Source organism: Patella vulgata, chromosome 1, assembly GCF_932274485.2.
Source record: "Patella vulgata chromosome 1, xgPatVulg1.2, whole genome shotgun sequence".
NCBI classification, from domain to species: domain Eukaryota; kingdom Metazoa; phylum Mollusca; class Gastropoda; family Patellidae; genus Patella; species Patella vulgata.
This window is the reverse complement of record NC_065879.2, coordinates 68,614,139-68,678,499: the sequence shown is the minus strand read 5'-3', so window position 1 is coordinate 68,678,499 and position 64,361 is coordinate 68,614,139. Positions and strand designations below refer to the sequence as shown.

The 64,361-nt window shown below is 34.9% G+C and overlaps 3 protein-coding genes and 1 pseudogene across 4 annotated transcripts; 2 read left to right on the top strand and 2 right to left on the bottom strand.

Moving 5' to 3' along the window:
• Positions 1 to 4,371: 4,371 nt before the first annotated feature.
• On the bottom strand, positions 4,372 to 23,658 carry LOC126822433 (uncharacterized). Of its 2 annotated transcripts, XM_050551346.2 has the most exons (11): positions 23,576 to 23,658; positions 21,914 to 22,933; positions 20,050 to 20,356; positions 18,966 to 19,076; positions 18,170 to 18,361; positions 16,337 to 16,491; positions 14,617 to 14,743; positions 13,287 to 13,555; positions 13,044 to 13,162; positions 12,502 to 12,565; positions 4,372 to 8,990 (listed from the first exon to the last, which is right to left on the bottom strand). In XM_050551346.2, the coding sequence occupies exons 2-11, from the start codon at positions 22,865 to 22,867 to the stop codon at positions 8,889 to 8,891; spliced, it is 2,400 nt and encodes a 799-aa protein (XP_050407303.1). In that variant the 5' UTR covers positions 22,868 to 22,933; positions 23,576 to 23,658; the 3' UTR covers positions 4,372 to 8,888. The 2 variants fall into 2 exon arrangements, with proteins under 2 accessions (XP_050407303.1, XP_050407311.1); XM_050551354.2 differs by lacking the exon at positions 13,044 to 13,162.
• Positions 23,659 to 34,732: 11,074 nt separating this feature from the next.
• On the top strand, positions 34,733 to 42,283 carry LOC126822680 (uncharacterized protein C2orf50). The gene is made up of 4 exons (XM_050551708.2): positions 34,733 to 34,997; positions 35,834 to 35,998; positions 36,954 to 36,993; positions 37,665 to 42,283. The coding sequence occupies exons 1-4, from the start codon at positions 34,948 to 34,950 to the stop codon at positions 37,854 to 37,856; spliced, it is 447 nt and encodes a 148-aa protein (XP_050407665.1). The 5' UTR covers positions 34,733 to 34,947; the 3' UTR covers positions 37,857 to 42,283.
• A 1,937-nt stretch (positions 42,284 to 44,220) lies between these two features.
• On the bottom strand, positions 44,221 to 49,020 carry LOC126822651 (transcription elongation factor S-II). Its single transcript, XM_050551635.2, has 2 exons — positions 48,799 to 49,020; positions 44,221 to 47,728 (listed from the first exon to the last, which is right to left on the bottom strand). The coding sequence occupies exons 1-2, from the start codon at positions 48,904 to 48,906 to the stop codon at positions 46,964 to 46,966; spliced, it is 873 nt and encodes a 290-aa protein (XP_050407592.1). The 5' UTR covers positions 48,907 to 49,020; the 3' UTR covers positions 44,221 to 46,963.
• Positions 49,021 to 49,943: 923 nt separating this feature from the next.
• Positions 49,944 to 52,791, top strand: LOC126809604 (uncharacterized; annotated as a pseudogene).
• Positions 52,792 to 64,361: the final 11,570 nt, after the last annotated feature.

Sequence of the window (64,361 nt, the reverse complement as noted above, 5' to 3'; positions counted from 1 at the left end):
ATATAGGCTAGGTTTAGCGTGAATAAATTGATACAACATGACAGCACAACCTTCATAAATAATGTTAAGCTCAATAAACAGTAAACAAATACTTTAAAGTGACTTCTCGAAGACTCCAACCTCACAGAATCAATTTATCTTTACGCCAATATCGAATGCTTTACATCGTTGACTTAAATCTAAGAAATTACCCCCAAACCCACATCTGAAAACATCAATAACCGGCGGTTAAAATATACATTGTCTCATTACTTTATATTTTGCTTTGATTTACCATCCTAGCAAAATGATTTTACTTTTTCATTCATTATTTATCATCAAAGGAAAATGTTTTTATTTTGTATTAATTTAGAATCAGAGGAAAATGTCTTTATCTTAGCATTCATGTATCATCTGAGCTAAATATTTTAAAATAATAGTTTAGGCCCAGGTAGGAATGGTTACAACTTTAATAGTAAGTGCAGGAGGACCGCAAAACGCAAAACAAAAACGACAAAACAAAGATCTCATGTAGCTTTGGATACAGGTCAGAATATTCATACGAGACCCCCTTGATAACAGACGGTCTGTAAATTTTAATTTCAATCGCTGCATAAAAACGCAATAAAAAGGAAAATGATGCGATTTTAGTTGGGTGGGGGTATAATGGGACGAAGGAGCTTGTACCGTGAATGTTTTTCAATAAACAAATGTGCAGATTGTTTCAATTCATGAAAACAAAGGTTTATCAAAAGAAAAATAGATCTATAACAAGAGACGCGCCCTTAATCACTAGTCTATTTCTTTGATATCACCATATAAATGCGCAAAACAGACGCAAATGATAGATATGTGACAGCTTGTTAATGTTGGTATATTTATTATCTAATAAATGTATGTTTGTATTGCATTGTTACTATTCGGACCGTATAGCCCCAGGGGGCCCCTTATGGGTTCGAGTTACGCCACGTAATGGTAACATTTAGTAGTATCCCCAAAGGGCGCCTTATGGGGTTATATATTATTAATGTCAATGTTACCTGTATAAGGGGAGGGTGTGCCTCATCATTACTGATTAATGTATTCACCTTTTGCCTATTGTAAATAATCTATATGTTGTCCAAAGGGGGTCGTTAGATTATTGACACGACAATATGGATATAATCATAGTTCGAAGAAAGACAAACCATCGTTGTGCTATACATGTCATATACATTTCATAAGATTATATAATAAATCAGTGGCGGATCCCTAGCTGTCGTGGGGACCACACGTCTTGTTAAATCTACAGGTATAGTGTATACGAAATAGCTAAATAAATAAAACAAACCAGAAATATTATTTGTAAATATACAAATATACGAATCTAAATATGTTCTATAAATTTTTTACTTCAAAATTTTAATGGAAATTTATAACCAACTGTAGGCCTACAAATTGATGTAAAGATCTGTGCGCAATATAAGAACTCACTATTCCACTATAAATAATTGTTTTATTACCATTCATTTCATCTCATTATATATATATATACTTCTATATCTCCGTATTGTATTTTTGTGTCAACTTATTCTCATAAGACGGAGTAAGAAATGTTGTATTATGTACTTGAAAACCCTTTTTTGTAGTTTTACTGATTTTTTTTTAAAAATCTATTGTCAAGGTAATCTATTATTCTACGTCTGTATAAACCCGTACGGGTACTGTTTAATTATGTATGTACATTACAACATCTGAAGATGATCCATTAAAGCGACATTAGATAAGATTAGATACAGGGTTGACAATTCTCCCTATAATAGTTAAAAAATAGATAATGAAAAGAGATTATGCTTAAAATTTTCGTCAAATTATTTCACTCTGGGTCTAGATATTAGCGATTCAATTTTAGGCTAACTTCGGTAGTCAGTAATAATTTGGATACCATTTCAGGACTAAAGCAAGACCAATAGGCAGATTTAGCGGTCTAATGATTTAATGTTTATTAGAATGAAGATGTAAAAGTGGTTGATTTTTTAACTGATTAAACAAAAAATACGCCCTGTTAAAAATCAACCACTTCTATTTCTTCATTCTGATAAACATCAATAATTTCTGGGGGCAGATTAATATAAAATTTGTATTGAATCTGAATCCATAACTATTTTGGTACAGAAGTGTCAGACCCAGGTTTGATTATGTACAATGATTATCTTATTTGACTGATTTCCATTGATTTTTACAGACCATGTAATCATTATATCAATGATAATGATATTGTAATCATTGTATCAATGATATTGAATAATATTAAAGGAGATGGTCCACTTATTTCTATATTATAACAATAAATTAACAATAAAATCAACTTTTCAAAAATACTCTGGACGCCGCCATCTACATGTATTTATGATTTTGCTCGTGACAGAATCAGTGCTAGCAATTGTTTATTGGAAAGAGTAGAAACACAACAAGCATTTTTGCCGAAATCCGTGTGCATTAGTTCATCTTTATAACAATGTACACGATCTAACAATAATGCTGTATCTGTACCTTACGACGGAAAACCGGATACAAGGTGTATGCCTTTTCAAGCCATAAATTAATTAGACAATTAAAAAATAAGGTGGCAAAGAAGATGATATTACAAATTCAATTATAACCTGTGTAGAATTCAACACAAAGAATCAGAAAAGACCATTTATTGGTTCCAATTGGTTCGGTGATCATATACATATACAATACACACCCGGTTTTTCTAAATTTCTTAACTGTAAAAGTGAGTTGAAATTCACCGAGGTTTTCAGCACATCCCACTCATGGGGCTTGTTTCACCAAATTTTAACTAAGATAAAATCCAAATTTTAGTAATTTGATTGGATAATATTAGATTGATTTTAGTGCTTAGCCAATCAAAATTGAAGTATTTACTAAAATTTGGATTTTATCTTTAGTTAAAACTTCGTGAAATAGGACCCTGACCCTTACTGTATACTTATTTCTGTCGATTAATATTCAGTAAGTTAAGAGATTTCATTAGGTTGCCAAACTGATATCCCATGGCCCACGCTATCTATTTTGTTTATCCCCCCCCCCTCCACCTTAAACAGGGGCGTGTTCAGGAATTTATGCAGAGGAGGGTTTGGGTGAAGACAATTAACCTCAAGTTGGGCGTGGGATCTGGGGGATTACCCAAGAATTTGATAAAATTAAAAGCTGAGACAACATTCCTGCTCATTAAAGGAGCTAAATCGCTAATATTTGGGATCTAGAAATAAACACAAATGGGTCGCTACACATATAATAATGTAATATGAATGTATATAAACTGATTTACATTCAATCATTTCTGTTTTTACTCTAATTTTTAATCAGTTATGTTCGGTGAAATACTCCATAAGTCTCAATCGAATGGTAATCTCTAGCGTTATTTCAGTCTACACCGATAGTATTTATTGCGCATGCTCTCCAGATAAGAATATGGCGTTAGCGTTTGACACGACTTGTGGAATATGTCTAGCCTTATTCTTCGAGTCCCCTGTTACAAATGGCGCTGAGACACATTATGGCACACGATTCGTGTACCAATGGTAAAATGTTTATTTTGTCTGGAATATTGGATTCAGAAGCCCATCATTTCCGGGTAAGATCACAATATCAATGCTGATTTAAATTGACAAATAATTCGAAGACTTTGGATGATATTGAGTTAAGAGACTTCGCTACTTTAATGCCAGGTCAGACCGTGGTGGCGTCGCTACGGCGACAGAAAATGGTCGCAGAGTGCGTCAAAATCGTCTTAAGCGTGATGGAAACGCCAGATATCGTACTGAGGCCTCCATGGTCGCCAATTATCGTCGATTTGACCTGGAAAGCTGTGCGAGCGCGTTTTTTTTCAAGTTTGTATATATTTTTTTATTGTTATTATTTTTTTTGCGGGGGGGGGGGGGGCATTTTCTCGCGTTGTGTTCACGATCGCCGTAGCCTACGATGCAGGATGGTTGGGGGGGGGGGGAGAAAAAAGTATGCTCTGCACAGGTTCTTTGAAATGTCCGAGCTCTGTAACAGCGATAACAAAACTGCCTTAACCTATTTCATATGGGTAAGCCCAACCGGAGCTAATAATACCGATCTCAGTTCGCAGACCTTCAAAAAATCCGAAGACCTGCATCTGTTTACTTGTAAGTTCTAGTTCCACGCCCCTTCTTTTGAAAACACCGATTCCACCCCTGTTCCTGTTGACCCTAATATAAGCTGAATTATGTTGAATAAATTCAAATTACACCCATATAACACCCATATAAGCATTTCTATAGTAGACTATAATGTAATTTAATGTTGATAGTTAAGACACCTGCTTACCCCTATCTAACGAGGTGAAAACTCCCTCAAAGAAGAGCAATAACGTTTCTTAAACAAAATTTTATTAATAACAATATATTTCTCTTTTAATAACATAAAATAGATGGGTCGAAATATATCACAGTTTCATGCATGTCATTGTAAATAAATAGGTAAAAATCAATATGTTGTTGAAAAGCATGAAAGTAAATGAGAAAAAACAAAATATAAAACATATTAATCTATAAATGAACTCAACTGTGTCTTCACCACATGGATAATAAAACACAATTTCGCTCATACCCAAAAACTACAAATTAGACAATCTGTATTTATCAGAACTTATATTGAAATTTTCGTTACCATCCAATATACAAATATTTTCCACAAATATTTCACCCGTATAAAAATATATGAGAAACCCCATTAGAGAAAATCATAAAGACACTAAAATCACAAGAGGTATCATTGTTGAGAGAAAAAACATTGGCATGAATTTTTAATCCCATGGATGGGAAGTAATATTAATACAAAACCTTGTATTTATTAAATAAATGTTGTCTGGCTGTATAGTGTAAGAGAATAAATTGAATAAATGTGGTAAATTTCGGTATTGTTTCATAAAATTGACTTGTATTTAGAAAACATGTGAAGGCTACAGGTCAGGTATTGTCTTCAGGGCAATGACAGGACTTTGAACAAGTCGTATTTTGAGCTGTCTTCTCCCTGTGGACGGAATTATGGTAATGTAAAACAATAGAAAGGTTTTGTACAAGTCTTATTTTGAGCAATATTATATACTCAATGATTTTGTGCCTATTTGACTATATTCATCAACATTTGGAAAAGCTAAGTAACATCATTATAAAGCTGAATGGGTTGTTTCAATTCAGAAACAATTAAAATACTAGTTTGAACATTCTCATGTGTATTGCTTTTAGTATTTATTTTCTATCACAACATATAACTAAATATGAAATATAAATACAGCAGATACACCATATTGTCTAAAGCACTTCCCTACTTGTTTATCAATATTAAATTACAATTTCGTTTCATTTATTAATTCCCTACCAAAATGAAGCCAAATATACCAATACAATCTGAATAGTCAACATAAGTTCATGTGATAAAATAAAACAATTACAATGAAATATTGTTAGATCGTTCATGTAGTACAACATAATAAAAAAAAATAAAAACAAAAAGTACCATCTTACTATGGACCAGGAACTGCACATGTTGGATGAAATTAAAAAAAAAATCTAATTCACCAAATCGATGCAGAATTGTTCAAAGAAGTAGTATGCCAAGAAGAACAAGAACAAGATGAGTTCCTGGTCCAAAGGCTATTGATTGTTATAACTTATATACTATGGTTATTGGTGTTTATAATGCCCATAATTAGATTAAAGGAGATAGTCCATCTCTGTTTCTATATCCACAAAACAAAAGATAGATAATGTTGAAATTGACTATAGGTTCAACTTTTAAAAACATTCTAGGTAATGCTGTTCAGGTACCAGTACTACCCAAATTAAAGTATCTGTTCATGATGTCAGCAATGCCACAAGTCTTCCAATATGGTGTCCCCATGTTTCAAAAATGATGATGTGTTTAGCAAATCAGTCACATTAGTTTATTTTGTATAACATAATTGATAGTCATGTTTCTGCCCTTTCCAATGGCCAATAATTGCTAGTTTTGATTCAGCCAGTGACATCATGAACGCAATGTTTAATTTATTGATTGAACATGCCGAGAAAGTTTTTGAAAGTTGATTCTAGTAGCTGTCATCATTCAGGTGAACCATCTCCTATATATTAATAAATAATTAATGCAGGACTGACCAACAAAACAAAGACAAAACAAACAATAGTGGAATAAAGAACACACCAGATAAATATATCCAGAGAAGACATACAATTAAAATATTGGAAAAAAATTCCCCACAAAAATAAAAAAAAACATCTTAATGTACAAAATATAGTATATCAGTATACAAAGTTATTTGAGCCAATTGATAAATATTAAAATGTGTTACCTACACCGTTTACCCTGATAAACACTGAGTATATCTTTATGAAATCCTTTCCTTCTGTTTGTCTCTCATGACCTCTAGGTTGAGTCCAAGGTATTGTATCAAATTTGGATTAAATCCAAAGTATGTAACTGATACTTTTAGATTTGCAGAGTAAACAGTTCAGCTGCACTGGAACCCAATAATTTTAGTGGTCCTCCAATAAATATATCTTGTTTTTAGTATATTTTATTCAGATAGATTTCTGATCCATAAATTAAGGTTAAATTAAACATCATAATTATGAATACTTAATTTTTGTTTTGATATGGTTGTTTGTTTGTTATATGAATCATATAATATGTTATATATACATAGATTTCTGATCCATGAAGTACCTACATTTAAGGGCCCTTAAAATCTTCTACCATAGGGCCGAGCAACTGAACAAATTAAACCCGTCAGTCTTCATCTGGAAATGGAGACTGTTGTCCCAGGCTGTATTATACGGTGTCTGGATAAAACCAGACTTTTTTCGTTATCAAGTATAGAGCGTAGGTGATGTAGTGTAATGGTGGGTGATGGCAATAGACTATCAGGTCACCCCAAAAAAAAAATGACCAGAAATCTGAAAAGGGGTTACATGTCCAGTACACATACTTTTATTTCTGAGACTCTATTGTTAAAAACGGGATGGTCCCTTTAAATTAAACATCATGTTTGTTTGTTGGCCTGCTATATGAATAACTTCATAAGTAGGGTGCCCCACCATAAATAAATATCTTCAAATATCTTGACAATTACACCACAATATTTATATATATACCAAGCCTTAAATCAGTTTTGCACATTTATAGTCACTAAATAAACGGTCATGTTGTACTTAATAAGCTATGACCATTTAACCATCAGTAAATAATAGATTTTAACTAAATTAGAACGGTTTGCCATTTAAAAATATAATTTAAAAATGGGAAAGCGAGGCTAAGTCTCGAATATACCAGTGACCTGGTTACCACTATGCACACATCTTGTCAAAACTACAAACAGTGATAACTTGGCTCAGAATGAAGTAATTTGATTGAAATTTTCAATATTTTCATTTTACATTACATGTATTTATTTTTGAGCTATTATGGCAAGAATGGTCAGCACTTTATCTAAATCTTACATAATGTATCTTCTTAAATGGTATGATTAACTTTGTATTTGGTGTAGTATTTAATGATAAAATTGTCATGTAATGATTATTGCAGTGGTTAGCGCTGGTTTGCTTGTTGAATGTTGCTTCGGTTTATAATACTGCTGGTAATTGAATCATTTTTCGAGTAATAATCCTTTCAGAGATTCAATTTCCACACCATTATAGTTTGCAATGCATTCAATCCATCAAGTGACGATCAGCGGGTTTAATTATGTCAAATTTTTTGGCACAACACGAAATAACACGCGGTTGCCATGTGCAAGATATGCCCACATTTTGCAAGAGATGGACAGAAAACAAGTTAAAAAAAGCAATTTTCTTGTACAATCAGGGGACACAATCCAGGAAGTTATGGTCCGATATGTGTGAATATCAAAAGGAATCGAAATCTCTGGGAAATAAACATACATTTTAAGTTTTATCAAAATTGGACAAAAATTGTTTTCTCTAGCGAGTCCACAACCTTCATATTACATACTTTTACACTATTTGCATTCAATCGTATAAAATGTGTGACCTACAGTGGGACCAAATCGTTATTTTTCCGTACAATCAGGGGCCATAATCCAGGAACTTATGGCCCGATATGCGTAAATATGGAAAGGAACCAGGATCTTTGGGACATAAATACATGGACATGTTTTAAGCTTCATCAAAATAGGATCAAAATTGTGACCTCTATAGAGGATTCACAACCTTGATATTACATATTTTAACACTATTTGCGTACATAGAGCGGCCAATTTGTCTGGTAGTTTCGGTCTGATTTTCGTGAAATTCGAACTAGATCATCATTATGGTGTAACAGTGATATATTTGAACAGTTTTTTAAATTGGATGTAAATTGTGTCCTCTAGGTGGACCACAGGCCAAAAATTTGACTTTTCGTACAATCAGGGGCCCTAATCCAGAAAGTTGCGGTCTGATATGTGGGAATATCAAAATGAACTGAGATCTTCGGGTTCTAATCATACATTTCAAGTTTCATTTAAAAATTTTAACCTCTAGAGAGTACACAAGCTAAAAACGTGATCTTTGTGTTATAAATATACATTTCAAGTTTCATTTAAAAACTGTAACCTCTAGAGTGTACACAAGCTTAAAGCGTGATTTTTCGTACAATCAGGCATAATAAGCCATGAAGTTTCGATCCGATCCAATACATGTCAATATCATTTGGAGATAAACCAATATTTCGGATAAGAATTGTGACCTGTTGAGTGTCCACAAACAAATTGTGGAGGGATGTCCGGATGGGCAGGGGTGACGATAATATGCGTCCACATATAAATGTGGGTGTATAAACAGGAATTAGAACTTAAATTCCTGAGAAAAATGATAATGCAATAACAGTTTTTGATTGGCTCATATTGTAAAATCTTGAATGGCTTCAGTAAAATCAACCAATTGATTGAGTTGTTGTATCCCAAGTTTTATTTCAAGAGTTCGATAAAAACATTCTGGTGCCTGAAACATAAGGAGAAAATATTTGATTCGAATGCCAGGCCAATACCATTATATTATGCCTATCAACCACAATTATTTTATCCATTATGGGATTTAGATTTAACATTTTCTCAGGTTCATCAACTAAAATCATTATTTTCAAGCCTGTTCAGAATACCAGAAAGATGCAGACACAAGGTATTTAAATTAGCTGGATTTACTGAGGCTAAAGAAGACATTCATATAGTGGAAAGACTGGTAAGAGTGAGACTTAAAAACACAACATCCATTTATATGTTTATCATATGTGTTATATTTCTACCTACAAATGACAGTCAACTAAATTACTGATAATATATATATATACTGTGACCCTTTCTGGTAAAATAAGTCGGAATGGGAAAGTCTAATAATGAGCTACAGACAAAGTGAAAATATTGATTTTGATTGAAATTGAGATTTTCACAAAAATGAGACTATAAATATACTATCTATTGACCCAAAAGATCAAAAGAGCAATAAAACATTTTAAAACACATTTATTTGGACATTTTTTAAGCGACCGTGTTCTTAAATCTGTCTTTTTTCTTAAAATTCTCAGCGAAATTAGTTACATTTCAACGCACGCAGCGGGATGACTTGTCAATTTCCTTACGTAATACTTGGCATCGTTGTGAACGGGTGAATCTCTAGTTTATAAATATGGCCAAAGTATTACCGCTAATCTCATTTTCAACGTATAGAAACAAGTTTTAAAACCCATACAATACGTAAACACACTCAGCCCAGACAGCCGGCGCAGTGGTATCATGGTTGCGATAAGAATATGAAACTAGTGATAAAAGTTTGATTTTAGCCTTAATGTTTTGGGGTACATCCAATTCTTTCTGATAAGTAGCAGGGAAAAAATCTTAAAATTCTAATTGTATATAGATTGTCGTTGAGTGTCAACCAAAAACCATGTGTAGGAATATTAAAAATTAATCAACAAGCTGAAAATCTGGATTGTGTCATTGAGTAATACTAACAAATTGTCGTGGATTAATGATTAGTTGATTGATAATTGCCAATGATATATAAAGCCTTCCCCAAGTCATTACTTACTCCAAATAATTAATCAAAGCGGTGATTATTTGATATATCATTTCGTCTTAAAAAAAATTATATTTTGATAGTTGGATTCCGTTTGCTGTGACTTCATTTGACATGTAAAATATACAAGCATAACTAATGCTAGATTCCCACTATCACAATACGTGGTACAATTGAAATCATGCTTTTAATCGTGGAGTAATCATGGTGATCCTATCAGGTCTTATCATATATTGAGGCCAGTTGTAGCAGTAGGAATCATGTTAACTGCACCAAAGCGTAACTGCACGTAGCATGTCTTGGAGTAAATAGGGATAATCCTATGATCCCTATCGTAACGCATCGCTCGACAGTAGGAATCTAGCATAATTGAATATCATTGTTTCAAATTCTATTATCACCATGAGTCGGAAACGAGTCGAATAGCGATGATTCTCAAATGAGAAAATAATCCTTACTAGTCTTACAAATCAAATTGAAGCTTTTATCATTCTATCAGGGATTCAGATTCTGATACCATGGTACTTGAAAATAACAGTAGACCTATTGTATACGCAAAAACTTATTTTAATTCACTCGTGTGACGAAAACAGAACGCATGTGTGGCAGCTTCTTTGATAATCAAGAAACTTAACTTGATTACCCAATCAACAATCTTAATCTCTCGAGCTATAAGGTGCTTATTAATTGTTGAGTTTAACAGAAATTATTCCCATAAAGGTTATATATACAAAACCTAGATTACTAATGTATGGACTATTCTCTTTTGTTCTAATTTATAACATCGAAAAAAATATCATAAAACAAAAAAAAATAAAAATATTATGGCATGGTTGCTATGTGATTTTGTTTTGGAACATACCAACACATTTAACTAGCTTTATCTCTAAGCTACCTTTTCTGACTTGGTCAACTTCGAACGGATATAGCCCAGTCAATTTTTGCCTGATTCATGAGGTGAAGAATATGAAAATAACAATAACTCAATTTTCAAAATTTTCTCATTCCAACTCAATTTGCCAGCACGGGCCATAAGATCAATATTGTTATGTATTTCATATAAATGGTTTTTATATTTTTAAATGTTACTAATCAATAAATGGAGATATAAGGTTATTCTGACAAATATGATGCTAAATCATAAGGCAACACAAATAAAATAAGTTGTTTCTCGGACACCGCCCGCACGCAAAATTGGTTGCGCGTGCGGCCTATTTATTAGTCTTGATGAAAAATAAAAAATATGTTACGCCCGCCCGAACATCGATAAGCAAGTCATAAAAAGAATATGCCCCATACGTGAATATCCATTCAAATGTATTAAACTGATTTAGATGCATACGCTCATTTACGTGTCTTTTTTATTGATATCGAAAGAACCTCCAATTTTGTATCACGTGATTTTAATTACCTCCCCTTGTGAACTAGAATTTGATTCGTGTTAAACACCGAAAGTCATTGACAACAATGCAATGTATTTCAATCATTCGATCTTAATCGGCTCATTATTGCCGGCTTCAGTCGGTCCATGTTTGAAAAAATCCTACTTATAAAACAATGAATCGTAGAACAGGTTAATTATCATAACTTGTGGCTACGAATACGATACGATGATAGTCACCATACCTTAGTCAGAATCTGGGTCATTAACACATTTAACGGTAGTTTTGATAATCCAGAAAATAATAATTGTATTACACATTTGATGGTTTTACTGACCAGTTGTTAGTTAAATTTAAATAGTCATTCGATATAAACCCCAGATAGAACACTGAATATCCTGAGAAACACACCGAATATCCTGAGAAACAGTCATTTCCCGAATCCCGATGACACGTGACATGCATTGGTTGGAATTAGGTCAATCATTATAAACCAGCGATACTAGATTTAGATCTAAGTGTCGTTTACCGTGATGATTATTTTTGATACACATGCTGACAGAGGCTTACTCTTTAAATAGTCGTACGGAATTTTAAACCAATTTTAATTATGGTTGTCACTTAAGCTACATTACGTGAATTAAATATGGAAAATTATTTTCCTTTCAGTCAGTGTTCAGTGTTTGAGTAGACTTGATTTTTGAGTTTATGTTCTAAGTATGTATAATATATAACTGAAAGCAAAACCGTAGACGAGTATAATGACTTTCTCATTAAAAAAAAAAAAAAAAAATACAAGGCCGCCCTCCCGCCCCAACAATTTTCAACAATAGCCAAATTTTATTTTGCACCATCCTCTAGCCAGAAATGAGGTAAAAAAAAAAATAACCCGCCCTCCCCCCCCCATAGTTTCAGCTGTCAGTTGCCCGAGAAACAAAACATTTATTTTGTGTAGCCTAAAAAAGGTGGAACAGGTTATTGTGACATATATACTGTGAATCAGTATAAGACTATTTAGGGAAGTATAAATATAGTAAAGACATAGAAAATATACTAACCTCACCCTTCAAGTTTTGCAAGAAAACTATTTCTTTTCCACTTAATTTACACAATTTTTGATTTCTGTAATAAAAAATAAACAACTTGTCATTAATTTCATCAATCAGGTAACTGAACATATACATAAATGGTCAAGCTTTACAAGTCAAAATGTAAACAGGGAGGTAACTCTGTATATTCTAATCCTTAAAATGGCCAAATAAACTGCAATGTTTAACATTCACCAGCTATTAAAGTCAATAAGTGAATGGGACAATATCTTTGTTGGAAATTGAAAAATTCAGAATTTTGGAACAGCTGATCTAATGAATTATCTTATGTGAACAAAGTCTGTCACAACATATATATGCACATGAATATACTACAAATTTCCACAAAGAGTAATAAAGTGCATAAGACCAAAGATAGCTGGATCCGGCAAATTTAAGTCGACTGGTTCAGGAAGTACAGTAAGACGTACCACTTGGAGAAAGACAGGTAGCAAGCTCAGGTTTAATTATCACAGAGGACCAGCCATTTAAATTAAAATGTTATTAAATACCCTTGTAAATTATATTTTTGAAGCCATTTTGCCACATCTTTAGGTGTCCATTTCATAATCCTGTCAGTATCTTCTCGGTTAGTATTTTTCGAGTTACTGGATTTTACCAATACAGCTGACTAAATTTTAAAAAAAAGAAACTGCTATAAAATGCAAAGTGAAAACAGTCTCGCAAAAAAGGGAGGCATGCCAAAAATGCAAATCATGAATAAAGACACATTTACTCAGAGTTAATCAACCAACCTGTTTCTGTATGACTGGAGAATCAACTTCATCAGCTGTTGCAGTCTTCAGATTTGGTTTGGGTTCTTCTTCTACAACTGCTATGGGATCATACACCTGTTTAACAGCTTTCATTAAACCATCTATACGGGTTTCAAATGAATATTTTCCACTAAAATCATAAAATAGTTTTGCGCCGAGAATAAATCCAAGCCATCCATCTGGTCGATAACCTCTCTCCATAATAAGAGGGATAATTGGACGTCGTAACTGGAAAGCATATTCTGCTTCTAAAAAATTCAATGAATTTGAATACATGATATGATATCTGTCTTGTTAATGTAGTGCCAGTGGTACTAAAAATGTTATAATACTTATATACTGATACACAATAAAAATGCACAACTTTTATAAATGGATAATTGTAAATCTGTCAATTCTGAGAATCATGTTTTCACGGTAGCCTAACAGCACCATAGATAATACTCTCAAACACAAAAAAAATTAATTTGACAGAATGGGGATGTTTAATATCACACAACTTTATGATGCAGATATTGGATATAAAATGTGTCTTTAAAAAAGCTAGGGTCAGTGTCATTATAATGACTACATTTCATTCTGGGAGGGGTGATGCCAAAATTTAAATTTTAGCTGCATTGCATCTTGCCAGTTCTGCCAGTCTCCCAGTCCAAACAGTCATGCGTTTTCATTGCCTCTCAGAGAATGTTCAGACATATATCCTGTAGTGTATATAATAATCTAGATTACCCAGACACTGTAGACTAGCTGGTCTTAAATTATATAGCCATGTGGGAAATTAACAAAGAAATGGCTGTTACTATGTGGTGTTAATTTTAGCATTTCAATTGTGGGGGAATTGATGGCGTCTTTACAAATATAATATATCGGACTGGTTGAAAGAGACAAAGTCTGTTATAATACTAACACAATATCTCAATTGACATATTGTTCTTGTAAAATTAACATCACTTTTTCTATTGTGTCTTGAACAAATGAAATGAAATGGGATTTAACATCCTTTTGTTCTGCATGCGCCATACAGTGTGCTATGAGGGAAATTTTGCAATAACAGTTGAACTACAGCCTTCTCTGATATTGAATTTCAAATGCCAATGTGTACACAGGACCTTGGTTTTTCGTCCCATTCGAACGACTATATGTTGCCCCTTGCCAGTTCCTGCACCACTGAAACTACACCAGAAAATCCTGATGAACTTTTTTGCCCAACATCAGGATTGAACACGAGACCTCCAGCTTAGAGAGTCAACGTCTTACTCACTGATCCACCAGGGATCATCGGCTTTAACAAATAAAATACCACATTTACCTGCTCGACAGTTTGGACTATCTTTATATTTTTGTGACATACAGATGACCACAGCTTCAGCACCTTCTATAGCAGATGCCATGGCTTGTAAAGTTGATCCTTCCATATTGTCAATATCCATCCATACCTGTAATATAAACAAACATTATAATAACATTCTGAAAATTGAACACAAAAGAGATAAGCTTTTAATTTAGGTAAGGATAAGATATTGAATTGTGATCATCTACCAATGTTATTTCCATTGGTGATGGAGCAATCTTTAAATTTAAGAGAGAGAGAGAGAGAGACAGAAATGGGGTTTAACACCCACTCAACACAATCTAGGTTATTTCGGGACTAAAACATGGTTCAATTTTATTTCAATAATTCGCTTGCGCGTAGGGGTCTTTTAGCAGTGGGAGGAAACCGGAGAACCCGGAGAAAACCCTAGAGGTTGGACAGGCGACCCTACTCCTTGTCACATACAACCAGGGATTTGAAACCACTTTAAATTTAAGTCTTCTTGTTTACTAGTTTTAGTTTAAATTTTGGCATACCGGTACTCCGTTGACAGTGGAACACAAAATCAGTTACATCTCAGCACTGGCTTTATCTTGTAATGAAGACAGATTGTCATACCACAACACAAATTTAGAGGTCTATCCAATTTAAAACTACATTTTTAAAATCATAATTAGATCATCTGTTTTTATAAACAACTTGATAAGGCAGGAAAAATAAAAGATGGCAACATGAATTCAGTAAACAGAATGGGAATTATTTGGATTGATTGATACGAGTAATTTTTGTTTTAATAGGCTTTTTTTAAAGGCCAGCTCTCACTAAATACTGTAAGACAAATAGGACAAAATATCAAAAACGGCTTAATTCTGTATTCAAAGACTTTGAAATATGATAAAAACACTTATCTCACAAAATAGTGGAAATATTTAGCTCTGAAGCTGGATTATATATGACTACATTAATTTTCATTAAAAAGAGAGAAAGAGAAATGGGGTTTAACATCCACTCGACATAAACTTGGTCATTTCGGAATTCACATACAGTTCAATCTTATTTCAATAATTTGCTTGTGTGTAGGGGTCTGTGCATGTACTAGTGGGAAAAAACCGGAAGACCTGAAGAAAACCATCTAGGTTGGAAAGGCAGCTCTACTTATTGTCACGTACAAGCAGGGAGTTGAAACCATGTCACTTGACTTAATGACAGACCTTATGATTTAATGGTGCTCACTTTAAACTATTCGGCCACCCAACCCCACTTTCATTAAAAAAGCAAATTGATAACTACTGATACAAAGCATGCAAACCCTCATGGCAACCAAAAACAGAAAATTTTGACATTTCTGCAGAATATAAAATAAGTAAAAAAAAAAACCAGATCTTTATCAATGATAAAGTAATGCATAAAGTCAATATATTTGTTTATCTCACTTAGAGAGGAAGCCACAGTGGCTCAGTGAGTAAACCTAGTGTTTGCTGAGAAGTTCATCTGGATTATTTAGCATGGTTCAACATTGTCAGTGTTAAGGACAATATATATTCATTTGGATGGGATGAAAAATCGAGGTAACGTATCCACATTAGCTTGCACATAAAAGAACCCTTGACAACTGGAATTCGGTAGAAGAGTAAGCCATAGCTCTGCTACCCAAGCAAAATTTCCCCTCATAGGATACACCATGCAGTGTTCAACTTTGTAACATTATCCAACATACCTGATGACTGTTTTCACGGAGACTGCTGCTGACTTGTTTTAAAACAGCTTGATGATCCCATTGGTAGCTTATCATCACATGACCACGTACTTTCTCCTCCTTCGCTTTATTATATTTTTTATTAGTTTCTTCTTTCTTCTTCTCAACTGTTTTAACTAATTAAATTAGATTCCTTTTTATTTTTTGTTATTATTTTTCTAATTTCCTACACTATATGAATATAAGATCTAACATATATCTAGAACAGCTGTCAGATTCCTGACATTCATTTATTCTTGGCGCTTAATGTCATGCAGCATCCAGCAAGGGTGATATCGTATACATGTGTTTCCTAGGAAACTTGCAAGAAGAGATCAGAGGTTTGTCTAGCTTAGGTTGGAGATAGAGGAGTGATTAAGGCATTTTACTGTCTAATTTCCTTGATTAAAATGCAATCTTTCCTTTTGAGATACAGTGTCCAATTAATGGTGTTGATCCAGACCATTCATAAAATCCTTCCAAAGACATTGTTCCTGAGTACAGATAAAATAAAGAAGTGCCCTAAACTGGACTGTCGAGGTGATGGCCTGCAGGTGCAGTCTGGCGACATTGTCACCAAAGCTAAGATCTAGAGGGGGCTGATTAATTTTAAGGTTTTGGCTGGCATAAAGAATGGCCTATCTAGCTTACAATAAAGCGCTTCGATACAGTAATATTTTCACGAGGCTAGGGATTATCATGCCATGAGCCTTAGCTACAAGAAACAGCTCCTTCCAAAGCCAGCTGACATCCCTTTCTGTAGGTATGTCCGACTAGCATTACCCATCTGAGAGGTCGCTTACTGATCCCACCTAGAGTAGAACGCTCGATCTGTTTATTCTAAAGGGATCAAATCAGTATACTGCAAACTTCATAAATTGATCAGTGGATGTTTTCATGGCACGATCAGAACGTCTGTGTTTTCATTGGCGGTTTACAGTACACAGAAAGCATGACACATTGATAGTAAAATTGAGTACAGTAAAATATACAAAACAGAGTAAAATGAATTGAAAAACATCTGATCTTATAAGTTATATTCCAGATGTATATCTTTATCAAAATACAAAATTGATCACTTATTTTATCAATATTTATCATAAACTATATATATTTAAATACTATTTGAATAAAGACTTTTCGTACAGTAAAATCAGTAAAGTGACCATTTAACTTTCTCCTCCAAATGTTCTAGTCGACTAAATGCTTCACTACAATAACAAACTTACTTAAAGTATTTATCGGGTGGTTATTTCCAATAAAAGTATGGTAATTTTGGTAGAAAAATACTGGATTCCCCGAAAAACACTCATGAAGCGTATACAGAACAAAAATGTAAGGGTTCCCCTAATCAACAGGCCGACGATTAGGAATTTCTGCATGCGTGATGTCAAAGGTCACACGCGAACATTGAGCGCTTGATGTACAAGTTGATAAACTTTATGAAGAGTTAGACATACAACACTTTCTGAGATAAAAATGACGCGTGTAGTGGATAATTCTGAGAATTTAATTAGGATTCGATATTTGTAATAAATAGTAAGCGATTAAAGACAACATCGTCTTATGTATGCAATGAATTCTCCTCTGACTTCCAAGAGAGGTAAGTCACATGACGTAAACATGACCTGGTTTGATCGAATTTTTATAGCAGGGCATTCCTTCGCAATTACAATATTTGAGAAGAATTTGAAGCAAAGTTATGTCAAATTAATTAGTTTGAATATGTTTTTAGTCCATATATACCATTAAATCACCCAGTTTGTACGCGGGAACCCATCTTTACTTAAAAATTACAAAAAAATTCATACATACCCAAATGTTTGAACTGATCTTCATTACGCAGTGTTTTCTGTAAAGTCCAAAATATACCCTGACTCATTTTTTTCATTTTACCAGTCGATGTTTTCCCTATTCTCTCAATTGTTTCAATTAGATTGGGCTCAGACACCATTTTCTGTTTGTTCACATCATCGAAAGCTAAAACCCACAATGACTCCATGGCCTCTGTAATAAAGTCACATAATGTTTAGTGTAACAAGTAAAGCCTAGGTCAGGAAATCGAACCTGTGACCTTCAGTGTGAAAGATAAACAAATGAAATGAAATGAAATGGGGTTTAATGTCCTACTGTTCTGCTCCGATGGGACTAATGAAGCCGGCCATACGCCTTACGTGCACAGTGTGCTAGGAGGAAAATTTTGCCCGGTCAACGGCACTGCAGCCTACTCTTATATCGTATACCAATTGCCAAGAGTATTTTATAACTATACTTTTTAAAGTGAGAAAGGAATTCCAGGGGGCGCGATCGTCTGTCAAATGTGAAGCACTGTATTTTTGAAGGAGCGATTTGCAGCTGTTGTAATTTTAGAAGAATTTTTTATGGATCCTCTATTTTTTGGAAAACATGAAGCACTGGATGTATGAAAAATTTTGTACGGACAGGCTCAGGAATTCCTACATCATCTGTAAGAAATGAAAGTAAATTGGGTTTAACTTCCTACTTTTCAGCTCTGCCTGGGCTAATGAAGATGGGTCACCTTTTCAAATGAAGATATGTCTTTCTCCATTGGCTTGTTAACTGGCATTAATTAGAAATTGATAAAATCTACCTTCACGTTCAACCTTGACCTCGGAGACAATCAGTGTTAAAAGCAAGGGCAGACAACCCAATTCTACCAATAGTTTCTTGTTTCCATCATTTCTAGCCAATCGACCAACAGCTGAAGATAAAATACAAAAATAAGTGATAACTAGAATAAAAGAGAGGACTGAAACTAGTATCATTCTGATTAGAACAAAATGCAATAGATGCAATGGTATGCCAAGGTTAAAACCTCAACATGGAACGTGCAAATGACTTAATTCAATGGGATAAAGCTTTGGATGCCATCACAAGATTGGTCGATGGATTCCAACAGACAGGCTCCACTAAAGAACAGCCAAGGGCTGGACGGCAATGTGTGACAATGGCTAAACAAGACCAGCACCTTATCCGGCCATATTTGCAGGATTGCACGCTGCCAGCTTTGAGAACTGCTGCTGTCATGAGGGGTCCAGAACTATGTTCTGTATAAGCTATATGTGTTGGATCAATTCTGACTTAATGCTGTTACTGACTGTTGAATTTTACCCATTGTTCCTACTGTAAAGTGTTTAAAATATCCATCCTACTGTCATACCAAAAATCACAACTGAGCTGCATTATGACTCTGTAGTGCTTCCAGTCAAATCCAAATCAGTGGTGTATGCTCATTGTGTCTCGGTATATGGAGTGCCAGCCAAAATGGCAGAGAGAGAGAGAGAGAGAGAGAGAGAGAGAGAGAGAGAAATGGGGTTTAACGTCCAATTGACACAAACTAGGTCATTTCGGGACTAACATATGGTTTAATTTTTTTATTTCAATAATTCGCTTGCGCGTAGGGGTCTTTAGCAGTGGCAGGAAACCGGAGGACCTGGAGAGATGACCCTACTCCTTGTCACATACAACCGGGGAATTGAAACCCCGCCAGTTGACTCAATGACAGACCATATGATACAGCGTGCGCGTGCTAACCATTCGGCCATCCACCCCCCCCCCCCCCCAAAATGGCAGACACCAAAGGAATTTTGCCTGACATTTTTAGTAGCAAGTGTCATTTTTCCAGGCTTACACTTTTGTCATTTTGTTCGAACAATATAAAACTATCTACGTACTTCTGCCAAGTTCTGCAGCTGACCACCCGGCATCCCGTCTGTTCGCTCGTTTACTGGCGTTACTTAACTTCTTCAACATGAACTTGATACTGCCTTCATTCGAGTTCAACATGTCACACTCATCTTCATTAACCAGATCAGCCAATGTCGCCACGGCAGATAACTTGTGCAATTCAGTACTAGAGTCCAAATATGGCTCACAAGCTTTCACGTAGCCATGTGACCTCATAATTGGAACATTCTCAGATAATATGGCCATGTTATGAGCTACTCCTATCATTCTTTTAACATAAGACTCTTCCTCTTTCTGGAAAATATATTCATAAAATTAAAAATATTTTTAAAAGTATTGAAAAGCTGAAATGAAATAATATGGGGTTTAAAGTTCTGCTTTTCTGCTCTGGCTGGGCTAATGAAGAGAGGCATATTATACAGTGTGTTATGATGGAAATTTTACCAGGAGAGCCGCGTTTAGGCCTACTCTTATATTAAATCCCAAGCGTTCTTTTTCATGAAATACCAATGTGTACACGGAACCTCTGCTTTTTTGCCCCATCCAAACGACTAGACAGCTGTCCATTTCCAGGTCCTCTGTCCTGCACAACTGGCAAGGGGAAACCAAGCTGGAAAATCCAAAGGTAATTTCTAAGCCAACTCCAGGAGCGAAGTCGAGACCTCCTGGCTAGTGAGCCAAAGTCCACCACCAGCAAAGTTGTTTGTGCTAGTTCTAAAATCCTAGGAACTTTTTCCCTCAAAAGCTAAACAGAAACTAATTTTCGATCGGAATGTTCTGAAATTCGATATGGTTCCTCTTCAGGCCCGAATGAGCATGCCCAGTACTCACACTGGCTTTCAATAATTTTCTGCCAAAATGGATGATAATTTTTATATAAAAAAATGTTTATATTTTTTTCTGCCAACTGGAATATTTTATCTGCCAAACATGTGTGATAAAAAAGACAACATGTAACAATTTTATATCCCAGTAAGGCCTATTATAAAACAATTATCGATATCAGATTTTATTTTTGGTGACTTTACTCTTTAGTCTATTTGCACACCGTACTGCACAATATATTTTCAGTATTCAAATCTCATCCAAGAATTCAACCATCAAAATATTCAATTCTCTTCGAAAAGAATTGTCGGCCATTTTGATTACATGTATTACCATTTTTGTTCAAAACGAAACGAAACATCAGATAAACACCACTTGGATCAATCATTAGGAGTAAATAATGACTTGAGATAGGCGATATATATATTTATATGATTAGTTGATTGATATTGCCAATTGGCAATCGTATCATGCCAAATGGCAATTATCAATCAACTAATCATTAATCCAAGACAACTGATTATTAATAGTATTACTCATTGACGCAATCCGGATTATCAGTCAGTTGATTAATCTATAGTTTGCCGCCACTTGATTGACACTCACATGATTAATCCAGGATAAGATTTTTTCCACCAGTTCTCAAAAAGAATCGCCAGTAACGCAGGGCAAATAGTTTGCCGCTACTTGATTGACACTCACATGATTAATCCAGGATAAATATGATAGAATTTTAAGATTTTTTCCACCAGTTCTCAAAAAGAATCGCCAGTAACGCAGGGCAATATCGCCAAATTTATCCCCAAAATCAAATTTATTGAAAGTTACAACTTTGGCAATCGACAGCATGAGCCGGAGCATGCCAACAGGTTTTCTTTTTTAATTCCATGAGTGCTTTGACATGAAAGATAGCTACGGAAAATGCATTCAAATCATTTCTCAATGACTCACAATATTTGGAGCTGAAATTTTCAGACAAGAGAAATAGGCTTCTTATTTCACAAAATAAAACCAAAGATTACTCACAATCAAAGTCCCATCCTTATGTTTTGGAAATAATTCCAATAATTTGTCTGCTATCATTTTTACAAATTCTTCATGCTGACAAAAAGCTCTTCGCATCACATCGGCACAGTCTGTGTAATTCATTGTACAAATGAACAATGTTTCGAGTAAATTATGAACTTCCTTTATAACCTGTCCATCATCATTTAAATATGTCTTTTTTTTAAGTGCCTCAACAGATATTTCACACACCAGGGGCACAAATCGACCATCAGCAATTAACAATTTGCTGACTTCTAATCGATAACTCTGTACAAACTCGGACTGTGCACCAAACATGGCTGAATAAGTTTTACGATGAAACATCATTTCTTCGGAAATCTCTTGCGTCGATCTGGATTTATAAGTTGATAAGCTTAACGTTGATTTGGCAAGGAATTCTCGGATTCGTTTTAAAGCCAATTCTTGTGCTTGTTGCATCTGTTCCTGTGTTGGTTCTGCCTTCGTTGGACTTAGTTTTAAAACTGTCACACGTTTAGGGGCTGAAGCAACAGTGTTAGTTGGCGGAGCAGGATCTGCAGCACTAGAATTAGACATACCAGTGTTAGAGTTTGCAGTATGAGTGGTCATGTTGGAATTAGCAGTACCAGTACTAACATTGGAATTAGCAGTACCACTGGAATCTTTAGTACTATTTGTATTAGAATTTACTGTACCATCCACTGTGGTGGAATTGGCAGTACTACTGATACTTGTTTTAGTATTTGCTGAGTCTTTGATTGTGTTATTGTTTGTAGAATTGACAGAATTTTCAGTGGGTGCTGTTGTGACTTTTATAATTTTGGTTACGTTTTTGCCACTTTTGTTTAATTCATTATCCTCTTTTTCGATTGTGGAACTGAATTTTGATTTTGCGACCACATCAGATTTCCGTCTGGTTGCTTGAATCTCTGTTTGTGAGGCACCAGCACCCATTATATAGGTAGTTATGTTCTGTTTAAAGATAGGCTACTATCCCTGGTTAAAGGTCCATTTAAACACCTGAAAATAATAAAAATAGAATATGATCAGAGGATATGTCCTATGCAGTACTTTGGGACTCTTTAAGGTCCAACACCGACCCTGACCATAACTGATTGACCTACAGTGATTATGCATAGTTTAATTTGGTAGATTATAATAGAAAGGAATGCATAGCATGGTTTATCTAAATTGCTCAATATTTCTATCGAATGTTTATATTGCTAGAGTGTTACTGTCAGTGATGCAGGACGGAGGGCCTGACAAGGACAGCTGTATAGTCTTTTGGATGGGACGAAAAACCAAGGTCCTGTGTAGGCCTACACATTGGCGTGCACGTAAAAGATCCCTTGACAGTTGGAATCTCGATATAAGAGTAGGTCGTAGCGCCGCTGTACGGGCATAATTTCCCTCATAGCACAGTGTACGGCGTATGCCTGTCTTCATTAGCCCCGGAGCAAAACAGTAGAACATTAAACCCCATTTCATTTCATTTCCCCAAATAATTGTGGCCTATACATTATCTAGTACACGTAACTGGATGAAAAAGACTGACGCAATATTATGTAAAGAATTTCTCATTTTCTGTTAAAAAACACATTTTATAAAGTTTATTACTGATCAGTATATATGTTTTATGTAGAATATATCAATCAAACCTACCCATATTTGTTAGTCATTGTAACCCTGTTATTGATTAAATCCAAACATGGATGTTTCGTTGCTATTACCAAAAGTAAACAAACAGTAGATTCTAGTCTCGAATACACTAGTCACTCGTAACATAGTGACAGAATTTGGCACACTGATCAGCAGTGAATATTCGCTATGCCACACAATCACTGATAAGGATGACATCAATGCGACTTATTGAACTCAAATATTAACTTTTTTCCACCGAAAAATTAAATTGTAAAACATTTTTTTGATGTATTAGAAAAATAAATAAAGACGTTTGACGTATTTGTAGGTAAAAATTATTTCCTATTTAGTGTAAATGGGTATTAAAATGACTAAAAGGCAGCATTCTGCCCGAAGCAGTAACGTCTTATGTAAACAATGCACGCGACATTCAGCCAATGATTGACGTCGCGTGCTGTGACAGCACGTGTTAAAGACAGTCATCTTTTACAGAGATATTAGAAGACTCGTAATTCTCTGTGAAACAGATTGAGAATTTGGCACTTGATATCAATTTAAATCCGCACATCTCTCGCGGTTGTTGCTTCACGAACACGAAGGTGCTCTGAGCTTCAGGAACATGAAAATGGCAAATTTACTCCACTCAGTTTTATTCAGACATTTTAGTTTGAACCTCTACCACAATATAGAAACGGACAAAACGGATGCTTTTCTAAAGTTGCAAATGATCGGCCTACAATTATGATTATATTATAGTTATGATCCGAATTATATTAAATGACTTTAGAAGGAGACGTGTAAACCTTTGCAGAATGAATTGTACTGCGCGAATAAATATACTGTTGACCGTATATAACACTACATGAAATTGCAAGAAAATCTTAATATAAAATTTCAGTACCAAGCTTAATAAAAAAGAAACACTAATCTTAATACCAAAAGACTAATGCATACAATTTATTATTAGCATAATACGAAATATTAACTTACCTAAAATTAATAGAGTTCCAAATAAAATATACAAGCTGGTGAAGGTACGGAAACTTACTAGAGACTAACAGAGTAAGTATACTCGTCATAATTCAAATAGGTATATAAACCAAACCTTACTATCAGTTCACAAGTTAACTTCGAACTAAATTAAACATTTTAATGGGACTATAGATGAATTTACAAACACGCCCCTTTCAATATAAAACTGAAGGAAATAGGGGTTAACGTCTTACTTAACGACTGGGCTGATGAAGACGGGTATATTTTGAATTACAACTGACTAGGCTTCTTTAAGGTGCACGTCAGCCTGTACGACTACACACAGTTCCTTTACAGGCCCTCGATTCTGCACTACTGACAAGTGGAAATCACACCGGAAAAAAACCTGAGGATCTTTCTCGGCCAAAACCCGAAATGAATGAACCCGAAACCTCTCATGGTTAGCGAGCCAGCACTCTCCCACCACATTTCAATAAGATGATAATAATAATAAACTTTTTAAAGTACAGTTTAATACGTTATAAAAAATCAATAATATATATACACAGTTAGAATAAACAAACATTATCGGAGCACAGTCCAAATATGACGAAGGGGAATAATTACTACGCATTCTATAATAATTTAAACATATATTAAAGACAACATTTCATTCTCTCTATCCGAATGCGTTTTCTTCGGTTGTGCTTTTTACCGGATGAAATGTGCGACTTTAAACAAATTTAATTCATAATGTTCAACACAATATTAATGTTTTCACATTTTTGATTTCGCTGGCACTCAAATTGGACAGCAGAGGCAACCGGGAACACAGATTCGAAAAATTATAACATTCGGAGCTTTTGCCCTTGGTCACTTTTAAAATCGTTTAGACTCTCTATTGGCTTATTTTATTATCCGGTGATTTTCAATTTGGGGATCACGTGGCTAAGTGGGTAAGACGTTGACTCGCTAGCCTGGAGGTCGGGTGTTCGATCCCTGCATTGGCCGAGAAAGTTCATCCAGATTTTCCGGCGTGGTTTCCCCTTGTCAGTGATGCAGGACGTAGGTCCTGACAATGACAGCTGTCTAGTCGTTCGGATGGGACGAAAAACCGAGGTCCAGTGTACATATTGGCGTGCACGTAAAAGCTCCCTTGGCAGTTGGAATTCGATATAAGAGTAAGCCGTAGCGCCGTTGCCCGGGCAAAATTTCCCTCATAGCACACTGTATGGCGTATGCCCGTCTTCATTATCCCAGTGAGCAGAACAGTAGGACGTTAAACCCCATTTCATTTCATTTTGATTTTCAATTTATACATTTTCATTTTATTCATTTGTGTTTATAGGCTTACAATTTGGACAGCTGAGGCAATCGAGAACACAGATTCTAAAAACTGTTACATTTGAGGCTATTGCCCTTGGTAGGTTTAAAACCGTTTAGACTTGTGTTTAGTGGCTTGTGTTATTATCTGATTGATTTGACATTTGTACGTTAATATGCATTTGAGTATTTTATTTATTTGTGATTATAGGCTTGGTAAATCTTGTTATCGCGGTGTAATTGATAGTAGTAATTGATATCAATGGTGCTTTATTTGTTTATGTCCCAATTACAAAATATCGTTAAACAAATCGAACTGGGGTGCCTTTATAAAACCCAGATAGTTGAGGCGATGTACCTTGGCATATATAGAACTATTGCCTATAAGTCGGTTTTATGTATTGTTATTAAACAGAATTATGTTTTCTGCATTTTAGTTTAAATCAAACTTTGACCAATACCATATTCTTTGCCGACGATGAAGACATTGGGTGTTTTCGCCAATATTTAATTTTATGTAAACTTCACAATTGTTAGTATAAATATAGCATTTATGAATATCACAAACTGCAATGTAACCATGGACACTCCTCGCAGTGTTTCGTTTGGGTAGACCTAGAGACTTCTCGGGCCATTGGTCTGAAATAATGTAACAAATTGCCCTGTCTTAGCGACTTTGTCGTGTTTTTTTTCTATGAATAATCGCATGGAAGGGCCCCTTTATGACTCGCAACGCTCGACAGACTTAATCGTTGGCACCCACTTTTGAAAAATCATGTATTCGCCCCCGCCATGGCCTGGGCTTGTGGTGTGGGCTTTACGGCGGCGAATAATACAGGACCACGTGTAACGATCATATTGACAATAATATCGATATGGTATTTATTATAATCCTTCTATTATATCCACTGACAATTATGCGCTATTCATACAGCTACTTAACCCCTTAATCCCGTCGGTAGATCGAACACACGTGACTATTGATCCTGATTAACAGGCCACTCAACAATGGTTAATCTACTGCAGTTCGTATCACAGTCACCCGATTGCAGGTCTTCGAAGTATTTTGTAAGCACCGCCGACCGGGATACGATTCGAGCATTCACTTCTGAAATCGTGCGTTGCCTGCTCCACTTGTTTGGTTCATAGCTCACCCGAATTAATAATAGTAAACCGCATTGACTAGGATAGGATTTACAATTCGCCCTTAAAGAAGCTATGTTTGTAACTTGATGAACGTGATCCCTTGACAACGGAGTGATAAGATAGCAGGCGACGAAAGGTTTTGAACGGACGACTTGATATTACTGGTATCATATTACCAACGACACTTGAAATCTGTGCCGGTGAGCAGACGGCAACATTGAAACTGTACAGTCACTGTCGGATATATATTTTATTTGCAACGTAAATTATAAAAGGATCGTGGACCCAAAAACAAAATAAGACCGTCATATTTACTCCGGGCTACTTGTAACAATTGCTGGATATTTTATAATACCGACCTTTCCAGGAATTACTTGGGGATTTATTTGAAGTCAACCAAGATGTCTGGACCATCAAGTTATATGCTTGGCAACACAAAAAGGTAACATTAATAGATTATATTTAATAAAAGTTAACCAGCGAAAACGAAAGACAATCCAATGGGCAGCTTCAATAGTTCGAACAGATGGGTATGAGAATAGAAATTCTCTCGTAAATTTGAATTTGACAAATTGAAAACTAGCCCTAAACGTATCGGATGTCCCAGGGGATACAGCAGGGATTGTGAAGCGTTATTGTTTCAGGCTGATATTTTTCTCCCACCCCCCGCTATAACATAATATTGTCATTTCTTTTAATTTTAACAATTAACGATACATCATGGGAGATTAGATAAAGAGTCGGCAGTTCTCACTATAATAGTTAACAACTAGATAATGTAAAGGAAATTTGCTGAAAATTTCATTTAAATTGATCCACTCTGAACCGAGGTTATAGCGATTGAATTTTCGGCCTAGCCTCGATCATCATTACTAAAGTTGGTACGATAAAGAAACATAGTCTCGATTCCATTTCATGATTAAATTATGAATGGAAGTCGAACAGGAAATCGGAACCTAATCCAATAAACATCGCAGGCTAGCGATGACATCGAGGGTTGATTATAATCTGGATAAGTTAATTAATGTCTAATTAATAATTTAGATAACATTTGAAGCCCAAAGAAAGACCTGCAATAAGCAGATTTAGCTCTTGCATAATGTATGTTTAATGAGTAAAATTTGGTTCGAATCGATCCTATTTGAAAGGGGCTAAGCTAAAATAAATAGTTGTGTTAAACTGAGTTATTTTTAAGGGGATAAAATATAATATACAATGTTTACTCGTTTTAATTTATTTTTAATCTCCATGTTCATTGATTGAAACAAGTTATTCTTTAGAAGCTGACAATGACTTCTTAAAATTTTAAGAAAAAAAAGTACTAGGCATTTTAGACAGCCATAACTTTCTTTAGGAATGTTCGATATGGAATATTGTGCCTTTAAATGGAACGACAGTTTTAATTCTTTTTTATCCAAATGAAAATGGTCTTTACTTATTACTTATAAAGTAATTGTTGTGAACTGCATTGTATCCATCGATCAGATGATTGTATAGATTGACCTATAACAGACATTATATTTAGCTATAAGTTACAATAACAGAACATAAAAGGCATTTATTCGCACAACAATTATACCATGGACGCTTATTGAACTAGAACGATAGACACAGTAATAACATATGTCATAGATATATTCGATCTATTGATAAATCGACACATACGACAACAAGCCCCACCCACTGTAGAAAAAGATCAAACAGATTCAACAAGCCCCACGCACTTATAACAAGCAATTACCCCCCCCCCCCCGCCGGACGCACACACACCCACACACACACACACACACACCCACACATATATATATATATACATATATATATATATAAAGCAATAGAAGTAACCCCAAAACAAAAACTATATCTAGAGAAAAAGCAGGTGGCATATAGAAATCGTTTAAATATATTATCCGGAACGACGCTTTGTGGAACGTAAATACATGCCGATTTAAATTAAAGTGTTTCTAGACAAACAGGCTCGAGTCGTCTCTTCAGTGGATTTCGCTATTCGGCCTTGAGGGAAAATATTTAGACATGTTTTACCCCTTTCCTACACCACTTCATTGATTCCAACCAAACGTTGTAAAAATGATCCAATCTTTTTTGAATTTCGACTGCCAAGTGTTTTTATACGTGTACGCCAACGTGAACGGGATCTCATGTTTTCGTCCTATCTGGACGACTAGATATTGTTCCTTGCCAGGCTCTTAGTCCACAACAACTGGCTAACAACTGGCTAGAGAAACCAAACTGAAAACTTCTGAGGAAATTTTTAGATCAACTCGGGATTTTCTGGTGGTGTGGTGTGTTTTGTTCTTTAACGCCTGCTTAGCAGACACGACCTAGAAGAGCCGACGCTTCTTCCTGAATATTCAAAAAATGATTTTGCAATATTTCCATTTGCGGCCTCTGACCATGGATTGGTTTAGTGGAAAGATTTTCCTTTATTAATAAAAAAAAACAGCGTTTGGTAATGGATCACTATAGATACAGCATTTATGCAGACAACTATGCGACTCTTTTTTCGAATTGGTAGATATCGTCTTTGTAGAATAGTTTTTAGGTGCCAGACCCGTCTTATCGTAAACTCGCCTTACTCCACTATCCTATTATTCGGGTTTGGTAGATGTCTTTTTAGTAGACTAGTATAGATGTTGGGCCCGTCTGACCGTGACCCCCTCTTACTCCACTATCCTGCTGTTTTGGGTTGGTAGATGTCTCCTTTGTAGAATAGTGTTTAGATGCCGGACCCGCCTAACCGTGACCCGCTATTACCTCATTTTTCTACTAAATTCAACCGTGGTCATAAACTTGTTGACCACTTCGAAGATCCGCAGTTTTAGGTCAGGTACGTTTCAGAAAGAGTATAGGTTCTTGGCGTTGAGAGGTATGTTGTTCTCCTTTCATCCACACTAATTCCCGTATACCGGACAGTCTACCAGTCAGCACCGTAAAGACTGAGCCTCGAGTAACGTACTACTTGTTATTAAGAATGCGCATGGTGTCGTATATTTAGGATAATTTACCCGTTTCGGCACCCGTTTCGGCTTACGTGGAAGTAAAGTTCTTCTAATAACGTTACATGTTTTCCTTGCAACTTCACCTGTCCGGTATTTAGTACGACTACCTGTAACGGGCTTAGTGTTCTAATTCGGCATTTGAATCATGTCGTATTCTACAAGAATTATGAGTTTCCAAATTGAAAATCGCGCTCCTATAACGTTCTAAGTCATATTTTGTCAGATGCTCGTAATTACCATACATACGATAAGATTCGAAGGCAGAATTAAACTTTATAGTTTATAACCATCCATTGAACACGTGGCCATAAAAGAATAAGGTATTGTGTTGACGGAGCGTTAAACCCCACCCCTTTCTGTTCCGTTTCCTCTAAGTGTAAACTGACCGAAGCCTTTCAAACATACACGCACAGGATTAAAATTGCATTAGCTCCAGTAAATATACCAAATGAAATAAAAGTCTGATATAACACGAAATTAAACAGGGATTATAAACTAGAGCCGGTATAGATTACAATAATCTCTTTTATCATTTAAGCTGAAACACTATACATACATTAGTCCAACCCGACTCACATACAACATCGATAGTATAGTAACATCGATCCTAAAGGGAAATCAAATTCAATGTCCTTCAATACTAAAAGACAAAACTGATTAATTATAAAGTCTAGGTTTTACTTTCGTTTTGGGAAATCACAGATCAAAAATATCAATCGATTGCTTAGAAATGGAGGTAGACATTTTTTTCCTAATCGTCTGTCAGAGCCATCAAACGTGTGTCCATCGCTGAACTGCGGAACACCTATAAGGGTTCCGATTGTTTGGCTCCGTTGGCTACTCAGTGGTCACCTTTAGACAGTTCATCACCTTCTGATTAAAGACGCCCACAATCTGCGCTCTAGTCCAACGGATGCCTTGGATATTGGGTGTATTGGATAATACTGCCATATCTGCGTTGAACGTTTATTTGACCGACCAAGCCAAAGTTTTCCGGAGACTGTCGATATACGACCAGACAATAGAGTTCTACACTGCTTTCTATTCATATATTAAACATTATTTTCAGGATTAAAAGTAATACAGATTTTATACAAATTTAAATACAATATTCAGCTGTCTGAAACCCGACAAAAATGACCATTGATAACATTGCTCAGAGTAATGTAATTTGACTGTAATTTCCATATTCATTATCTGCATGCATCTTTGAACTATTACATAGCAAGAACGGCCATTCCCTTCTTTAAATCTCGCAAAATGGCCAATTAAATAGGATTGAGATGTAGTACACCATAAGAAATCAAAATGCAATGTTTACACTTCCATGAACAGCTTGAATCACCCCTCTTCATTTGGGAACACAAATATTATGCTGACATTATTCCCAAATCGTATTTCTTTTACTGGATCCGCCCAGTGATATATTTACTACCGGTAATCACGAGACTCGACCTGGGTTTTATACAAATTTAATGATAAATCAATAAACAGCTCGTTACCATTGAAAATATTTCATGGTTTGTGTTGTACTTGACTGCGTGTTGGGTTCAGACATATTAAACAGCAAAAGAAACGCCAAAATATTTCCAGAGAGAGAGAGAGAGAGGGAGAGAGAGAGAGAGATGGAGATTAACGTCCACTCGACATAAACTAGGTCATTTCGGGACTAACACATGGTTCAATTTTATTTCAATAATTCACTTGCGCGCAGGGGTCTTTAGCAGTGGGAGGACCCGGTAAAAACACACGAGGTTGGACAGGCGACTCCAGTCCATGTCACGTACAACCGGGGAATCGAAACCACGCCAGTTGACTCAATGACAGAACTTATAATACACGTGCTAACAATTCGGCCAGCCCCCCCCCCCTTTCCAGATGGGGTTTAAAATTTCATAAATATCTAAAAAGCTTGTTTTTATATTTACACGTGGTTATTTTTTTGTTTTCTGTCTTTGCATTCGAAGTGGTAGAGTTTCCGCTAACTCTTCCTTGAATTGCAACTGTCAGACTATTTTTGGGTGTACTCCCTTAAGCAATGCGAAGTGACATCATATATCTCCTGTCAGCAGATTTCAAAGTGTTATATATCGAAAATATTACCGCTAATGTGCTCTTTTGGCGATGACAGCCGATGTCAAAAAATTACCACATGCAAATATTACCACATGCAATACAATTTACGTTTGTTTAGCTGTTCGGTTCTTTGTTACTGCGTCGCTAGGATCAGTAATTGCGTTTATACTTGCATACATACAGCCTTAATTAAGAGGACAATCTGTATCTTGATAGAACAGACTATTCTCTGATAAGAAATGTTATTTCAGGACATAGCTTTAATGAGTTCTTACATTATTATATAGTGGATATTAACTGTAAGATGGCTGGTCGTGTTCGAGGGTTTGTATAATATAATATAATGTTTAATATTTATAGGTATGCTTATCCTTTCCAGAAAACCTGATATCACTTCACATATAGACCGTTTACTATATTATATTGTTGTACCTTTGTATAGTATCAGATTGGTTTAATATTTATAGCTTGACCGTGAACCGAATTTCGGAAAATAACTTTCTGGAATTGACGGTAATAGTCCAGCGTCTAGGTTTGACTCACTTCCAGGTTCTTTTGCATGCACATCGAGTAAAAAACATCCCTAGTACGTATCTATTTGGTCCGGTGATTTTACATGGAACCGATCAATGTAACAACCGGTAAATGATAATTGTTTTTTTTTTATGAAACGAAATGAAATGGTGTTACTGTTTAAAGTCTTACTGCCCTGCTTCGACTGGGATAATGGAGACGGGCATACGGCATACCATGTACTATGAGGGAAATGTTGCTTGGACAGCGGCACTATCGGTTACTTAATAATATTGTATTTCGAATTAAATGTACCAAGGGTTCTTTTACATGCACGTAAAGGATCCGCTGGCATTTGGAATTCTAAGAACATTAAGCAAATTCATACGCCCTCATCTTCGCAATAATCTTCTTTCTAGCATTGTACGCGTATTCTCAGAAATAAACTCGTTTTCCGTTATAGTTGCCAATAAATGTTAGAAACAGTTCCACACCATTTTTGACATTCCAAAACAAAAATTGTCAGGCATTTATTTGTCTGAAAGGAAAGAATCCGAGCCAAAAAAGAAGAAGAAAATTTTATAGGTCCCGGCCCCTAAATATTAAGGTATAAGACATTATAGTCACTTTTCTGGATAACCGGCTTTGCGGTCAGCTAGGTACGTTCAGGATTAGTTTTTTCCGGGTAACTTGGAGATAGATGGATTATGAACAGACTGTTAGTCTGAGATTAGAAAATAACATTCTTCAATAATATTACATCATTACTAAATATGTTTAGCCTGGCAAACTCTGCAAAATAATAGCCCACATTCAACAATCTCTCTCAAATCTCGGCAAATCAGATATTAGTTTTCCATGATCTACGAAGATCGTCAAAGCCTTAGCCTTTTGAAATAATACACCGATATAATATAACATATTTGTATAGTTTTATGACACATATATTAAAGTACCTACACCTCTAGCTCAATATTATCCATATAATATTAGAAATTAAAAACACGAATTATAATTCAAGTTTGGTCCATTTCAATCAATATTGATGTTGTTATCTCACCGTGAAAATATGGAATTCTAATATCCAATATTTAAAGGGGCATTATGTAAGATTTAAATAAAGAGCTGGCCGTAGATAATGCAAAATGAATATATTGAAAATTTCATTCAAATTACTTTATTTTGAGCGAGGTTATCAATGGTTTTAGTTTTGACAAGATATGTGCATTGCTCGTAACTACCGTACTGGCCATTCGAGTCTTAGCCCAGCTTCTCCATTTTTAAATTAAATCTTTAAATGGCCGAACCCTTCTAATCTATAATTAAGGCCCAAAGGAAGATCCGAAATTGGCAGATTTAGCTCTTATATACTGCCTGTTTAGGAAATCGTGAACATTTTAAAATCATTGTAACACGATGTCGTGTACTCTATAGTTTCCAGCACCATTTGTAACGAACAAAGAGAAAAACATATCCCACAAGACAATGCAGAAGTAATAAAATATGGTTGATTCACAAACGACAAAATAGTAATTTTTAAAAAGAACGTGGAAACGACCTCGTTTAATTTTGACTGTTCACGTGTTTCACCGTACATAATTGATTATAGAAATTTCAATAAAAAGTTTAGAAATTGAATGTAAATCAGTTTATATACACATATATTGCATTTATATGTATAAGACCGATCTTCGACAACCCGACATCACGACATTTTAACCCGATAATACGACTTTTTTAACGACATTACGACATTTTTAATGTCGTTGTGTCGGGTGAAAATGTCGTGTCGGGTTAAAATGTCGTGATATCGTGATGTCGGTTTGACGTGGTGTCGGGTTTAAATATTGTGATGTCGGGTTGTCGCCTTCTGAAGGGCAACACCACGACATGATACCTATCAGCCAACATACAATTCCGTTATTTTCAATTTAGAAAAAAAAATCTATTTTCTATATTCGACAATAAGTGGTGTTTTTATATACAGTTGTGAAAAACAAATAATAAATATTTTGGTAGATACTAAAGAATGTTATCTTTACGTGACAACAAGGACTACAAATCGATATATTGTACTGGATAAAGTAGTCTATGTTATGAATTATTTACCTAACAATAAATTATTGAGAGGAAATTGAGGTAATATTGAGGTAATTTGACTACCGAATGTGCACAGATAACAGACAGGACAGAATCGTCAAACATAATTTAATCAAACTACCGTTATTCTGTTAGAAAGATAGTGGATATAACAAATTGTACTAAATATAGACTGTTGTATATAAAGTGTGGTTTATTGAGTTCAACCGTGGTATATTTGCTGTGATATTTAAAATATTAAACATGCAGAGACAAGTTTCAAGCGTGTTATTTTCTTACTCAAATAACAAAAGGTAAAATTTAAACAGATTTCATTTCCTCCTTTTTGCATTGAATGTCACATAATTTTTTAATCCGTTTAGCAAAAAGGTGTGCGATTATAGACGGGTTGGTGCACAGGAAAGAACACGCATCAATCTATTTGTTGTTAAGTGAATGGTGAAGTCAAGGGTGTGAACTTTAAACTTTTCTCCGATCTTTCTAGAAGACGTTATATGTCTACACCGACTTCGAACTGCTTGATTCTACACGCAGAACATTAATTATCGCTTTTAGTAGACGGTGGTACACAGCTTGGTCAAAGCCCAGCTTAACCGGAGCGGGGCCCTGGGCCTGACTAGAATAGTGGGGCCCCAAACGCGACGAAATGATTATTTCCTATCCTTTTGAATGGTACACGTGCGTAACACACCATTAAACGGTCTGTAATACAAGAATAATTCTATAATATCTGATAACACACGAAATATATTCAGTTCCGAATGGCATATAATGCGCAGAAATGGCATATAACTTCACAAAGAAGGTTGAGGGATAGCTCAGTCTCCGCCCTCGCACTGCTAGATCGATTACCGTGAAACTTTCATTTGGAATTTGAATTTTTTTCTCTTTTTGCCATAAACCGCGGGGCTCTGGGCCTGGGTCCCACTGACCGAAAGCTGGGCTTTGAGTTTGGCGCCAAGTCCAATCCCAGGGCCAGTCTGTGAGATTAAATTTTTTATGATCGTTACGTCAAAATGTTCTATTATTATGTCGTCATAATTAGTACTTATTATTTTAAAAACGTATATTTAATGTAACCAATGCCTGATTATATTGTAAGAAAACGTTTATTTGATTTTCCTCGCAGTGCCAACCATGATAGCTGCTTACCGAAAACTAAAGGTGGACCTTCAGCTGCTGCAGGAACAAACAGAAAATATACCGAGGGTGATCACAGAAAATGTGATGCTATTACACAAAATAAAATATGGGCAGAAAATGTAGAAAGTGAAAAACGATGTCTGAAAAATTGGTAAGCTTTAAATTGTTTTTCGTTCCAGCCAGATGTCGGGCTATTTCATTGATAGATTACTATTACTTTCAGTTATTCCAGATAAAATTCATTTTATCCAACAGTATTGTTCCGAAGACTCAAGTTTGGTCACCGTCCGTGTTTCGCTTTAATATTAAATTTTTAAAATGAAATGAAATGGGTTTTAACGTCCTTATACGTTTCTGCTCCAACCAGGCTATTGAAGACGGGAATACGTCATGCAGTGTGCTACGGCCTAAGACTCATATTGAATTCCAACTATCAAGGTCAGGGGTTCCTTTACGTGCATGCCAACGTGTACAAGGGTACTTGTTTTTTCGCCCATCCGAACGTATAAACATTGTTCCTTGCTAGACACACCTCTACCCCGCACCATTGATACGGGGAAACCATGATCTATCTAACTAGTGCAGAATTAGTGAGTATTGCGACTGGTTGACGGAATGTATGGTAGTGGACTTTGATTCCACCTGTAGTTGGCCAACTTTTCCCTACCATTAGTATTATATTTTCTGATAGAGAATCGGTTGTAACACTTTGGCCCTTGAGACAATTTTGTGTCTTTATAAAATTGTCTCTTCAATATAAAGTCAAATCTCACCAGAAAGTAAACACAAGAAGAAGTCCTATAGTACTACACAGTTTTTGACAAGTTATTTTACCTAAATCAGAGAATCGATGCCAGACCAGTTATTTGATAATGTCGCTTAAGAACATGGACGTGATAGACTTCCTTCCGACATTATAATTTGTCACTGTTATTCTTTAAAGGGATTTAATATTTTACTTCCTATTCCTTATAATAATAAAATTTGTTCCGATCGCTGGTACGAAATGTATTTATAAGTACGCTTGCGTTTGTTTGAAATTGAATTTTCTACAAAACGTACATGTATAGTCATCATAATAACGTTGTTCTTTTGGGCTTTTTTAGGAAAAGTGATTGGGGATTTTTAACAGAATATGATCCTCACGTAAGTCAATATATATGTAATTAATGAATTTGAGATTGTTTATGTCCCAATTCCTGGAAACAAGGACAGGTATAATGATTTGACGAGTCAGGAACAGGGGTTATTTCGTTTCCGGGAGCAAAGTCACAACACTTGACGAAATGACAGAGACTAAATCTCCACACGGTACTAACCAAGTTATTTCGGAACTAACATGATATAACACTTTCTTTTCAATAATTTGCTAACGTGCAGAGATGTGAGGAAACGCACGAGATTAAGCAGGCAACCGTACTCGTATAGCAATGAAATGAAACGAAATGAAATTAACCTCCTTTATGCCCCTACTAGGCTGAGCTAATAAGGGAAATTTGCCTGAACAATGGCACTACGATCTACTCTTATTTCGAATTCCATCTGCCCATGGTTCTTTTACGAGCACGTCAATGTATACACGGGACCTCGGTTTTTTGTCCCATCCGAACGACTATAAAATATTCCTTGTAGGGCCCTTCGCCCTGCATCATTGACAAGGGGAAGACTCGCATTGCAGACCTTATGGTCTATAGCTCGGAGCTTATAAGCCCACTTCTGATAGAACTTGTACAGGTTATGCTGTCAATTCGTATTACCCGAACGATATACCATAACAATAAAATCTGTGTATTTCACCCTTTATAAATTTATAACAGGGAAATCTTAAACCCAAAGAAGAGATGCCGGACAGAGTAGCTCTGTACTCCGAAAATGTACCAAATACCAACTCGGCAAACTACGGCAACAGGCTTAACACAGAAGTAGGACAAACGATGCAAGCCATGGAGTTTAAATTCTACAGCGAAAGAAGACGCCGAAAGATGGGGGACGATCTCATTTGTTATTAATTTATAAATTTAGAGTTTGATAGTATTATAGTTTATACTTCTACAAATCAAGAGTACTCACAATCATCTCTGCCATATTCGATTTGAATTTCAATAGGAGTGATGAATTTAATCATATCATATTAATTACCAATTAATTCATCAATTTTCATTTAATAAATTCATTGAAAGATATATTTGTATTTCATAAATTTCATATTTCATTGTTATATATACTTAGAGTTAACGATTAATTTGATACTATTATAGTCGAAATCTAAACCCTTTTAACTACATGACTGTATTTACATTGTGTACGGTATTCATTGTGTAATACAATAAGTTCAATACTGAATTACACTAACGAAAATCGAAAATCAAAGCAACGATGCATGTTATTTCATGAAATGTAATTAGCGTTAATTTTTATTACCAATGTTTAGGCGAAATCTAAACTCTTTTAAAGGGACAATAACACTCTTGCTGGCTTGAAAGCTCCAGAAAATAAATAATATCTCTATCTAAGTACTAGATGTTTAAGTGCCCTACCTGCTGTGTAAATTATCCATTACATCCTATTTTACTTGTCCAGAGGGTTCGAAAATATTTTTAAATCGAAGTTTCATTTGAAAAGGTTTACGTTAGACGTTTCAAACCATTATGTTGAATTTTTCAAAATTTTTAAATAAAGTGTTTTAAGATGAAATTTGTATCATCAATTAATTGAAATATTCTAAAATAGTACAATTTGTTGACCAGAATAAAGATTGGGACATATTATTCAGTTACAACAAGAGTGGTATTGAGCCTTTAACAATTTACATTTTGCCACAATATAAATTATTTACAATGTATTCGGTTTGTATAGGTGAATTTTTAATTACATTTTAAGAGGATTATAGGGTTATGAAAATTAACATGTTTAAAATTTTATTTCTGTAACGAAAAACGAAGCAATAGTGCATGTTACTAAATAGATTATACAATTTGTTCATTATTTCAAATAATCCTCTATCATTTTTTGAATAACAGTTTGAATAACAATTTAATTTGAATGGTTAAAAAGTCCACGAAATTGAAACTGTGACAAATCTTATATAGCTACAGGGTAGAGAAACTTTATTATTTACAGATTTATATATTTTATTGTCATATTATTATATATCGTAATCAAATTACTATTGCTAGAGTGCATGGATTTAATCTATCTCATCGTCGTCATATTGGGTATACATAACTGTCTATTACAGACTAAAATTTAAATCTTTTTACGACAATGGTAAAATGATTATCTCAAATGGTACACTGTAACAAAAATTTCCGTGAAAAAACGTAAAAAATTCCGGAAACAAAAATTACCAGGAAAATTTTATCCGTATTTGTTTTTCCTGTAATTTACAGAAATTCCCTCAATTAACATAAATTCCATTTTCAAATACAGAAAAAAAAAATCCTGACCATGCGTGCGTGAATTAGCTTTATTTAACGTCCGCTTCCACCGAAGTGATATCGCAGATGAGCTTTAAACGTAACCGATAATCTTTAAACGTAACCTCTTTTCGCTAACATATATAAGAATCGAGAGCAAGGTATCACAAACCGCTACTCGTCAGTGGTTGGAGGCTTTCAGATGTAAGTTTTCGGTATTATCAATTCGCAGGTATGTTGACTCTGCCATAGAGACAAACCGACTTACACTGGCCAACCGGTTGCACTATCCGGATTTAAGCGTGCATGATTACCAGATTTTACAACCTTAACACACGTAGCATTAAAACATATTTTTACATATCTATGAAAATACTTACAATCTGATTTCCGTATGATGAATAACAATACACTTTATAGATCTTATAAATAATGGAAATTAGATATACACGTCAATTAATATACCAAACGTTACAAAATATGATTCTTCATATTATGGTTAATAAATTGAAATGAATACTATAACATGATGATTATTAGGAATGATTATATATGTATACTATTACTTATCGTTGCACCGTTTATCCCGTAAAATAACAGAATTAAGTCCATTATAGAAGGGAATAAAACATTTTATCCCTAAATTTCACGGAACTTCCTTGTCATTCCACCGTTTATTCCGTAAAATAACAGAATTAAGTCCATTATAGAAGGGAATAAAACATTTTATCCCTAAATTTCACGGAAATTTCCTGTCTAATACTGAATAATCCACAGAAATACATAAAATACGTAATTTGAAGAAATAATTCACACTATTAACACAAGTTCGCCAAAAAAATCCATCGATTAACAGAAAAAAGGTGTTAAATTACGGAATTCGGCCACATAAAAAATGGATATTTTTTACAGTGTATAGTGATTATCTCAAATATTATAATGATTGATCAAATTCCATAGTGATTGTTTCAAATTCTACTGTGATTACCTCAAATGCATAATGATGATAGTCATAACTGCTTTAATGTTACAAAGCGTCACATGATTTTAGAGAAAACCAGAGTTAGTGTAATTTGTATAGTTTCTATCAAAAGCATATAGAGTTCTATGCGCCATAATTATATGTATTGAATTTCTACTGTCTCAATTCGTATATTTTTCTCGTTAAAAAATGTACAAACCTCTATTTACGAGTTCATGTTCGAATAAACACATTGTCTGAGTTTAATATATAATTTGCCAGGACCGACAGCTGACCCCGACCTCATGGTTTTGCGAGATTTCAAAGTTCGTGATATGGATGTTCAACTGTACTGAATCGCTAAGACGAGTCTTGAACTGACGAATAATCGGACTTGAACACGCGACAAAATTTATTCTGACTTAGATTGTAACCGTATTAGCCAAATTTTGAATATCATTTTCAATTAATAAGCGTTAAAAAGAAATCGTTTTTTCGGTCAAATTCCACCCCGATTATAGAATTTTCTTGATATTAAATGCCAAAACTTTTTCGAGCTTTAGATATAAAAAAACCCCAATTGTTTGGGATTATTTCAACATTAAAATAGCGAGAAAACTGTTTATTTATTTTTATTCGTTTGATATTAAACCTACGTGATTATTATTATATCAATAATATTGTATTTATTTACACCTATTTCTTTCAGATATTGTCTAACATTAAGTTATACACCCGGTATTACTGTAAAATGTCTCAAATATCTTATATCATTGACCGAAATGGCATGATTGTCTCAAATGTTACCTTAATTGTTTCAAATGAATGTTTCAAATGGTATAATTATTATTTCAAATGCAAATGCTTTAATGACTAAAATACTATATTGATTGCCTTATTTATTATAGCATCTGCTAAATGACTATCTTTAATAATCAAATACCATGATGATTGTTTGAAGTTTTGAATTTTTCTTATGTCATGCTATATTAGACTTATATGTTTACAAATGTATGTCTCAAATGTTATGTTGATTGTCTAAAAATACTAACATACATAATTATGTGTCTCAATTACTATAATGATTATTTCATGTGATAAAATGATTATCTCAAATGATAAAATGATTATCTCAAATGGTATAATGATTATCTCAAATATTGTAATGATTGTTTCAAATTCCATAGTCATTGTTTCAAATTCTATAGTCATTGTTTTAAATGTATAATAATGATAGCCACAACTGCTTTAATGTACCAAAGGCTATATCTGAGAAAAAAATTGTCCGGATAAAATATTTTAGTTAGTTTAAACCTGTTTTTTTGCACCGACAAAACAATGTACAATACATTGGGGATAAGGACAAAAGAGATGACTTAACTTATGGAATTTTGGGTGATGTTACCGATGAAAGGTAGCAAATTAGGCTGAATTCAAAAATTTTAACAATCTGCCAACCGCCGCAGACATGTAACGTTTTAACTTTCGACTAACGGGTGCAAACTTTTCAAGGAATTCAACAAAATGGAGCTAGTTTCCTGCACAAGCTGGACAATGAAAGAGTTTAACGGAATGTTACTGAAAATGGCTTACTCTAAATAGGCCGAACTTGGATGTTCCATAATACGAAGAATCAAAATTTAGTTTGACCCTGATATTATTCAAAATTGATTACATTTATTTTTCGTGATTAGAGTGACAATTCCTCTTTAATTAGACTATCTTCCGATTCAACATCTATTTTAACAATATCTGTCTTAACTGTTTGATGAATTCTTTTTTATTTCAGTCTGAATCCCCTCCGCCTATTATATAAATCTACAAGTATACTTGTGATATTTTAAAACTTATTATATTTAGTCTTTTCCCACCTTTTATGCATAGTTGCTTGAGATTTTGACATCTTCAGTTGATTAAACTGTATTATTGCCCTAAGTGTTAATATCGAATCCCAAAATCTGACCCAGAAATCTATTTTGGTCCACAAACCCAGTAATGCCCCATTTTATACATGCTTTAGCTGTGATTTTGTACAGAAAATAAAGTCGTTTATATTAATTTTCTGATTTTGTTCCTTTTTATAGCGCGCCAGTGCCGTGGAAGCGCGTATACTTGCCGAACGATGGTGTCCGACTTTTGAGTCTTATAAAGAAAACAGTGTGAAATGAAAACAACATTGACGCAAAGGTGTTTAAGATGTAAATCAAGGCAAACATGTTACGAATTGTCTATTTAAAGTTTTAAATACCAAAGTGTTAAAAATTTTTTAGTTGAAACTAATTAAAATACAGATCAAGCTCCGTTCCTTTAGACTTTCGATTTCTTCCACTCAACATAGATGAGAGGTCACGTCGGGGGGGGGGGGGTCATACGTTGACTTTAACAGAATGACATAAAATATATTTTATTTTGCTTTACTCAATAGGTGACCCCAGAAGGCCGTGCATATCCTTAAATTCTGTGCATTAATCTACTAAAGTCAATCGGATGATAACTTCAGCATCTAGAACGTCACAAAATTTTTCTAACTGATCAAGGGCCATAACTCTGTCAGTAATTATCCGAAATCGCTAAAAATTAATAGGCTTCTTCGTCTCATGACCTTAAAAACTGTGCATAAACCTAAAGTCAATCGGATATTAACTTTAGCCTCTAGAGCGTCCACAAGCAATTGTGGACGCCGGACCGCCGGACGGACGGACGGGGGGCGACGACAATATACGACCACATTTCAATGTGGGCGTATTAAAACCCCAATCAAACCCCTAAAGGATAAGTTGCCAGTCAACGACAAATACGTCCACAGCAGCTAAATCATCCGAAGGGGCGACAAGGGTTGTTGCTTATTCTTTTGTAGGTAATGGGGGCATTTACAAGTTCATTTCATACAGATCAGATTATAATTTTCGTCGTTTGTGGGTTCAAAAAGTTGTACAAACTGACACGAAGTCCTTAACCCTGGAAGTTAATAGGCTTCTTCGTTTCACTAATTTGTGTACATGTATATAAATTTCATACAAATCGGGTGATAACTTTTGTCGTTGGGGCATTCACAAGGTTCAACAAAGTGAAACAAGGGCCACAACTCCAGTCGTAATTAACGGGAATTCAATAGACTTCTTCGTTTCACTAATTTAAATGATGCACATACATTTCATACAGATCTGCTGATAACTTTTGTCGTTAGGTCCAACAAAGTGAAACAAGTGCCATAACTTCAAAATAAATTAACGGGAATTATTGAAATTAAATAAGCTTCTTTGTCTTACTAATGTACATAAAATACATCAATATCATAATAATCAGATGATAAATGTAGTCTGTAGAGTGTTCACAAAAAATTATGGACGATTGACGGACCGACGGCAATATACGACCACGATTCCATGTGGGCGTATGAAAACAAAGTGAAATAGATTTTGTGTTTTAACCAGATTAGACAATTTGACTTTTTGATCTACAATCAAAGCCCGGGAGGGGGGGGGCGCCAGTTTATGTCAGTATGTCAGACTCAGGTGAATATTCATGATTTGGAAGCGGGGCAATAGCAAACTTAATGTCAATGGGAAAGTCATTGGTGGTCTGCATCCTGTAGAGAAAGTGCAGATTGTGTTATTCAGATCCTACAAGAAGTTATCTAACCTTGATCTCATTGATTGGAGGAAATGCAGAATGGAAATCAAATTTAATGTTCTACTTTTCTGCACCAACTGGGCCATGACGTGTGATATATGGGAAATTTTGCCCCGACAGCGGCTTTTTAACCTACCCTTTATAGAATTACAACTGTCAAGAGGTCCCTTCTGAATTTTCTCGACCAACACTGGGATTGATCATTGAACCCTAGACCTCCTGGTTAAAAATGCATTATGTAAGAGCTAAATCTTAAGACATTTATGAACATGACAATCCTATAATCAAGTGTCTACACCATCGGATGGCTGAGATATTAAATGGTTTAGATCAACCGTGCAATATAACTGGTTAACGTTTAACTGGACAGTCAAGACAATATTTATTGACAATCTACACTGTCTAGGCTAAATCTGGTCAAAACTCTAACCATTCATAACTTTGCCCAGACTTCAGTAATTTGATTGAAATTTTCAATATTCATTTTCATCAACTTTTTGATTAAAAATTATACTAGAAAAAAAAACGACCAGTTCTTTATCCAAATACATGTATTACATAAATGTTATGCATCTTTAATGAGCCAGCGCCTTATTTAAACATACATTATGCAAGAGCTAAATCTGCCTATTGTGCAGGTCTTTCTTTAGGCTTGAAATGTTATCTAAATTATTAATTAGACATTAATTAACTTATCCAGATCATAATCAACTCTCAATGCCATCGCCAGCCTGCGATATTTAGCGGATTGGAATCCATTTTTTGAAAATAATTAAACTTTAGTAATGATGATCGAGGCTAGCCTAAAATTCAAAAGCTAATATCTTGGTTCAGAGTAGGGCAATTTTCAGCACATTCTATTTACGTTATCTATATTTTTTAATTATTATAGTGAGAACTGTCAACTCTTTACCTAATCTCCCATAATTCCTCTTTTATGAGTCACTGTGGCTCTAATGGATAAAGTATGAACAGTATGTAATTTGTTTTGTTTCTTTTTATTGTTAGAAACTAGTAAACTGGATATATACAATGATGATATAATGACAACAAACATGATATATACTCTTATACGTATCTTCTAAAGAATCGTATTTAAACTATTATAACAATTTTTATGATAAATGCTTACACCCAGATAATGAACTAATACAAAAAGATATTATTCCAGTTGTGTGTATTCAGTTGGTCATTCATATTAAAACCTAAAGATCATCCTAGGACTGTGAGGACAGTATTATAAGACAAAAGAGAGCAAATCATATATCTTTCAAAAGGTTTTAGAGGTTTTAATAGCAAGACTTATCAGAATTCAACCAATAACAATCTGTACCATTTGCTTAAAGATAAAGAAATTTTGTTTAAATTTTCTTAAATGGTACAACAACAAGAATTCATAGAATTAAAACAAAGTTACCATCCCACTGACCGCTCAAATCATTTCTTATTTTTTAGAAATATAACAATAAAGCAATGGTACATGTATATTTAATGCATGGTTAAATGATTAGGGAGTATGATTTATATGTGATGATTTTTAACCTAAAGTTGAGCTATATATAATATTTTATTTACAAGTACGGTCTCCACTTACAGAACCTCAAACAAATTGTATTGTTCTTATTAATTAAATGCAATATCAATGACAATGTGCATGAGGTGATTTTTAGGGAAAAGAATTAAATGTATGTGGTATCCTACTTTTCAGAAAACTGAACATTCCCCTTTTATGTTAGGGTTTAAGCCTACATGTAATTGAAGTCACCAATTTATAATGTGCATGAGTTTCCATTAGGAATAGAGTTTCCTCCCTTTTACAGGAAACTGAAATGATTAAAAATTCTAATGATGTGGCCAAGTTCAAGTGATGTACAATGTAAGTAAAGATGTAATTCTAAACTTTAACTCCATACATGTACCTCATTTTGGATTTTCTAGGGCTAATGCATCAGAATTAACTTATTCAATTCTTGAAACCTGAATACACCATAAGTACACTGTTGCTAGTAGTACTACAATTCCCCAATGCTGTATACATGTATGTTTGTGACAACTGTCTAAACAAACCCAAGCAAATATATTCTTCTTCTTTGATTGGCATTTAGTAATTGAACATATTAACACAAGGTACAATTTTATGGACACACAATTACTGAGTTTAATACTAAGAGACTTTAGATGATACAGAGAAAAATAGGGTTCAAAGTCCACTCGACACAAACTAGGTCATTTCGGGACTAACATGGTTTAGTTTTATTTCAATAATTAGCTTGCTCGTAGGGGTCTTTAGCAGGGGGAGGAAACCGGAGGACCTCAGGGAAAAAAACATGAAGTTGGACAGGCGACCCTTCTATTTGTCACGTACAACCGGGGAATCTGAACCTTGCCATTTGATTCAATGACAGCTATTATGACACAGCGCACATGTGCTAACCATTCTGCCATCCACACCCGTAAGTTTCGACGAAGATACTCTCATCTTTATCAAACAAATGATACAGGTTATGTGATTAGACCGAGAGTATCCTCGTCGAAATGTCGCTTAGTATTAAACTCAGTAATTGTGTATCCATAAAATTGTACAGTGTACCTTGTGTTAAATATATTCTTATTTAAACCAAAGTCTATCATGCACCAAACCCTTTTAAAATCTATTCTAAACAATTAGTTTACAAAACTCTTTCACACAATCATTTTGAACAATACAAACTGAAATATACAATCCATCAACCATAATGTATGGTCATCAAAAATTGACATGCATAATTAGAAGAAACCAAAAGGAGAAAAGAGCCTAAAAAAAACCCAACCAGTTTCAGTTCTGTAAATATTTCATAAGCTTAATTAATATCTTTGCATTATTCATAAATATATAAACAAACTCAATGCTGTATGGGTACATGTACATGTATGATGTACATAAAGAAAAAAAATCAACAGCTAATAATGTAATAAAATGAATGATATCTCATCAACACTTTACTTAAGTCATTTTGAGACTAACAAGGAACCTTTTTATAGGAAGATGACAAATCAACAAACACAGTACACTCTTAAAATTAAAATTGTTTTTTTTTTCTTGTGGATAAATTTTCAATAAGTTATTTTAACAGAATTTCCATCTATTTCCACATACATTACAAAATACAAAAGTTGTCATCGGTTCATCAGAACTTCTTGTTTGAAGTTGAGTATAAGTTGTGTTATATTGGCCGCACTTTCCACACTTAAATAGATCGGACACTGTGCCTTCATTTTTAGCCATTTGATGGTCGTCAATACTTTCTTTCGTTAACTTTTGACGAAGCTTCCTCATCTCTTCATTCGCCATTTCCTCAGCTGGCATGTTTGCCATTCTCTGTGGGGAGATAACTCCAATAAGAACATGAGCCCTCAATTGAGGATTTTTACTGTCTTTGAGATTAGCTACACGACTTCGAACACGGTTTTTATATTTGGGATTTGTTGAGGTAAATTCCATGAAGATATAATCTTCAATGGCTGAGGCTATTTCTGATGGATTGCCACTGTTCTCTGGTGGATTATCACATTTTAGAGCTGTTGTTAAAAGTTCTCGACATTTTAGACGAATGGCATCAGTTGTATCTGAAGCGGTTTTAGGCTTACTTTCTTCTTTTTCATTCTGTACGTCAGTGCTGTCGTTTGAAGTCTCGTCAATCTTCATTTTTGATGACGATGAACTTCCACTTTTATTGGACTGGGTAGTCTCCCCTGGTAGAAGTTTCTTCCATGATTTAATAAGTGTTTTAGCCAATGAAATAACCTCCTCACTCTTACTGGCTTTACGTAAATTATTAACGGTCATACCTATTCTAGTCTTTTGAAGTACATCCAGGGACATTGGTAGGTCCTAAAAAAAAAAACAAAGAAACATCATAGAGTTAACTTAAGTTGGTCATATAATCCAGCCAGGGGAGTTCCAGAGTGCATTAAATGTTATTCCCAAGACCTACATGTACACTCTTTGAGGCCTTTACTGTTACTACGCTGAAGGGGTAATGTTGCAATGCTGAAGGGTATTGACAGCGAACGACAGAATGTCAATAGGAGACTTATTTTTAGCATCTGTAAAAGACCTCAAAATATGGTTGTAGTGGTTGCACTGTAAGGAATACTTCAATATGGTGACCAACGTACACCAACTCAAATATTTGAAGAAGCCAGTACCTGGATTAATTTAAAGTAACCAGAGTTTGACCAATCTAGCTCTTTGCCTATGATTACACATTACCATCTTTTGGCACTGGAGTGAGTACCGGTAATATATATTGTATCTCCTAAATATTTTGTTGTCAATATATTGAACACAGTTACCAAATTGTATTCACAAACTAACCAAAAGTCTTGGTGCTACTTATAGAAGAAAAATAATTTTACATTTCACAATTACAATTTCTGGAATAACTTGTAAATACTGTATCTCAAATAAATTAGGTTAGAAACATTATTTTTGTGCTAAAAGTTTTGTATTTTATTCCTTTTTATTCCTAACATACTGGTCTTGTACTAAAGTATTTTTAACAAGCATTCATTAAACTCCTTAAAAACCATTAACACATTTTCTTGAGTCATTTAATTCAATGTTAAAATGTCTAGCTACATCAACATGTCTTGACAGATTTGTCGCAAAATTTGCACACACAAAATGAACAACTCCAAATTACTTAACTTAGGCTAGGACTTTACTACACAGAGCAGCCTACACTAGCCACTAGGCCTAATGAAACCATGCCAAATGGAAAATTTCTCTTTGACTTTGTATCAACCAGTGAAGTTAGAAGAGCCCTAAATAGAGTTAATATCATGATAATGTGTGCATTGAGTTTTTGAATGAATGAAAGCCGCGACAGGTGAAATGAAATTAGGCCCACACTCACACTGGCTGAGCTTATTATTTTTTTTATATTTTGTGTAGTCTACCTGCAATGTTTTGAGTAGGTCCAGAACAGAAGTGTGATCTGTTGTTTGGTTTGAAATCATTTTATCCAATTTTTTTCCAACACCGAGAACTTCTTCTTCACAACCCATCTTTAATTGAGTGCTCAATTTCTTTTGTTTTTGTAAAATCAAGAAAATATTGGGCGCCTTATCTATAAACCCAACTTTTAGCTAGCCGGAAGTATTCCTAACCCACCGGCAACGCGCATGCGCCTTATTTCGATATTTGCTACTTACCTCCCCTGAAAATAACACGCGCTTTGTTGAAGTGTAAACAAAATTAAAAGTAGCCGAAATGTCGCTTGTCAAAACATTAAAGGCTCACCAACTAATGTGGTCAAGTTTGAATAACTACAGCAGATTATGTAACCAAATTCTATATTACCCAACCTATACATTGTAATTTAACTATGAAGCGAATTAGCCAAGCAAAATATTGGCGTGGGTGGTCTAGATGTTCTGTTTGGTAGCACGTCATTTCGGTCCCGCGTCATTTCGGACTCAACACAAACGTCGTTTCGGACTCAGTTTGACGACCTTAGGTAATGTATTCACGAGATCTTGTCCTTCCATCGCAGAGAGTACTCTTGCACAATATTATAAACGAGCAATGCCCAAACTACCTCGCTGAAACACTGTTATATAATTACACCCCTTACTCTAACATTAATAAACGACTGATATGTACTAAGACCACGGAGGTGTATATATTGACACCTCTATGACTAAGACCAAATCTTAGTGTAGTCAAAAATAGTATTAAAATCTGTGGATCACGCCTATGGAATACATTACCATGTTTTCTTAAACATTTGAAATCCGCCAACGCCTTTCGCGCCCAACTAATTAAATATCCAAATGGAAATTAATTACCGTCTTTCCCCGATTTGATTAACCTTAATTATATTCATACAATCTATATATACATTGCTGCATGTATTAATTACGAATTTGTCACAGTCAATCTTCTTTAACGCCATATTGAACCTTTTATGTGCCCACAACTTAATGTACATCTGTAAATACATGTTCAACTTGTTTCGTTTTGTTTTGTTTTTTTTTCCTGTGGATGTTTCTTCTTTTTTTTGTTTATATATTATATATGTTAAATACATTATTGGTTTTCGTTTCAGCTTGATGAAGACTTTATTAACCGGAACGCCCCTGGTTTCTACCAGAAACGTGTTAAAGTTGGAGACAGGCGATACCACATCTTCGTCACAGAGCAACAGTTGCATCTTCTATCCAAAGCAAAAACTTGGTGTATGGACGCCACCTTCCGGGTTATAAACAAACCCCTTTCTCAACTGTTCTCAATACCCGCTTTTATAAAAGCAGGCGACACAACAAAACAAGTACCACTTGTTTTTTGTGTGATCTCGGGGAAGAGCATGATCTATAAATGAATAAATGAACATAATTGGAATAAATTAACATTCTAAAGCTAGAGTATATAGTAAATAATCGGATAAATGAACGTTTGTGCCCATGGTATTTACTTCACAGGTTCTCCGTGCAGTTGATAAGATGCTCCCAGGCGATATTAACTTAGAAGCATTCGTGGTAGATTTTGAGGCGGGACTGTGGCAGGCTTTAAAGGAGCTAAATCGCTAATATTTTGACCTAGAAATTGGCACAAATGGGTCGCAACACATATAATAATGTAATATGAATTTATATGAACTGTTTTACATTCAATCGTGTCCGTTTTACTGTGAATTGTCATCAGTTATGTTCGGCGAAATACGCCAGAAGTCTCAACCGCAAGTCCGTTTCTAGTGTCTGGTTATTCCAGTCAACACCGATATTATTTATTGCGCATGCTCTCCAAATAAGAATATGATATCACCGTTTGACATGACTTGTGGAATATGTCTAGCCTCATTCTTTGAGCACCTTGTTACAATTGGCGCTGAAACGCATTATGGTACACGATTCGTGTACCAATGGTAAAATGTTTATTTTGTCTTAAATATTGGATATCAGAAGCCCATCTTTTCCAGGTAAGATCACAACACCAATGCTGATTTAAATTGCAAAAAAAATCGTGTTTTCAATGTCGAAGATTTTGGATGATATTGAGTTACGGACTTAGCTACTTTAAGACGCCATTTCAACGGATCAGGATACAGGGGTGTGTTTTCCATTGGACACAAGCCGTTTTCAGAAAAAGTCAGGAAAAGGGATTCCAGGTACGGTATACAATCTTCTTATAATAAATCTGCAACAATACAGAACATTTAGACAACAATAGAAAACTTAAACAACAATAAGTACAGCGACATTTCAATGTTCGCCCATATAGATTTTATGCCAATATTCGTCTATTTATATTTCTAATATTATATTATTTCAGACGGTTTATAATGAAAAGGGTGATGTATTCAATTATCTCCGGAAACTAATGGTTCTCCCCTTCCTGTCAGAAGAACATATAGTGGGCATGTTTACGCATCTACGAGAAAGGTGCACTGTTAAAATTATATGTTTATTTACAGTTATAAATATAGTAAAAATACAGTGCAGGATTTGTCAAACATGGTTTGTTAAATTACATTTAAAACGATGTCGATGCATATGAATACAAGGCTTATGTAAAATTACATCAAATTTAATGTAGTAATACAACCATATGTTAGTTTACATTATATGAGCTGTATATTAACAGAAATGCCGTTTGAAGTATTATTTTTACAGAAAATTGTAAATTTACTGTCAAATAGTGGTCACATCGTTTATTCCCCCTTTGACCACATATCGAATTTTGTGCAAAATATTGACTGTTCTGTCAGTCACTTTAGTCCATTTTAGAGAAATAAGTTATTCAAAATCTAAATGCACCGAACTGGCTAATAAAGACATACATATGCCATACATTGAGTTGTGTGGGCCATTTTGCTTGGACGGTGTCATGCCACCTACTCTTCCAGTGTAAGGAGCAGAACGGTAGCACATTAAACCCCATTTCATTTAATTGCTTTATTGTCCGCGATATCACTTCGGTGGAAGCGGGCTTAAAATACAACTAACTTACACAATTTCTTTGCATTATCGAATGTTGTGTTACGTGCTCGTCTGAAAGTTCCGTCTGAAAGTTCCGCAAAACTTTCTGTGCTCGCCAGGATAGAACCTAGGACTAATCAGCCAAGCGGGGACAAACACATTCCTTTTAGTTACATAATATATAATTCTACAATAGTTATGAGGTATTAATACATAAACTCTGTCAAAATACACAACATTCTTTTGTATTAAATGTTATTGTACAAATTTATGTAAATTAACATCATGATAATTTTACATGTACTCCATTTACAGATATGTAATTTTACCTTGGATGTATAACAGCTAGAGGTAAAGATACATTACAGACTGTGAAATAACATGCAATGTTAAAATACAGTTATAACGATGGCAATATTTCTGCCAGTTAAAAAAGGGTAAAAATACATAATAATGTGTGTCCGGAACAGTTAAAACCAATCTTTGAGTACGTAGAGGAAACATGGATCACCTCACGCCTGTTCCCTAAAGAAGATTGGTGTGTATTTATGCAGCCCGTGCGTACGAACAACGACGTTTAGGGCTGGCACAACAGACTAAATTCTCGAGTCAACGGCAGAGGTCCGGTGCCGTTTTATTTACTCATTTGTGATTTCTTTTCCGAGACAACAACGATACCCATTGACATTACCATGATGTCGGAGGATTCGCTGAGACGGCACCAGCGAAGCCGGTATCGGCATATACATATAGAGGGCCTACTTTTTAAATTGTGGGACGAGTATAATCACCGAGAAATTAGCATGAGTCGACTATTGAAGAAAATCAGCAGTTTGTACGGCCCACCTGCCCTATAAAGAAAAGTGATAAAATAAATGTATGTTTCATAAAATAACTGTATGTTTCAGAAATAACTGTATGTTTCAGAAATAACTGTATGTTTCATAAAAAAAATGTATGTTTTATAAAATAAATGAATACCCGACTGAAGCTATTATTTCATCAAATAAATATGCCCGTTGTTATAAATCGCTGTTGTCGCTGTATGCTATGTTAATGTATGAATTTAAATGTATGTTTTATACAATAAATGAATACTCGACTGAGGCTATTATTTCGTCAAATGAATATGCCCGTTGTTACAAATCGCTGTTATCGTTTTATGCTATGTTAATTTCTCTAAATACTATAGTTTATGAAGTAAATTGACGTCAGTGTTCTATAATTCTATGTTCTATACTTGAGTCCGAAACGTCACCTAACCGTGTCCGAAACGTCACCTACCCGTGTCCGAAACGTCACCTACCCGAGCCCGAAATGTCGAGGATATATTTTTTGGAGTCCGAAATGATGCGGGACCAAAATGACATGTTAAATCTTCTGTTCGGTTGGTCCGAGTGGTCTTTTGGTTGGTCCGACTGGCCTTTGTCCGAGTGGTCTTTGGTCCAAGTTGTCTGGTAACCTATCACGAACCCGGTACAGTCTGTTCACAGAACTTAATCAAAGCAAAAAGATAACTATATTTTACAACTTTCTCTTCAACAATATTAAATTAGATTAGTTTTATGCATTCTATATACATAACTTCAATTAACTACATGTATTGTTTTCCCTAGATTGTCATAGTTTAGACTGCTGAATCATCAACAGAATTCAAATTAATCTACATTGACAAATATAAGCTTGTCAATTAAGAAGATATCATGGACCAACTGTTGTACCTTTTCTCAATAGAAAGATTATTGTAGATAATCTATACAAAAAAAAAAAAAAAAAAAAAAAAAAATCCTACAGAAAACTTTAAGAACCCAATTCCCAGATTATAGATTACCACAGTAATCCCTCCTGTGCATAATCGAGAAACTCTATCCTACTTAAAACGAGCTGTTACAAAATCTTGATATAAACCGTTTAGTTTGGGAGGTATTTCTGAGTTTGCAACGCACGGGTATTTTGATATAACCAGGGCCAGTGAGAGGGGGAGGGGGCGGGGGCGCAGCTTAGACACTTGTCCAGGGGCCCGCAGTCCAGAGGGACCCGAGGGTATGTCAAGTAATGTTTTTCAAAATAATGTTGGTATAAATTAATGTTACCTGATCGTAGGTAAAGTAATTGAAAGCCGATACATAGTGGCGTTGGTAGGATAAGAATAGTAGAATAGGATTCTGTCAGTCCACTTTGTTTTTGGAATAATTGGTGAATTAAAAACTATAAGCCACCGGCCCGGGCCTTCGCGCCGTGGGACCTTGGCACGTCCTCGCTCCGTTTGAGGCTCTCGTCACCGTCAGAGTATCCAGTCCTAGCCTGCTGTAGAACGCTACGATAATGGTGAGCGCGTTCTGCCGCCAGTGTATTTGGTATGCATATGCATATCCAGTTACACCAGATGTACGCCAAAATGACGCTAGAGACCATGTATCTGTAAAAAAAAAAAATTCCGGGCCGTGGTCATGGGGGAAAGACACCCGCCCCGCCGCGTCGCGCCGAATTATTTGTCGGCGGCCCTGGATATAACCATATACATGTGCATCCAGTGCCCCTGTTTTATCCAGATCCATTATTAACGACAAAGATAATAAAATGCAGAAACGATGAATGTGCCTAATTACGATGTTTGGAGACCGTAAGCACTGCAAAGATTATGGTACCCCCATATGATATATTCAATTCAAAATAAAAACGGTAATAAACGATAATAATTTTTATCTTATGAAATGAAAACAAAATTTTTATGCATGCTGAGATTAAAATAGCCTTTTTAATAAATTAATACTATTATTAATACGGCTGTTGTAAATGTATATATATATTATTTTTTTTTGGGGGGGGGGGGGTCATTATTTTGGGGCACCAAATATGTTGTGTCCCCTTCCCGTGATGCCCTAAACGCATACTTATTTTCCCCTTTTTTTCTTTCTCGATCGGTCCTGGGTTTTTTTTTTAAAGAAGTTATCTCCCCTGACTTAAGCCACGCATCGAGCATTCATTGAAACCACCGCCTTTAGTTTTTAGTCCTGTATACCAAACAACACAATCTAGTCATTTTATGTCACATAAATTGTAACGTTTTATTTAGTAAGGCTGCCATTTTAGTAATTCACATGCGCACAAGGGTTACTAACAATCGAAGGAAACCGGAGAACCCCGAGAAATGGGAGCGGGGGTAAATGAACCAAATCTCTCGTGTCGGACTGGCTTTATTTACCTGCTCTTGATTGATTATACTTGCCGCCTCCTGATTGTTAATACTTATCGTTTATTTACTGTTTTCTTGATATTTACCCTGTCCTGATGTACCTAACTTGTGACCTTGGGTTTACCTGGGGCCCATTGATGTTACTATCGTGCCATGGTGATACTTATCATGTCCCGATGATACGTATGGCCTATTGTGTCCTGATGATACTTACCGTTCACGATGATACCTATCGTGTCCTGGTCTCATGGTAATATGTATTGTGCCATTATGATATTTATCATGCCCTGATGATACTTATCGTGTCATGATACTTATCGTGTCATGATGATACTTATCGTGTCATGGTGATACTTATCGTGTTTTGATGACACGTATCGTGTCTTGATATTTATCGTGTCCTAATGATACTTATTATGTTTCAATAATACTTATTATGTCTTGATGATACTTGTTTTACTTACAGTCTCCTTGAAAATTATTCATTATTGAAAAGCTGAGAAAGTGACTGTTACAATGATGTAGCTTTATGTAACGCGAGGAAACACTTTAGTGACGGAATACAGCAGCGACTATTTCAGACATATTCAAGGAGATGCCTTAAATTTAAGATGGATTTTCGACCTGAAATTGTCCATTGAATATCTCCATCATTTTAAGGCTGTATCTTAAAGTTATAACACCTTAAATTCCAGTTTTCACCCATAACTTAATACAATAAGTTATTTTTTTCTTTTACTTACTCCGATCAGTAACAATTCAATCGAATCTGCTACCGCCCCCCCCCCCCCCCACAAAAAAAATTAAAAATAAATAAAGTAAATAAATAAAAATAATAATAATAAAAAAAAGGTACTGTAGTAGTGTATATATTAGTAAAGAATTCACATCCTTATTTAATGTAATTTAATTAGAAAAGGAGATGAACTTACATTTCAAATACGGCGAAATAACATATTCAAGATAAATGGTAAATCGACAGTGGGCCACGTTGGTTGATAGGAGCTTGACAATTTCAAAATGTTATTGACTTATTGACGAGACACCTGTCCTTTGTTGTAAGTAATGAATGGCGATGCGCAATACTCTAAAACAATACACGGGTGTTAACTGGGCCCTGGGGACAATATAATTACTCAATGTGACACTGTCTTGTCGTATTGAGTTAGTCAAGATTGTTTTTTAACCGATTTGGGCAAGCCCCTAGTTCCTCCAGGTTGGACACGCAAACTACACGTTATAGTACACCAAGTAAAGAAAATAACAGTTACATATGTACATCGATGGTGTTTAACATACCTATGTTTACGGTAAGTCAACAAATACACGCGTTCTTTACTACAACGCCATTTTTCTTTAGCTACAACACAGTATACACATCCAATAACAAACCCACTTAAACGCGTTGGATTAATACATGGGCTTGGGAAGGTGAGGAGGCCCGGAGGGCTGTAGCGGGCCCCCAGAGAGTAGTGAAAAGTTATTTCCTTTGTGATTGCGGACCGAAAGAACAAGTAAATAATCTATTCAAAATAGGGTTCAATTAATATACTGTATTTAATTTGCAGTAATAGATTCCCTGGATAACCGTAGACTGGGGGTCTCGCCTATATAATCTTAATCATGTTTTGCAGTTAAATAATATGTATTTTTAGCTTTTACCTCAGAAGGTTGTGTACTCAAAGGGTTGGGCATTTTCTTGTAAAATCTATTTTATAAGCGCTTTGGTCCACTCTATTTAAATTAACTATAAATTTCTAATTGTAGCAACCCGTCACCCCATGAATTCTGAAACCCCTCTCACAATTGCGCCGACATTCTACACCAAACGAGCTAATAAGCACCACAGACGCTTGTAAAATCTTTTTCAAAAATAACACTATTTGTTAAAGGACAATATTGGTGCCAGTCATTATCACGTATTATGTGATAGAACTGGTTGAACACGTTCCAAATATAATTTTAACACAGAGACCATTGCTACGATAGATGTGTAATGCAGGTTTCAACAATCGTAAATGACCAACGCAAAAGGAACACACGAGTTATCCCTCTATATAACAGTGACTGAAGTGACGAGTGATAACAGATACACGGGTGAATTTCTGCTCATTAATAATTCCTTCGAAGACCAAAAGTTGTTGTGTGAGACTGTGAGAGGATATATGGTTCTAATGAAGGTTTTAAAGGAAACACGGGGTCCTGCAATATAAGCAATGTACCGGTTTCCAGATTTTCGTGTTGTTTTGTAAAAACCAGTGTAAATGGCAAGAAAACGTGTAGGTTTAGGGCAAAGGCTTGCCCCAGGAAAATTTAAAACTGAATTGTCCTTTGTATATTCTCGTGTTGCGTGTGGGTCGGTATTAGGTTTTAAATAAATGGTTTAAAATTAAACAGTGCACCTTACAATATAGCGGTTAGCAATTAGAATATGCAATTGTTTAAACTGTTTCTGGATTTTTCGTGTTGTGTTGTTAAAAATGTAAACAGGAGATAATAAGTTCAAAGTATGTGTTAAAAGCGGGAAAACATACCATGGTAAAATGGGCAATTTAAAGTGGGATTCGAAAGTGCGGTTAGCTGTCGAATAAATTTTGAATTCTCGGAATGCCATGCGTAGTGTATATTATATGTAAAACCATACTTAATGACAACGAAAACGTCAGGAACTTATTAATGTCATATGTTATGTGTGTTGAAAGTAGGGAATATAATAACTTACGGTTGTGTTATATTGACTATTAGAGTCATGAGTAGGGAACAATTTGGTCTTGGGATAGATATTGATCACATTTATTTCAAGAGGCTGTTTTGTTTGATTTTAGAGAAGAAATAAATTCAGAAATCAAAAACATTTAAGATGTTTACTTGGTGTATCTATATCGTATTTAGAAGGGAGGGTATCTGTCAATTAATGTTGATTTATGGAGCAGGTCCAAAGAGACGATAGTGCTCTTTAGCTTCTATACATTGAAAGGTACACCTTTGCATACTCAATGTTAACTGTGTGTTTATAGCGCAGGTAGAATGTCTTAACGCAAAACAGGTACAGGGGAATTCCAGTACCAAGTCTGCTTAGAGTAGACGATTTGCTAATGACTTATTAATGAGGTAGAACTGTTCACAGATAATAATAGTGGGTAAAGAAGGTTAGTAATGTAACAGGTTCAAAGTTATTAATTACCGTCGGTGATAAGTACTAATTAATACTGCTAATTTTTATTAATGGGACAGAGTAAGCTCTATTGTCAATAATTTATTCAGTTAAAGTAAATAGAATTAAGGATTAATACAGGTGGGGTGCTAATAAAGTAAATATAATTTTAATTTTAAATAAACTTAAGTGTAAGAATATGATTAAAATAAATGTTATAAATTAAGGGTAAAGAAACTGAATTTATATTGGTCTGATTAAGCAAGTACACGGATCAATTACGGGAAGTAATGTACCTTATCTTAACGCACGCCCAACCAGACAGAGGAATTCCGGCATATAAGCAGATATGGTTCTCAAGAGGAAATGAAAGAAGTGTTAACGTATCACCAAAATTTACAGAACAACAATTCTGAACAGGATTTGAAATTATGTAGTGAACTTATTGACATTGAAACAGTGTTTATTTTATTGTGCTGGAACGTATAACCGAGTATTTATATTGACAGTGAAACAGTGAACTATTATTATTGTAGCATGTTTATTAGTGTAATGATATTTTAGAATTAGGATTTGAAATTGTAAAGGACATATTCAGAGCTTTAAAGTATTGATATTGTATTGTATTTAATGCATATTAATTAAGCAATGCTTATTTAACGCATTGCAAAGGGGCGAGTTATAACACTATAGGGTTATTTTAGGTCTATGAAAAGTGTTCTGTTTAATATAGAAATCTTTACCTACATGATGTGGGACGAAAACTAGGGTAATGAAGTAGCTTGCATTATCCTACTACTGACTTAGAGTCTAGACTTGGACTAACTCACCCCCAGTTATGTCAGTACCCATTTCTGGAAAGTAGGGTACTATAGTCCAGTCCTCTCGTGCACAGATTAGTACGATTAACTAGAATAATGTTGACGTTAAACGGTGCCGATATGAAACACGTACCCAAAAATGGTAATTGTCCCGCCCTAAAAGCTAATGCATTATACTTCTATATATTATAGAGCGGGTTGGATTATCTTCAGACAATCATTCGGAGCTCAAGGGGAAAATACCTATAGCCTCCTCGGCTTAGAGGCTAGGGCGAACACATCATCCTAGCGCGAACGTTATGTAGAACTATCAAGAAGTATGTGGCTCTTGCCACGTTTAAGCCGTTAGGTCTGAGCTAGAAAGGATATTAAACTCAGACCGTGGAGATTTTAATAACTCGAAAAGTAACTATCATAGATATTGTAGTTTCGTGTATGTAACCTTTGTAGTTTGCTGTATTCGTTAGATAAACTTAGTAACAACATCAACGGTGTTCCAGAGTCAATTGATTGATGATTGAGATAATTCATCCAACAACGTGAAGTCCAAGCAAGCAGGTCCTAGACGATCATCTGTCCCCATAGTTTCACATCTAATTCCTTTTTGGTCGCCGAGACACAGGATAGTGTCACATCTAATTCCTTTTTGGTACCGCGACACAGGATAGTGTCACATATCGAGCGTTCTAAAAAATGATGAAAACAGAACTGTTAAAATCTAAACCATCATGGCTTCCGTTGTAAATGTTACCAAAGAGGACTTTTTTTCTAAATTTTGGGTAGATTATTATTCATTTATGTTAGAATAATAAGTGTTTTGAGGGTTTAATATAGAATTTGTTACCTAAATATATTTTTTTGTGGGGCAAACTATTTTCTATGGAGTACCAATACTATTTGCAACACATATTTTCTAATCAATCATTCAACTGGCCGGACATTTCCACATTCAATACTGAAATATTAGTGTACAATCTAACATAGATTAAACACTGTGTTGAGTGAATATATACTGAATAAAATTTATTACTATTTACAAAATATTTTACTGTAACACATCTCCAATGTTTAATGTAACACTATCATAGCTAACAATATTGTTATCTTCACAAATTATTGAGTTTAAATTCATAATCAAGAAATTTAGCAAGTAATGCAGTTTATTTTGATACGTTAAAGTAGCTAAGTCTCAAATCAACATTGGTCTTGTGATCTTACAGGGAGAAGACGGGCTTCTGATACCCAATATTCAAGACAAAAGAAACATTTTACCATTTGTGTCAATTTCTAGGTCCCAAATATTAGCGATTTAGCTCCTATAATTGAGCTATAGATTTACATTTTCTTTGCCATAAACGTATATCATACTTAAAGGAACAATAACACTCTTGCTGGCTTGACAGCTCCAGAAAATAAATAATAGCCTTATTCTAAGTATTAGATGTTCAAGTGTCCTACCTGTTGTGTAAATTATCCATTACATCCTATTTTACTTGTCCAGAGGGTTCAAAAATATTTTTAAATCCAGGTCACATTTGAAAAGGTTTACGTTAGGCCTTTCAAATCATTTAGTTGAATTTTTCCAATTTTTTAAATTAGGTGTGTTAAGATGAAATTTGTATCATCAATTAATTGGAATATTGTAAAATAGTACAATTTGTTGACCAGAATAAAGATTGGGACATATTATTCAGTTACAACCAGAGTGGTATTGAGCCTTTAACCTAATTAGCTAAAAATCCCTGTCGATATGCGGAGTTTAAAGCGCGGAGTATAAAGCATGTCCATTCCATATTTGATATAGCTGTTAGTCTATGACGTAAATCAATTTTGTCTGCGATATCATTTCGGTGGAAGCGGACGTTAAATAAAGCTATTTCACACACGTACAGTAGTTTTAGACACGCATTTGATACTTTAGAGATCATACATCATTGGGTTCTGTAGAGTACCGGTTGATTTTCATGATGTAGTGGTTAGACTTTTACAGGAGTTGAGAGAAAGAGATGTTAATTTTAAATATTGTAATGTAGACTATTGTGTAACTGTTGTGACATAAAAACGTATAGCAAAAAAGCTATCGTTGTTCCTGTTACATATTTAATTTCGGTATCGTGAGAAAACACAACGGTGAAGTCCTTAAGAGAGAGATACAACAATAGCCAGTCCAGAGTCAAACTAACCCCTAGACGGTCAGGCCAAAACACAGATATGTGGCAGTGGTACATTAATTGTCAGTGTACCTTTATGCTTCCAGGCACAAAGTTTCGAAGGGTGAATTAAGAAGTCCTAAAAATGTTAACAATATAAAATTGCCCAACACAAAACCAGATTCAAGGCAATTTTGATGCTGTATTTCCTATTTTCCATATAGACCCTAAATATTTAATCCAGATGATGTTTGGGATGGTACTCAATACAAAAAGACTAAAAGGATTCTTTGTGATTTCCCATGTTGTGCAGTTTACCCTGTAGCTGCGCAATGCTGAATGGTATGTTTGCTTCATATTTATCAAAGTTACACATTCCAAAGTCATTATTCTTTTTCCTTACACCCGTTTTCTATTGTTGAGTATCATCCCAAGCACATTTAGATTCCAAATTTCAGACACTAAAGCTATTGTGAATGTCTTTTAGAGGACACCCCCCCCCCCCTCCGCCCCATTTCAAGTGTTGTCACAATTTTTGTCACTTTACCTTGCCCTTAAATAGTATGCCCGAAGTCTAAAACGTGTTTAGCCATAAAGGGGTAATCAAATTTAGGGGCAAATAACTCATCTGAAACGATAAATACTAAAGCTCCGAAACCAAAGATCTAGCTACCATGCCGATCTCTTTATTTTCTCCAATATTTACTCCGTTCAGCTAACAAATGTTTACTTGTCATACCCACTGATTCACCACATTCATAACGTTAAATTAAATAATCTTTAGTTATTAAATCGCTGTTTATGGACCTTAGCCTCGTTAATTTCAGATTCAACACCATATTCTTACACTTAAAAACTACCTGAGACGCACTCATAGTCTTTGTCACGTAGGTCAACAAGCCTGGGACCGAAACCACACAATCGTGACTCATTCATGATCTTAGGATGTAAAGTGCAGGTGTTAGACCATTTACTTCCCCCCACAGTAGCTGGAAAGTTACCTAGTGGTAAATGTAATACGCATGTGTATAACTGAATGCCCCCACGCCCTCTTTTGTTTAAAACACGAAGTAGGCACGTTAATATTAGGAAGACATGTAAATAAACTCGTGTCTATTGTGTTCGTTTTACTATGAGAGCTACGAAACACCCATAGCAAATTTAAAAGGACAATAAATCAGAAACGTCATTGGCAAACGGCGAGGATTCAGAATGATACCATTCTGGAGCAAGTTGATAAACTCTATTAAATTATTCAATTAAATTTACAGCAAAATGTAAGCCTTATTTTCAGAAATTGATATTATTTTAAATGTTTATCGCTCATAATGAAAGATTTGTTTGAATATCTCCATGCTGGAACACAAACTTATCAGTTTATCCAAAGTTTGTACCACAATATTCAAAATTATTCAAGGGGCAAATGTTACCCTACTTTCTTTTATCAATTAAAACTTGAATCCCAATTGTTAAATCACAAGAAACTACTTTCTCTATCCTCGGCAATATTAAAACCCTAATCAAAGCAAAACATGAAGAAGATTCCACCTAATCGAACGAATTCGAATATTTATTTGCCTGATCAACACATGAATAATTAAATTTCTTAATAGATATATACCGACATATTATGTGCAAAACTCCAATGAAATTAAAATGAGCAAATGTTTCTCATCCGATTATAAGAGCATATAAAGCAATCTAGCGTTAGTTGTTAAAAACGTTTTGGTAAATGTCACCTATTTGTTTGCTTTTAGATTAAAGATACATTATGGGAGATTAGAAAAAGAGCTGACAGTTCTCACTATAACAGTTAAAACTAGATATTGTAAAGGGTATTTGTTGAACATTTCAGTCAAATTGATCCACTCTGAACCGAGATTTTAGCGATTGAATTTTCGGCCTATCCTCGATTACTAAAGTTGGTACGATAAAAAACATAGTCTCGATTCTCCATTTCATGAATGTAAGTTGAGCAGCAAATCGGATCCTACTCCAGTAAATTTTGCACTCAAGTGATGACATCGAGAGTTGATTATTATCCGGATAAGTTAATTAATGTCTAATTAATAATTTAGATAACATTTCAGACCTAAAAGAAAGACCTGCAATAGGCAGATTTAGCTCTTGCATAATGTATGTTTAATCAACTCCTTCTATTCACTGATTTCTACATATTCATTTCTCTACAGGTTTATTCCATTCTGTCATGTTTAAGGGAGTTTCGTTCTATTATTTGCACGCCCGTCGTAACGAGATTCATCTTGGGTTGGAAGAGCTAGGGAGCGGGGTTGGGGACAGTGTTTAAACAAATGAACACCTCGTTTCGGACGGCTCTGTTTTGGAACCTTAAAATAGAAGAAAATTAGTCGCAAAGCACATATTTATGTAATATAAATGTACATGTATATAAATTAACCAGATATCAAAATTCATAACATTATTATTGTGATTTCCATTTTCTTCTTTATTTAGTGACATTTGTTGACTTTTTATATAAAATCGAAGAAAAGAGTTGGAATTTACAATTTCTGTCAGGTTTTGTGAACATGGCGATGTTATTCAATTTTAGTATTATTACTTAGCCCTTTTGGTAATATAAATGCTAAATGTGTAACATTTTGATTTTCGGAGATTAGCATATTAATGAAGATAAGGCAGGTCTTCAAAGTTAATTAGTTGACTTCCCAGGACACAGAGTTGACCTATTTTCGAAATTATTAAGTTCGCGATAACGATATACGAAGTTTAACTGACAGCAAGTATGTTTTTAAACATTATTCGTATACCCAGCATACTGATAAATGTTTGATAATAGGGTTTTACATTTCGTCACTTAACTACTTTCGTCATTTGGAGATTAGCATATTTTTTTTTATACAATGCCACGGAGAAGAATTTTGCCCGGACAGCGGTGTTTCCGCCTACTCTTCATCGAATTGAAACTGACGAGAGTTATCTTACGTGCACGTCCAATTTTTTTTTCTCTCCACCCGGGCGACTAAGCAATATTTTACCGGTCCGTCACGTAGGCACTACAACAAACAAGTAGCCCCTCACCCCCACTTTCCATATCGGGAAGCCCCCACAACGCTCGAACCCTTGGCATTCTATCCGAGAGTCCACTGCCCGTCATATTTGATTAAGCGACATAGAAAACAATCATAGTTTGTATCCGGTTGATTTTCATGATGTAGTGGTTAGACTTTTACAGGAGTTGA

Bases quoted from the DNA above. Each gene is read 5' to 3' on its own strand.
- LOC126822680 (XM_050551708.2), top strand. From the start codon at position 34,948: ATGCAGAGACAAGTTTCAAGCGTGTTATTTTCTTACTCAAATAACAAA. The intron at 34,998-35,833 runs GTAAAATTTAAA...TTTTCCTCGCAG, and splicing joins TCTTACTCAAATAACAAAAG to TGCCAACCATGATAGCTGCT. The intron at 35,999-36,953 runs GTAAGCTTTAAA...GGGCTTTTTTAG, and splicing joins AAACGATGTCTGAAAAATTG to GAAAAGTGATTGGGGATTTT.
- LOC126822651 (XM_050551635.2), bottom strand. From the start codon at position 48,906: ATGGGTTGTGAAGAAGAAGTTCTCGGTGTTGGAAAAAAATTGGATAAA. The intron at 47,729-48,798 runs GTAGACTACACA...TTTTTTTTTTAG, and splicing joins ACCTACTCAAAACATTGCAG to GACCTACCAATGTCCCTGGA.
- LOC126822433 (XM_050551346.2), bottom strand. From the start codon at position 22,867: ATGGGTGCTGGTGCCTCACAAACAGAGATTCAAGCAACCAGACGGAAA. The intron at 20,357-21,913 runs GTGAGTAATCTT...TATATTTTCCAG, and splicing joins ATAAGGATGGGACTTTGATT to AAAGAGGAAGAGTCTTATGT. The intron at 13,163-13,286 runs GTTGGTTGATTA...TTTAAAATTTAG, and splicing joins CTCCAGTCATACAGAAACAG to TCAGCTGTATTGGTAAAATC.